This window comes from Liolophura sinensis, chromosome 1 (genome assembly GCF_032854445.1).
Source record: "Liolophura sinensis isolate JHLJ2023 chromosome 1, CUHK_Ljap_v2, whole genome shotgun sequence".
Taxonomy (NCBI): Eukaryota; Metazoa; Mollusca; class Polyplacophora; order Chitonida; family Chitonidae; genus Liolophura; species Liolophura sinensis.
This window is the reverse complement of record NC_088295.1, coordinates 31466024-31527179: the sequence shown is the minus strand read 5'-3', so window position 1 is coordinate 31527179 and position 61156 is coordinate 31466024. Positions and strand designations below refer to the sequence as shown.

Sequence of the window (61156 nt, the reverse complement as noted above, 5' to 3'; positions counted from 1 at the left end):
TCGTATGTAATTTTATGCCTATATGATCTAATACAAATTACTCGAAATCTTAGAACTGCAAATTGTACATGTTAAATGTGTAGATCAGTAAGTTTTGTCTGCAAAAGCTGGAGTAAGCAAACGACTAGTTGTGCATTTTTTTAAGCGGTGAAATACACGTATCGTATCCGATTGATCACAGCTCGTGCATTTGTTCTATGTTGGCACCTACAACATGCCTAATGTTTAGCCGAGTCCAGAACTTTGGAATTTAATTGGCGGTATCGCTAACAAAGGATACAATCTCCCTAAGCACAGAAATGATCACGTCTATGTGTTTTTTTTGTGTGTGTGTTTTTTTTTTTTGTTTGTTTCCTTTCCGATTTTGACTAGTGGGTAAATGAAATTTGAAACAAATTAGTTTTAATCAAGACTACAGGCTACTAGGCGCCTCGAGGTATATGATGTGTCTACATTTGCATGGCCCCGATTTCACGAAACATACTTAAGTCTGTTGAAGTTTTCCAGGATTAACCTTTTTTTAAAGTTACAGACCAAAATTCAAGATTCGAAATTTTTAAAAATCTGGAAAGCATAAGTTCTGGTAATCGGATCATTGTACACATGTATCAGATTTCTTAACAATTGGCTCCGTGGTTATGGAGAAGTTTTTAAAAAATCGAATATAGCCACCAAGTCACTTGACTTAATTACATCACTCAAATTCTTTGTCACCAACCTAGACCATATGCAGATGGAATTTCATTCAAAGCACTCAAATTGTATATATTTTATAAGCATTTAAGCATCAGATATTCTAATAAATTCATGCAGTAAATTGCCTTTATATCCTGTTAACATCCTGTTTAGCTCTAGAAGTCTGGTGTTTATTAACACAGCTGAACGATTATAGACAAGCAGACAGAAAATATAGAACTCCTTGACCTCAGCAATTTTCAGATTTCAGAAACTAAAACGGTTTTCGGTCACGTGACATCCAAACATCAAGGGGGTGGGGTTCAGATTTTGATCGCAGAAAAGAAATTTTGATCACAGAAAGAAATAAGATCAGCTTCATGATGAAAACGTCAAACTACATCATGTAGCATACATAAAACAATTACATTTTTAAAACTTTGGTTACGTGACAAATTCAGTAATCTGTGCATTTTCACAGTTGTCAAGATAAATCAATTATTTTTGCAGAAAACATTTACCCAAATGTGTGCTATCAGCATATACTATTTCAGCTCAGTCGCGTTAACAGTTTCCGAGAAAAATACTTGTAAATTCTTTCCGGTGTTGGCAATATGGCGGCAAAGGTAGGTCATACTGAAAATCAAAAATTGTGCTAAGAAATGTCCACGATTGTCTTTACAAAACAAATTATTTGAAACCGAGACTGACAGGAATCGTGTATACGAGAAAAAAAAACGAAAAAAATGTTCTCAGAAAGTAAAGGAACAAACTGGGTTTTAACCAGAGACTGCTAGCATCACAAGGACCATTGCTCGACAATACAGTGTCATTGTGTTTTCGATCTACGGCGGGCTCAATTACAGTACGTTCCCTATGCCCTGCCAACTGCAGTGATCAGTTTCATGCAGTCTTACTTAAAGCCCCTATGCTATTCACATGGGAAAGACTTCTAAAATTACGAGGTAAAAATTCTGCCAACTTGTGGCCACCAGTGGCTAGAAAACCAATTGCCATAGATTAAGAACACCTAGTCTCTGAGCTCCTCAATCTCTACAATTGGGTACAGGTTTCAGCATTCTAACTTTAAAACTTTCCAAGTTACAAATCAAACACTGACAACACCTGAAAAAATACCTTCAGTCATTATATACACATTCCGGCCCATGTTATTTATATAGTCTAAATATGATGTGTTTTCTCCAAACTCTAAGCACGTATCGAAAAAAAAAATTGATTGTCACGATTTGTTGAATGTTTGAGCTTCCTAGCTTTAAAGCTTGTCCAAGTTATAGACCAAAATACTATACAGACTTATCGCTAGCCTTTCATAATATCTTTAAAAATTGCCGTGTTTGGTAAAAACCAATGTCATATTTAAACCCAACACTTCAAACTATTTATGATTACATCTTTTGAGCCTGCGCATCGCTCCACGGAACATTTTGTTCACATGACATGATAGTAATGAGAGAAAAATTTGCTCCTATGAATTTTGAAATTCCAAAATCCGAAATCAACAAGTTCTGGTGATTGTGTTTTTGTACGTGTGTAACAAATTTCAGAATAATCGGATCAGTGGCTACGGAGAAGAAGTTTTTAAAATGTTTTGGAAAAAATCCAACATGGCCTCCAAGTCACGTAACGTACACAACTCAAGTTTGATTTTTTTGGCCCAATGTTTGATGATATGCTCATGAAATTTCATTTAAATCATGCAAATAGTATATAATATAAGCGTTTATGTCGAGGAAGAATAATCATCACAAAAAGTTGAGTAATTTTAATATGGTTCTCACCCAAAAGGCAGCCTAATTACATGTACTCAGTTAGAAGGCAAAAGTTCACGGTTATGTCTTCTACTAAAGCTAAACATCATAATGGAAGTAATTTGTGTTGAAAAGTTTTTTCTGAAATAAAATGAAGGTTACATCCGAAACTTTTTCAGAAAGTTCCTGGTGTAGCATGATTTATTTTCTTTCTTGAGCATTGATATATTTCCGGAAATTGACACTTATATGTATTCAATGTAAGAAAAAAGTTACTCAGTTACTTGAGAAAGTCGAAATATCTGCCTTCTAATTATGCCGGTGCGACTTCAGAACAAATCTCCTTTTCTTGTTTGTAGATGGCGTTTTAGGGAAATTCCCAGGGATCAAAACACTTTATACTGTGTTGCCGTTTTAATATATTTGTTGATGTTGACAGAATGGGCTGGCGTAGCTTTAACGGAGTTACTAATGTTATATTACACGTCCTTTGAAGGGTTTGCTGACTTTTCTTTACGGAGCAGTTTGTGTTGTTCCGTAAGGGCCATAATCCCTGAAAGTTAGGAGTAGGAAACTGCAGTCGTTCCTGCATGTTGAGCCTGCTTTCTATGGTGTATGCTATATAAACTAGTGTCGCGTTCAAAGTCCTGTCTGCTTAATGTTTGCTAACACAATTCAACAAATTCAACGCTCAAACAGCAGACATATACATGTCTGTATCGTTTCACTGATTGTCAGCTTTAGTGTCAAGGCAACTGCTCACATTTTCGATCGCTGTTTGTGGCATAAACCTAGTGGGATGGGAAGGAAATAAAAAAATGAGGTGGTAGGGGTATGGGTATGGATAACTTTCACAGCCCTAATTTGCCGTAGACGAGATCTCAGGCATTTTGGAAAACCGAGAGATGGGGTCCGAAAAGTATAGGGGTACAAAAAAACAGGGAGAGGGTATTTTAAAGATTCTTAAAATGTGGGCCGTGGGCTATGCGAGATTAAAAGTTGCAGCCCCGAAATTAAATTTCTCAGCCATTCAAAAGTTAGATATTTAAATATTGCTGAACTATAAAATGGGGAGTCCATGGCCGTTTTTGGCTGAGGCCCCAACAGCGTTATAGTGGGAAGGTACCGGGCAAAGCATACATGTAAAGAACAACACGAGGGGATTTCCTATTGCCGATGCCATGTATATGTGTTAATTACCATAAATTCTCTTTTGTGTATTAGAATATAGGCCTTAACAATTTTTCAGCCATATGACGACGACCTTTATGTATTGAGCTGACGTTTAGCAAACGTGTATCCTGCAGGCGAGCTCCAGTTTGGAAGACTTGCCACCAAATCTTAAGTTGCACTGCCACTGAGGTTATATACATATAACACAATTCAGGGAAAAGGCGATTATTACACCCGAATGCGCTGGATATTTTCCCCTGTGAGTCCGATGGCACTTGCTGGCCGATAGCACCTGTTGGCCGATGGCACTTGCTGGCCGATAGCAGCGCTGGTCGACATGTGTTATGACAGTCTATTTCTTTGAGAAAGTCGCGTATAATCAGTTGTCTGTAAACTATGTAAAATCATACTAGCTACCTAAGTTGCCTTTAGTCAGTGACACGTAACAACACAAGCTCTACATCTCGATATGTAGAAAGTCCATATTCTTGCATACAAAATGAAAGACCTTTTCTAATTCATAATGTTAAACTGCACAAACTCTTTTTCCATAGCAAAAAAAAAAAAAACACATTTCCTCTGGTGACGTCATTATTCAAAAAACAAAAGCGTCTGTGCAATGGGAGGAAACCAGACACAGTTCGAGGGAAACCCACGACCATCCGCAGCCTGTGGGCAAATCTTCCCAAGTATGGCCGGGGAGGAAGCCAGAATATGCCCCTGGGTCATTGCCCCGCTTTGGTGTGCTAACCACTTTGGCCACGGAGACGCCCAATTTTGCTTTTAGATCATGATATTGGATTATTGCGGTCAGTGACATAATAGACCAACTTTCGATAATGATAATCACAGCTGACGTTAATAAATGAAGACGTATTATTCTTTCATATTTTGAAATCTATTGTATATTTAGAGGAACTCTGCATGGGAATAACAAATTGTTACCTTCAATTTAACCGAGTTACCTTCTTTACATAACAAACTTCACTTCATTTAATACCTTTAAAAACTTATTGCCATTGTATTTTAAGTGAAATATTGGTCATATTTTTTAACTGTGTATGTTACAAATTATAAGGTTCCAAAGTATTAGGCAACTACCAAGAGAATAGTTATAATGTATACCAAAGAGTACCCCAGGCAGTTAGCGCAAGAATGGTACCCGAAGTTTGCAAACCTGCCTGCATCAGTTACAACAACAGCCGCGGATTAGATTGGCAGTATTTATTGCCTGCAACACACCGCTCATTTACAAATATAAGATATATGCATATACACAAACCAGTTCCCATAACAAAATTTATAACATCATAAACAGATACAAATAACTCTTGTGCCACTTGGTATAAACAGCCAAATGCCTATACGGAAGAAACACGGGAACAATTTATCATCCTAAAGACACTGACATGTAATAAACATAACGACACCTATATAAACATACAAACAAGAAAGCAATCAGACATTACAAAGACGTATATCCTCATTCCTCTCCATAAAAGGAGCAATCAGCCATTCCACAGTAGTAAAATATTTTTAAGAGATAGAGTGTAGTTATGTGCAAATACATAACCTGCATTAGACGTAAATGAAACACAACAAGAAAGACATACATCGCAGAGTGAGCGAGTGCTTTGGGTTTTAACGTCGTATTCAACAATTTTGACGACGAAGGAATGTTTTGGGAGTAATTTATGTGCCTCCTTGCTGCAGGACGGATTTCCATCGCTCTTTTATCTATTGCTGCTTCACTGAGACGACTTGCCCAAGGCAAGTAAGATGCCCCGCCCGAGCCATTATACTGATACGGGTCAACTAGTCATTGCGCTCTCACCTTCATGCTTAACGCCAAGCCAGGAAGTTACAGCTTCCTCTTTTAAGGTCTTAGGTGTGACTCGACCCAGGGTTGACCCTGGATTTACCGCCTCCTGAAGACGACACTCTGCTAGCTGCTGTCGGGGCCGGTTAGGACGCATTCGAACTAGGCCTTTCAGCAACACATTCGCAATCGGCTCGACAACAGCGGCACTTGCGGTTACTAGGACCAATACATACATAAACAGAACGGAGAAATATACAGATTCTCCATCCGTACCTCAATGGATTTAAGTACAGTATACGCCATTACATGACTAAGACAGCTCCATGGACGTCCAAGCATAAGGTGAATGGTCGGCCTGACATTTGCTCTGTGAACCAGCTCGCTTTTACGGCTCCTTTAATGCTTAGTTGATGTTCAGCATGACAGCGACCACCTGAAAGTTCTGTTTAAGAGTAGAGATGGTGCGGAAGGTCAGGACATGTATTACTTGCAAAATATTTTTTAAAAATGTGCAAAATACACCCAGAGTTGTGTTTGAACCAAGACGTTCATTGGGTCTGGTAGACCCGTACCTATCTGCCCCCCACCCCCCCCCCCCCCTCCAACTATCCCATCCTGTAGGCCGCTAAAATAGGCTGTACACATCAAACGTTTGCTACGACGTCAAGCTATTGTCAGAGCAGTTGATGATTTTTCAAAAACCCACACATCGGAGTTAGTGGTTTGAGTGGTGCAGAGTGACGACTTTTACCACCTGAATGCGTCTTCGTTTGGTGTGTGACAGAGCGGGCTTCAAACCGACGAACACAAGGCTGTAAAACATTCCAATATCCCACTGAGCTACCCGAGAATACCATATACCCGTCTCATTTTAGGCGATTTTAAACGTTTGTGTTGACGTCAATCCATTGTCCAACCTACCTCTTCTTTTTCAAGAATAGACGGGTATTTCGAAAGGTGTCTAGATATAAGCCGATACCAAACTGCATAATGCACTAGTCTTTCTAAGGGACAAACAGTCATCAGGTACCACCTACAATGGAGACTCACACAAATCCTGTATGTAACAAGAAAGTGACAACAAAAACAGTTACGAATTCGTGGCTGTCACAGTACGAAAGAAACACAACATATTTTCTCATTATTTATCACACTTTGCCAACTTAAGTTGTTTCAGTTAACTGCTTTGCTATCTGGAATTGTTCTCTACTAATTCTTGTCCATGTATGGATACAAGGTAAGAGTATAAATTCTAACGTCATATTATAAATTATAATAGAATTATGACAAGTAAAAAAATCCACTGACGAACAGATGTGTTGTAATTTATTGCGTGTCAAAGGTCACTCATAATATTAAGCAATGTACCCAGAATGGGATTTGCTCCATTACATAATCTTACACACCCAGTGTACGCTCATGTAGTAACCTATATATAGTACAACTAACAGGACTCACATTGGCTAAAAGCTCTAATGTTGTTGCACGAAAACTGCATGTAACACCGTCATGAAAGATGAACCATGTTTTATGTTTAACTTTGCAAATAAATGAGGCACCGCGGCACGAAATAGCATCCATTGAGGCTAATTTTAATGTAACTTTTTTTAAAAATATTTGTTAATAAAAGGACACCGCGCGATTCCAGAAAAAGAATCGATAGTTGTTGCATTACTACAACCTGGAACAATTGATTCTTGAAAAAGAAGGCAGAATCCCGCCCCTTACACCACGTCTGCTTCTCACTGCTGTTTGTCAGAAATATTAAAGTCATCAGCCGTGACATTAACCATAGATACTCCCTTTGTTTTCGTCAATGAATAACAATGCACAGTCTTTTCAGAAAATGCCTAAGATCTTTAAAGACATATGCAAATCTTGTGTGAGATCTCAAGCTTGTTATGTATTAAAGACAATACGTTTTTCCCATTTATACAACCAAATTCATACCACTGTCTTCATCACGGTTTATAATAAATACACTGCTGTATATAAAACTTTAACCATAACCATTTCTTACTAAAGTAAATAAATACGACAGGTTTGTATTTAAAGTTGTTCCCCAAATCATACATATTATTTACTGAAACATCAATAACACCCCTTTTATCATCCCACCCAAAGTAACAATTACAAATACTGGAACAAAATTACTCACTTCTCACAACCTGATGTCTCTATTATTATTATCGAATGCTTTTCGTCAAGCAAATACAAGTTTATTCTACCGCTACACTCAATTTGTTTGCCTGAAGTATTCCAGTATGGCATACAGGTTATTGCTTACTATGAATCACAGTATCGCCTCGCGCCTGCCGTAAGGTATTCATTCTGAGTCGCTTTACATGCCGGCTTCATATTCAATTTTATGTGTTTACTATAACAGATGTATTTGAAAATTATTTACAAATTTGGAAACCAAATCATATTATAGTTTACAACAAAAATATTGTTTTTGAATACTCTTAAAACGAGTGAAATATAATAATTTAGTTTTATAGGTTACTGTGACCTTTTTTAACTTTGCTATATAGCATTCTATATTAATTTCGAAAATTAGGATTTATATATTATTCTGCGAAATTTGAAAAAAGGACTGTTGGCTGCATGTTTTTGAATATCTACACTCTGAACGGTCGAAAGAGGCACCTTTTGTTTCTTTTGTTTTCTGAGGTTAAAGCCATCACTGCTACAAGTATTTGGAATCAATCATTTTCTTTAGAGGCGTTAGGCTATGCGCTAGCATGTAAATTATATTTCCGGAATAGGAACAAATGACTTGTAAGAACATTAATCTTACAAATCGTAAATGGGTTTTATTGATTGCACACATGTATTGAAATCTGAAACGTCACCTCAGGGAGAATGTTTCAAGTTTTCTCAAACAAGCAAGTTAACTTATGTCATGTACCATATACGCTAATTAATACTGATCGAGGTGCTGATGTGGGGTGAGAGCATGCATGGTAAGAAGTTACAATGTTCTAGCTTTAAACTCTTTTGTTAAATGTATATATTTTGCACATGCAGTGAATTTTATGTGGTACCTCTTCTTGAGTTCTTTTTTAACTTATGCAACTGTCTTTCTTGCCGTACATAAAAATTGCTCACTTGCATGGTATCGGTCAATTTTAAGGGTAAATAAAACCAGATAGAACCTGGATACAACAATTCACCACAATCCCCAGGTAGTCTACCTGTCACTTTGTATTGTGAATTATATCTTACCCATTAGCGGTTACCCATCAATCAGGTCTATTAGAAAGCCTTTTAAGGCTTTGCAGCACATTCTTCAACTGTATTCCTGGTTCATCTATGCACTCAGTATCTAAAAATGAATATTAACGTGCAAATTAAGGATATCACAGTTTCGTGTTAGCTTTTTTTCTGGCTTATAAGGCTATTTGCAAGAAAAGAGTATCAGCTGCACAAGTTAAAGACATAAGGCCGACCAGATTGATCTGTAAAGGGTGGTAGCTTAACATGCACGGGTGTTACCGGTATGAGTTCAGAGACTACACCAAATTCTTATCTCAAAGCATTGGATCTATGTGTTTACTTGGATTATTTCGTACATGTAATACATTCACCAGAAATCTAGTATCATATTTCAATGATTTCTCTTCTGGGAAGGTCTTCCAGGAACCCGTGGATGGTCGGGATTCTCCCCAGGGACCTGCCATACATTCACTAGAAATCTAACATCATATTTCAATGATTTCTCTTCTGGGAAGGTCTTCCAGGAACCCGTGGATGGTCGGGATTCTCCCCAGGGTCCTGCCATACATTCACTAGAAATCTAACATCATATTTCAATGATTTCTCTTCTGGGAAGGTCTTCCAGGAACCCGTGGATGGTCGGGATTCTCCCCAGGGACCTGCCATACATTCACTAGAAATCTAACATCATATTTCAATGATTTCTCACCGGCCCGGATAGCACAGTTGGTAGAGCGTCCGCTTCAGGAGAGGTAGATCCAGGATCCAGGGTAGAGTCACACCTAAGACTTTAAAAGGGCAGGTTGTATCTTCCAAGTTTGGTGTTCAGCATGAACTGGATAGTACAACGATTGGTTGACCTGTATCAGTATGATAAGGGGCGCCTTACTTGCCTTCGGTAAGTCGCCTTAGTGAAGCCAAAGAGCGGTGGAAATCCGTCCTGCAACAAAGAGGAACATTACATACACCATGAGGATTCCTTCGTCGTCATATGACTGAAAAGTTGTTGAGTACGACTTTAAACCCCAAGCACTCACTCAATGATTTTTTCTCTTCCTCTCTGGCCGTACGTGGGATGGTTCTCCAGCAACCTGTGGATGGTCGGGAGTTTCCCTGCCCGGTTTCCTTCCGATCTATTTTGCGATCTCCTAGCACCTAACCGCCGTAGTATAAAGGAAATATTCTTGAGTATGGCTTAAATGGCTCAAGTGGGTTTCCCCAGGGCGCTGTCCGGTTTCCTCCCACCATAATACTGGCCGCCTTCGTATAAGTGAAATATTTTTAAGTACGGCGTAAAACACCAATCAAATAAATAAATAAATGGCTCAAATAAATAAATAAATTTCTTTGCTATTCAAGACCGCGGACATCCTGGTATTCGTGGTTGTACTCGCACCAACACGCTTTGCCCACGGAGACACAACCATGAAAACATTGTCAAAATAACATGGGACCTCTGAATCACGGCATCATAAGCCCAAAACTAGGTTTCGTTAACGTTTATAGTTATGCAGATTGTCCTGTAGTAAGCAAACTGTAATTTCTTGTTATTATAAGCCGTGGTTCTCAAAATATTGCCCAGTATTGTTCATTTTCCTATTCCTCCCCATGTTATCTATCAACTCGTCGTCTGCTTCCGCTGCCTCAAGTGGGTGAAGTGCCACAATATCCACGGTCTCGTATATCACGATTAAATAATAGGATTCAGTCTTTTTAGATTCACGTCAGATTGAGACTTAGAATTAACTTTCTCACCGTATCAAGGAATCTACCGACCTATATATGGTCCCAACATATGGTTTCAACATCAAATCTATATTCTTATTTTCAGTTGTGATTGTGAGAACTGTGTTCTTATGCCAACTGATGTAGAGTGCCTTTGCTGCCAGGAAGTGCCGATGATTACCTAGTTTGCATCACCGAGCACGAAGGTTTTATTGTCAACTGTACGAACAGGCATGTTATATTGCCGTTCATTTATGAGTTTTTGGAAGACTAAAGACTAAATTTTTTGACACACCGATGACAATGATCCACCGCACAAATAAGTGGCATGGATTTAATTTCGAATTTAATCGCATCACGAATGTGTCACAAGAAAACAAACACCTAGAAATGAATTAAAGCCAGCATGATTTAATGTCGGGGCTCCAGGTAAAATTAGTCAATCACACTCACGTAAACTAACAATTTGACATACCAACTTTTGTTTCAGAAAAGAGAAATAAGAAAAAATTAGGAAAATATTATCACTAGACTTACTTGTGATGCATGCATAATCAATTATACAAAATATAACAAATCTGTTTATTACGCAAAGTATATCACTTGATTTGCAATACAAAAATTGCATCAAACAGCAACGTATGTAATAACAAAAGCTTTTTTTCACGAGGCTTACTGTATGAAGTAAATTTACTCAAGTCAACAATGCCCTCATTTTCTGGTGTTGATAAATAAGGAAACATGGGTGAATTTGTATATACGAGATAAGAATGAACGCAATATATAGAACAATCATCAACATGAAATTTATTAAGAAGTACACAATCTCTCAAAGATGGCTTTGCAACCGGTGTGCCTTTCTATAAATCACACTGGATCCCGACAGTTCGCCCTTTCGGCTTTACTTGAGTCCGCCGTGCCCTAGAAGAAATAGGTAAATAATATCATATTATTATTTCTAGTATGTATCTGTTTTGAATTTTTGCAGCTATTCATGTGGGATACAGTTTAGGTAGAATCTAGTGCAGGCCGATCAAGATACAACATTTATCAAGAGGAAAAGATAATATTAATAATAATAAAAACTTAAATAATACATGTAATTTACTGAAATGTTCAGACACTTTGACATTTATTCAAGTATTTGGCCAAATAGTAAAAATAAGCTTTACAACTAATGTATACAAGTCATGAAAGACAGTCACCTCTTAGCTAGGAAAGGCTCCCCTAAAGACAATATCTGAGTTGCCACTGATCTAGTTGCGTGCTACTGTAACAACCCTCTCTGCCATCTGCTCGTATAAGTGAAATAGTCTTGGGTACGGCGTAAAACACCACAAAGTTGCAATCAGATAAATAAATAAATAAATCAAATACTTCTCAAATTATTTTTTCCTGTCCCATGTTAATATAACAGGTAAAGAGTGGTTTCAGTTGTACATAAGGTTCCACATCACTGTAGGGTGTTCGAGGAATGGGCCTACATGTAACCAGTAATATGATAAAACAGATGTCCAGTGAGCGATTAGCGGAATCTCCCCTTAGCTCACCTGACCTTGAGTGCGGTCAGGACACACCCTTAGGGACAAGAATATGTTAGATGCGATCGCCAAGAAAGGGTTATTTTGAGATGTCATTGTTAACAGTCACTCTAAATTCATATTAGGCTGAAGTTTAGTTCCTTGTTAAACTTAAGTACCAAAACGGATGTGGGAAAACCGGTTCTGTCCACAGGGTGTATGTATGAAAATGAAAAATCACGAAAAAAAAAACAGATTCAGTTGTGATTTTGCCTGCATACTGTATGTATTACAATACCATACCGGGTGAAATGGTCAATGGCTGATTGGTGAAGCTGAGTGTGTGAAACACTGATACAGATGGGAGGAAGACGGTCCCACATACCAACGTTGAAAAGGCACCGGGTGGTGGTTTGAATGGCAAAGGGCTTCTGTAACAAGGGGTTTCTGTGGCTAGTAGTTACTCATCTCTGCCTTTCTGGTGGTAAGGGGCGTGTAATTTGCTATTATTTATGCATTAACATGAAGAGTCAGAATAAAACCCTGGCTGAGGTAAATTGACAAGAGGCCGCATTTCACCAGTTACGTGCGAAGCTTTCCCAGCTACCACATCGTCGTCGCTGCTCTGGTCTTACTATGTAAGCTGTACGACTTTATTTATACGAGTTAGTTTCTGTTGCTATCAGGTGACTACTGCTTAATCTCGCTTATTAATCAGGGGCATAGGAAGCGAGGGGGGCATCAAGGCCCCCCCCCCCAACTTTCAAAAGCGGCGGGGGTGGGGGGTTTCAGCGGTTTATGCCACTTATGCCTACGATTTGAAAAATTAGAGTAGAAAAGTCGACGGAACAGAATATAGGCATGAGTGGAATGGAGGGACTCGGATATTGATAAAAATTGTAATTTTCTCAGACATAGGCATTATAATATTGTCTTAACAGAATTTCTAACAGATCAGACTTTAAAGGAAAAGAAAGCTTAAAAACATTACATTATAGGCTGACTTTTTTCTATCTGGTGGCCCCTTCTGCATCATTTTGCGACTTTTCCTCGTCATACACGTAAAGCCTGAAAACGGCAAAGCTGACATAAATCGCCGAGTCCATCGTGTCCTCCATCTTTAACACCCTGTAATTTATGCTGGGGGTGTGTTTTCTCTCAGCCAGTGAGAGTCGTTAAAACTGCCGGTTTGTTCGTGTAAACTCGGAACCTACGTCCAATATTCCGGTTTTCCGATGATCATGCGGAAAACGAACTGTACTGTTCGCTAGCTTCTGGGAAGAAGAGTTCCACCGGAAATGTACGAACTGCACTTCGGCGGTTTCCGACGGCAATTCTCATCCTAACACAGAAGACTTCAGAACTAGTTCTTAGGCAAAATGGAGTCGCCCACGCGGAAGTAGCATATATGAATATATACAATTCTTCCATGGAAGGGCAAATCATCTACAGTGAAATGTGACAAAAAAGTGGACTCATTTGTCTCCAAACACAATCTTTTTTTTTTTCAATTTAGTGACTGTGTTTCAGTGCGATGACGTTGCAGTTCTATTCAGCCCAAAAAGCAGAATAATTGATATATTTGTACAATATATGCACTCATCGGTGTTGAGTTATTTATTTCATTATGGTTTATCGTCATTCCAAGATAATTTCACTTCAGTGAAGGAAATATAAGTATCCGTTGTAACCACCGACTTGGCGCGTTATTGGCAATTCCCCTAAATGAGACGCACGCCTTTTTTCTAAGCCAAAGGCCTGATCAAAAAGTGTATGTATACATGTGATTGACATTGATTTCAATCGAAAGCAAGCCAGCGCGAATAGGCCGGCAAGTTTACCACCAAGGCCCACTAAAAACATGGACTTTTTTCCCACCAATTCTCCTCCATACAAGTTAAATGCTTGTATTAGTCAATCTGCACCATCCTTTCTCGGACATGCATAAATTTAATGTTGAATTCTGGATAAATTGTTACAATGTTCTTTGGTGACCTGTGGTTCTCCTGGCAAAATGGTCAACCATTGAGCTAAACTTCAATTTTTTTTTCAGGCAGGCGTAAATAGTCAGTAGCACTCCAACTGGCGTATCTAAGACACGGCAAATCGCCTCTAAGGCGATATAGTTCCTTCGTGCAGATCTTCCGGGGCCTTGGCGGCCCCTAGACCCTCGCCTTTTTTTGCGGGGGCAAATGTGGCTTGCCTAGTCATATTATACTGCATCCCCTTCCCCCGACCCCCTTCACAAAAGGGTTTGCTTATTTCATGTTCTGTGCAGGCCTGTGCTGGTGAATCCACCGTCGCATGACTGGATTTATTTTAGACGAATTGTCTGCCCCTTTGTGTAGCTAGCGAAAGTGTGCCAGTTAGTCAAGGAAGACTAGTGTGCGTTGTAACTTAGGGGGTTACAGCCATTAAAAACATTAGCCAGTGTGGATGGTGCAACATTGCCCCAGCTTGCAAATGTGAGTACTATTGTTTCTGTACGAGGTCAATACATTTTTCTGTCTTCTTCCACGCGCTTGGAAGTAACGATAATTGGGACCTTTGTGAAGTCACGGCTCGTATAACCATAGAGGTATATCACATACCTCTTGGTAATGGTATAACGAATCTACATGTGGTAACGACTCACTGTCCTCGAATCGATCTAGTGCAATTACATTAAATGTTGAGGACAATTTTCTGATATTTACCTACCTCAACGTTGAATCCTCGAATTGAAAAATCCAGTCGCCCCGAACGAAGTGGGCCTTTAAATCAGGACTGGCCTAATTGCCGGTCCGCGCGAAGACATGAGATCTATTGTCATTTGATGTGATTTGATTGATTGTTTTATTAACCATGCAATAATAAATATATACATTGGATTTTAAGACATCAACAAAATACAGACACAATGTGATAACAATAAAGTCTAGAAAGATATAATACATAGTGGGGATAAAGCACAGGTTGAGCTTGTTCTATCCCATGTATAAGTAATAACAGCACTGGGGAGGTGAGGCTGACATTTTAGTTTGTATCTAAATAATTGTTTTTCTTTCTAAATATATATGAATTTATTTTACCTCAACGAAGCCTTAATTGTGTAATGTTAGACCAAAGATTGCAGCTTAGAAAGAAGAAAGGATTTTAATAAAGATTGAAAGTGCGATTTAGAAGAAACTGATCTTAGTGTTAAAGGAAGCTTGTTCCATTCCCTAGGACCAGAAGTTCTGAATAAATAATATGATACATTTGTATTATACAGTGGTTTGTGGAAGGCTAGATCGGTATCTCACGTGTGATACAGATTTAAAATTGTTTGTTTGATTACACAGGGCTTTAAACTTACAGGAATAGTGTCTATGGAATAAAAGTAAATATGAGTTTGTAACAGAGTAGAAATAGAGATAGTTCAGCAGGGGGTAAGATTTTCAGTTGAGTAATAAAGGATTAGGAGGGTCTTTTTATTTCGGAGTTTTTAAATGTGTGAAATAAGGCCTATATTTCTGGACAGTTTGGAACATATGTGGCTTATAACAGTCCAGGTCAGTTTCTCATGGAAAATATACCAAGAAATTTGAATTTACCAACTTTTTCAATTTTGTTACCAGAGATAACCAAACTGGGAATTGCAGTTGTTTTCTTGTTATCAGGTTTTATTCACATATATTTGGTTTTGAGGTATTCAGAGATAACCGATTGGCCAGAAGGCACGTATAAATTTTTTTTCAGCTCGACATTTATGACGGAAATCGCTTGAGTTGCGTCATTGTTGGAGTAAATACAACTTGTGTTATCTGCAAATAGAGTAAGATCCAGGATATTTGGTGCTTTAATGATGTCATTAATGTAGAGTAGAAATGAAGTCAGGCCAAGAATAGATCCCTGTGGGACACCACAAGTGATGGTACCTGGGTTAGATTGGGCGTTATTAAACTTTACATATTGTTGTCTGTCAGACACATAGTTTTTAAACCATTTATTTGGACAGTTGGGAATACCATAAGGAGAAAGTTTAAGAAGAAGGATATCATGGTTTACAGTGTCAAATGCCTTTGACAGGTCCAAGAATGTTATGGCACTGTACTGTTTATTCTCTTTTGCATGTACTAGTTGTTCATAAAGAGTATAGGCAGCGTGAATGGTGGAATGATTGGCCCTGAAACCAAAATGATTTGGATTAATTATAGATTGCCCTTCTAGATATTCCAGCAACATTATTGATACAGTTTTTTCAAGGATTTTGCTGAAACAAAGCAGGACAGAAATAGGTCGGTGATTTTCAATGTGATTAGTGTGACCAGATTTATATATGGGCAAGACTTTTTCGGAACAATTCCAGAAGTAAGAGATAAATTGATACTGTGTGCTAGAGGTGAAGAAAATCTGTAAATTGTCTATTTGCGGAGTCCATATTGCTCACTAGTTTTTCTGCTATTGTACTCAATAAAGTTGTTAGCAATCACGGTCTCATCACAAATGTCACTACCATTTATATTGAAAACTTTGCCACTTGGTTTTTTATTTTGACACAGTAGTTAAGTAATAATTTTCCACACCTTTTGTATGTCTTGATTTACTTTGTTGAACTGAAGTTTGAAATATTGTTTCCTTGTAAGACGGAGCACACTATTAACTTTATGGTGACAAGTTCTAAATTACTGACCACTATCACTTGTCCTATGTTTAAGTTGTTGCCTGTATAGCCTCAATGGGGTCATGGTCGGGGGTTGGCTTAAAACCCGGTCTGAGCAAAGGTCAGAGATCTGGGAACTCTGTAAGACGGGTTGGGAGTTGGAGGTCACATGACCACCCTTTCGTGTCAGTAACAAAATGGCCTCCCAGTGTTAAAGCATTGAGGAAAAGGTCACTTTTTGCCACTTCGCTAGCGACCAGTAAGGCCTAGCTGTACAAAATGGCATCACAAAAGCTCTGTAGAAATGCTCAGACTATCTGGAAAGCTGAAATTTATACAAATTAAACAGATACAAGATTGCTGACAGCCATTCAAAAATAGATGTTTTTTCTATGCAATAACGTTAAGAGAACCGTTACTAGGGAGACCACGAGGTCTCTAGCTTCCGATTCGTCTGACAGAATTGTCATGATCGTGACAAAATGGCAGTGAGTATTAACTCCACATGGACTGTTATTAAGCGGTGTCAGAATTGAAGTAGTATTTAGCAAGTTATTGTATCTCTGTGGCACTCATCGGATTAGTTCTGTTAAACTAAACCTTAAGATCTATTTTCAACAATTTGTGATATTTAACTGCCTACACCATTTAGCCTTTCCCAAGAAGTCGGTCGAGGGGTAATGTAAAATTTTATAAACCCATGACCATCCCCAACTTGCTACTCTCGCAACTTTTGGTATATCCATGATGGACACCACATAGAACGATCATAAATTGGGGCACCCGCTCAAGCCTTATACCACAGCACTAAAGATTCCTCAGTTGAAGCCGGTAATCAGAAACACCTGGCCCAAATATACAATTTCCAAGTATTAGCAAGTCGTGGTGAACAGAATGTTTTTCGAACTCTTGGCTGGCCCAACCAAAAACGATCCAGGACTATCGCATAAATTTACCAAAAATATTTTCATCATAATTGCAGGGTCTACTAAACTGCAACTGCCATTTCGATCAAAGTGTCCACTCCAAAAAGTCATTCAAGGGAGACCGATTCATTGCCATATATCGGCATGTATTTGCATTTGGCTAAGACCCACAAACGACCTCCAGTGAATAAACAGCATTGTGGTAGTTTAATCGCCAACAGTTATAACTGTTGGCTCTGAACATGTTCAGGCACAAACTCTCATTCAAGACAAATTTTCATCAAGAAACCAGAATGCATTTCGAAGACGCGCGTAACCTTGTGAAGTGATGGCGTTATTCTTTTCCGCCCTCCATAATTCTGAAGGTTGAGCTGCAAATTCTAAATACGTGGTAAGGTGCTTTAACAAGGTGCAGACAGTGAACTCAACTTCAACCGTCTGCATGCCTTGGTGTCAGAGTGTGCACGCTAGCGTGGCATAATGACCCAGAAACCTCTCACCAGTGCGCCCGCTTCCTCTTCTTCCAGCAAACTGCGGATAGTTGTGGGTTTCCCCCGGGCTCTGCCCGGTTTCCTTCCACCATAATGCTGGTCGCCGTCGTATAAGTGAAACATTTTTGAGCACAGCGTAAAACATCAATCAAAGAAAAAAATCAAATCGGTATGAGATTTTCGTGAAATTAAAAACCTGCAAACTTACCTTACTTTTGAAGGGCTCGAAATAGTTGTCGCGTGTGTATGAACTGGTCTGCATTTGATGTACCTCAAGATTCTTCTTAGATCTAGGCCATTCTGTTGGACACATCGAACACGATAATTGGTGTCACTGTGATCTTTTGATTCAGCATGACGTCTACCATCACACAGAAAACGAAAACGAACCAAAATAAAGCCTGTTGAAGTATCATATACGCTGTTTAGTTGCATTCTCCAAGTTCCAACATGGTTAGTAAGACCAGCAAATAAGTTTTAAGGTGAATTGTTCGTCTTAAAAACCTGAATTTGAATATATTCTTTAGGATGATTTTTGAAATCACTGCTCCTCACGCCTTGCAATTCATCGCGTGACGTCTGTTGTCATAGAGATATGACCTAGATTTAGGTCACAATGTTAGATCAAAATTTTTCGATAAATGAGCAGTTAGGAATGCTGATAGCATACTAATGAACTGTGTTATGTTTTCTCTTCCCAAAAACCACAGATTTCCACAATGTCTTCTTGAACTATATGTAGTTAAATGTGTGTTCCGGCTCCAACCGTTTCACATATATCGATATCAGTACGCATATCATTTACATACTTGTCAAAACAGACGTCTTCTATGTCAACCACGTAAATGCGTTCAAAATAAATTGGCCGGGGATATTTCACTGGAGACTGGTTGCCTAGCCCCATTTCGCTGGTAGTGTCGCCAGACACCGGTGTCAGTGTGATCGCTTAGCGGCGGCTTGGCCGGTGACCCTAGCCGCTGTCATACCAATGACAATAACAGAGATGATGATAGGGAAAATTGTATAATATATTCAGGGAAAACCCTCTTAGGTGTTGATAGGATTCATTCATTTCTTTGTTTTCAAAATTCAAGATATATGTAAAAATGGCACCTTTGAAACAAACATCACAATATTACTGAAACTGGTTTTCTTGAGCATATGAACAAAGCATGATAGAAATGTAATCTTCACAAAATATCATAACTAAAAATTACCTACTTTAACTACAATCAGATCATAACAGTGTCTTATCTATACAGATGTACTAAACATCTGAAAAATGCTTTTGGACTAGAATAAGTTTACAAAAGTGTCTTATCTATACAGATGTACCAAACATCTGAAAAATACTTTTGGACTAGAGTAAGATCACAAAAGTGTCTTATCTATACAGATGTACCAAACATCTGAAAAATGCTTTTGGACTAGAATAAGGTTACAAAAGTGTCTTATCTATAGAGATGTACATAACATCTGAAAAATACTTTTGGACTAGAATAAGTTTACAAAAGTGTCTTATCTATACAGATGTACCTAACATCTGAAAAATACTTTCGGACTAGAATAAGATCACAAAAGTGTCTTATCTATACAGGTGTACCAAACATCTGAAAAATACTTTTGGACTAGAATAAGATCACAAAAGTGTCTTATCTATACAGATGTACCTAACATCTGAAAAATACTTTTGGACTCAAATGAGATCACAACACTATCTTATCTATACAAATGTACACAACATATGAAATATAGTTTTCGAGTCGAATGAGATCACAACAGTGTCCTATCTATACAGATGTACACTGAAAAATACTTTTGGTTTCAGCACTGGGATGATGTCTTATATGTTCTTGGATGTTCATGTTATGATATACTTTGAATGAAAACCTTTTTAGGTGTTGACAGGATTCACTCATTTCTCTGTTTTTATCTCAAGATATATCTACACATGGCACTATTGAAACAAACATCACAATATTACTGAAACTGTTTTTCTTGAGCATATGAACAAAACACGATAGAAATATAATCTTTACAAAAACATTCTAACTAAAGCTACATGCAAGTGAGATTAACCTGAGTTGGCTACACTATAAGAGTAAGAATTTACATAAACAGTGATATCACAACCACATATTTCTCTGTTCTGTAATTAACAGTAAACCAAATGACCCAATTTATAAGAAGTACCACTAGATGTTCTTTCCTAGAAAGGACATTTTTTATATTCACCTCTTTCTTTATGCAGAGGACAAATTGGACACTTAAAGTGATCATGGTGGGCTGGTGTTTTAGTCCCAGGTACTCACTCTGTAACCACCTCAGGCAGCTATCATACTGAATCCAGGGAATTTTCTTTCCCCCTGCGATGGCATCAATATAGCGTATCACAGATCTCTTCTGTATGCTTTGCTCCTTTTTCCAGACAACAGTGAAGTACCCACTTACTGAATGTCTTTACATGGCACTGTCGAAAAATGCTGACTTGCCTTTGGTGGACAACTGCTTCAGCATTCTGTAATGTAAATAGTATATACATGTATGCAAAGTAAATGAATTCAAGCAATAAACCTGTAATTCTGAATAAGTTATGGTACTTGGAAGCAAATTGTACTTGTGTATGTAGTCTCAATACATCCACATCATGTCTACCCAGTTTCATCAAGATTCAATACTTTCAGACAGGAACATGCAAAAAGACAGAAAACCTTATCACCAGGCCCTACTGCATTAAGTGCCAGGGGGATAAAAACAAAAGTAACCAGCCAGACAATATACTCATATTATTAGGTTGAGATCTATTGGAAACACTAACTAAAATATAAAGACAGATGAAAAAACAGATGAAAATTACCATAAGTACAAAAATTTCACAGCTACTGCCATCATTCTGCTGGATGACATCACAGGCTTCAGAGTCCAGGCACCCGTCCTCATTCACAACATCCCTCCACCTGATGTACACCCTTTAAAAAAGAAGTGTTTAATTCCTTCAATACGCTGTTACCATTGGGGTGCTGTATCATATAAAGAGGTATAACATTTCCTAAACTGTAATGGGTATGACCAAGATGCCTGCTGTATTTAAACCTTATTACACAGCCACTAACAAAATATCTCCACTCACTTACATTCACATTATTCTGAGGACCACAATAAAAACTGAATTGCCCACTGTGAAGTCAGTCTTATAACGTGTACATGCAAGATATAATTGCACTGTCAGGTTTGTGTACTCTCTGGTTTTCTATTTCAAAGAAAAGTTATTCATGGTGAGAAAAATCATCTCCAAGCATTAAATTGTTGTAGATGCATATGTTCTGAAGCTGATGATCTCAGCTAATCATAAATAATCACATCTTTCTGTTGCGGAATAGCAACCAATAACGCCCACTGCCCTGGAGAATGGACAGGCACCATGATACACCTTTTTGTTGCCATCTTTTCCTTTATACACCATGGGAGGAGAAAAACAGAACAGAATGAACATGTATGAAACACCTCATTTTGTTAAACAGAAAGCACAAAAATCTTTAATTATGTACTTATTAACCTTAAAAAGTGATTGAAAGGTCTTGAGTGTTGTTTAACAACATACTCAATAATTTTTCACTCATACAATAGCTGTCGGTCTTATGGGAGTAGGAAACCGCAGAGCTCTCCCACGGTAAATCACTCTACCTTTGGCAAGATATTGTGAAATGGCTGGAAGATAAGTGATCTTCATTGTACATAAGACTGTGTGAAGTCCCAGTCTTGGTGACTACTCACTGTCACCAAGGCCCAATGAACAGTCAGATCAGGATAATCTACCAGTTACCTGTCGCCATAAGGCTTTTACCCACATCTTGTGAGCCTCATGATTCAGAGTCGTGCATCTAGCTCTTGCGATGCGTAATATTTGTGCATACATTTTACGCACATACTAGTACATGAAAAAGTAGACCAATTTTTTCGATCACAATGTCCCCTGAAGTTGTTCTGCGATGACTGAATATTCTCTCCCAGATGCAGATTGAAATGTTATACCAAATTTAGTTAATCCAATCCTTGTCTCCCAAAACATAGTTTATATTTGAACCTTGATTAATTTATTACTTACTTTTGGATAGAACAGTACTAATGGATCTCACCCTTCCTCCACAGGAAAAACTGGGGAGCAGGAAGACATCTTTATTTTCTTTTGACAAAAGTCCCAAGTGGGCATGGATGATCTTAAAAAAAGGGCAATTTATGAAATAAAATTACTTTCAAGAAATTTTAATACTTTATGATGGACACCACAACATTTGACAATAGTGGGTAATTTGAAGTGACAACATCTTATAAAATAATAATGGAAAATGTAACTGAGTGGCAGTAAATTATTTGGATAATAAAGTGAAAGGCAGGATTAAATACACGGAATAATAGAACAATTCCTTAAAAAGATGGCTGTCATATAATGGTGTTACATGCGCCAAGAAGCAAACTTTGTGTTTGAAACAAACGATAGTTGTGACGACATACATGTACACATGCCGTGAGCTAGTAGAAGAGTTCAGTTACTTTTACGGACCGATCTTTGTTGTGATTCATTATCAACAAGACAATGGCAGTATCCATTACAAAAATTATTCTCTACTGCGAACAGTGCAGTCACTTTCCCTCAGAGACCTGGAAAAGGATTACATGTACAGTGCTAATGAGCCCCAGGTGAGGGATTTATTCATTTGATTGCAGTTTTATGCCATCCTCGTAACATTTTTCAGCTGAAATGATCACAGATTTACAAGTGGAAAAAACCGTTGTGAACAATGTAAACCTCAAAAATTTGGCAAGTCATTGAGAATTTGTCCCACTGATTTGCACGCCATATTGGCGGAAGACAAGTGGTCTTCACTGAACTGAGTGTCATAACAACAACTCTGTTCCCTAACCATTGCCAGGGTTAAACTCACAACTTAAGTATCGTAGCTAAATGTGTACGAACCACTAGGAGTATCTGTAGCTTATCATCAAGAAGGTCTCCTGGTTCCAATGTTGTTCCTGGTCAGTGTTATGCCACAAATGGCAATCTGGACATATTGCTTAGGTATCCGGGTGTTCAACACATCGGGACTTGTGCTGTTCTGTAAAGGTATTGCATCCAGTGTTGGAAGCAACTCCAGTGATTTCACACCAATCGCTATGGAATTCACAATAATAGCTGCTGCTATCATGGGCACTCCACTCTGTTCTCGCATGGCAGAACAAATTCCATTAAGCTGAGAAGCATATTTTTTGCATGACAAGTTTGTGATATGATCTAATACTTCTTCGAAATCTTTACCATCATTCAAGCTGTTCACTTTTTTGTACAGGGTCATTGCAGGGTGGTCAGAGTGTTGATCAATGCACTTGCGTATACGAACTATAGGTACTGGTAGCGGCTTTCTACAGGCAGCTGTCAATAGAGTGTTCAATTCACACTCAGATAATAATGGAATATTAAGCTTGCAAAGTGTGTTCAATTTTCTACATTTTCTCTCAGGCCCATTTTTCTCTTTCTCTTTCTCTTTCTTTTATTAGCATTTTGTTTTTTGTATGGCAACCCAGTAACTGATTGGAATAATCCACTCGGCCTGCCTCTTACTTTCAGTTTTTTCCCCAACTTCAGTTTCTTTTCACTTGGACCATCCACAGTATTTCTGTATGTCATGTCATCCAGTGAGGTAGAGCTGAGTATGTGGTCAGAGAGTCCAAGATGCTCACAGGATGGTACTACAGTCTGTTTGACATACTCAGGCAGTTGTTGGCTTGACATTCTCGGGGAGCTGGCCTGGTACTGGCCTGACGTTCCCAGGGAGTTGGGCAGTTGTTGGCTTGACGTTGTCAGAGGGCTGGCCTGGTACTGGCCTGATGTTCTCAGGAAATTGGGCAGTTGTTGGCTTGACGTTCTCGGGGAGCTGGCCTGGTACTGGCCTGACGTTCCCAGGGAGTTGGGCAGTTGTTGGCTTGACGTTGTCAGAGGGCTGGCCTGGTACTGGCCTGATGTTCTCAGGGAATTGGGCAGTTGTTGGCTTGACGTTGTCAGAGGGCTGGCCTGGTACTGGCCTGACGTTTCCAGGGAGTTGGGCAGTTGTTGGCTTGACGTTGTCATGGAGCTGGCCAGGTACTGGCCTGACGTTCCCAGGGAGTTGGGCAGTTGTTGGCTTGACGTTGTCAGAGGGCTGGCCTGGTACTGGCCTGGTACTGGCTTGGTACTGGCTTGATGTTCTCAGGCAGTGGGGCAGTTGCTGGCTTGATGTTGTCAGGGAGCTGGCCTGGTACTGGCCTGATGTTCTCAGGGAATTGGGCAGTTGTTGGCTTGATGTTCTCAGGGAGCTGGCCTGGTACTGGCCTGACATTCCCAGGGAGTTGGGCAGTTGTTGGCTTGACATTGTCAGTAGGTTGGCCTGGTATTGGCCTGACGTTTTCAGGTAGTGGGGCAGTTGCTGGCTTGACGTTTTCAGAGAGCTGGCGTGGTCGGGCAGCCGTTGCCTTGATGTTGTCAGGGAGCTGGCCAGGTACTGGCCTGACGTTCCCAGGGAGTTGGGCAGTTGTTGGCTTGACATTGTCAGTGGGTTGGCCTGGTACTGGCCGGACATTCTCAGCGAGTAGAGCACTTTGACTGGGTGTCAGTTTGACATCTCGGGGAGCTCACCTAGTACTGGCTTGATATTCTCGGGGAGCTGAGCAAGTGTTGATTTGTCATTGTTAGAAAGTGCGCAGGGTGTCTGTTGAAGCTCATTTTGACCACATTCAATCAGATGCTGGTTGTAATGTTCATGCAAACTCACTGTTATTTCTCTTCCATTCAGCCAGAGACCAAAGATAGTTTCCAGCATCCCCATTCTATACTTATATTGTTTACGACCACAGTCTGCCAGAATGTTAGCCATTTCCTGCAACAAGTTAAGGGTCCTTGTGCATTTTTGCCCTCTGCTCAACTGTGTTTTTTTTCTGGGAGAGATTACAACTTTCACCCATGGACAGGAATGCAGTGCCACTTCAGCTGTTTGGAAATCATTCAACCATCTGTTACCAGTTATTTCAGTGGTAATCATAAAGAGGCCAAGGTGGCTGGAAACCCTCCACTGTTAGCCAGCATGATTTGGATTTAAACTCGTAGGAACCTCCTCGGTGAGCAACCCCACATTAAAAGATTATTTATAATCCGGTATCGGTGGGATCTTACTCGTGTCGGTTTTTGAAACATGGGGATAGCAGCATGCAACCATCACACATGGGTCCACATTCTTGTCCGGGTAGGGCATAGCTATGGTTTAAGCCTAGGCGAGGTATTAATTTGATAATCGCTAGTGCCTGTGTTTTGGGCACATCTCAGCATCTGATGTGATACACATTGATAGGTTAACAAACTCGGTTAATTAGTGTACTTTAGGTTGTAGTAAAGACCAGGGTCCTGTCATGTTCATTACAGAATACCAGTATCAAAATGTACATCAGAAGTGTGGGCCTGCATTGAATAGTGGAACAGCCATTTAAAAAAACACAAAAAGAACAAAAAGGGATTCGTAAAGTTGGTGTGTGTAAAAAGCTCTGAAATGTATTTTGTCATTATTTTCCCATGGTCACATGTTTTTGCTGTATTATCATTGGTTAACAAACAAATGGAATTATTGATTTTCCAAAATAAAAAAAGTGAAAATAACCTGTATTTTGTTCAGAACCAGTCAGTTAATTGACATAGTCACATGTTTATCATGCCGATCACATATAGATGTATGTACGATTACGGTACATGTTACCTTGAAATCTCTCGAGACAGTTGCTGGTTTTGAACTGCCACCACACATCAGTGTTGGATTCGTAGCTTAACGTCTAAACCAGTACACTATTGTGTTAAAAGCAGTTTTTTTTAGACGTGGTTAAGATAGATGAATTTAGTAAGAATTCTGAGCGACTGTGCGTGTGTCGGATGGGCTTGTCACTTAGACAACATTTGAAAAGGCGATCCACCATGCTGCAGTCAGTGTTCAACAAGACTCATTCAGGGAAGCATGAATGAACTGACGTCACGTGTCACGTAGAAAGCAACACGCCCACACCACCCTCATCTTCACTCTAACCACAAAAAAAGGGGAAAAAAAAGAAGACACAGATTTACTCAACATACTGACCAAAGTTTACAAACTGATAACAGTGCAGAACGTGATTCGTAAATTGACCAGGTTATTGCAATAATGAAAATTTACAATAGGGTTGAAAGTCAGTTTGATTCACCCAGGTTAAACTATTTACTAACTCTCTGGAGCTATTACAATAAAGGCAACGCATGGTTTGTAGCACATCGCTAATCACAAGGCTACTAAAGCCACATCGAAAACATACACATCTGGTGTTACAAAAACAACGATATTGTTGTTTTTCTGCTCTACTAGTTAAACTGCACGATGATATAATGTGGCTTTGATTCTAATTGGCATGTAAACGCCAGAGGCTGATAGTGAATAGGCTGCACAACGTCATATTTACCCATGGAAGAACCCGTCGGTGTCACTGCCAAGTCCGAAACGCGCGTACAAGGAACAAAAGGTCGATTTCCGCCAATGTCATTTGTCGAAGTCCTCGGGTCACGCAGGCGCAGGAGTATTGCGTATCCAGTTACCGGTGAAATAGTCGCTTCGAAATAAATTACGGGCTAAAAAATATTTGCAATTCCTGACCCATTATATCAGATTTATTAACCTCGTGATGTAGTTTTCCTTTGTTCCTCGCCTGAGGCTCGGAACAAATGAAAATTACACCACTCGTTTAATAAAATTGATATAATGGGCCACGGATTGTATATCTTCTGTATCTATGTAAAGCATCTTTTTCTTGTGTTTTGGTTTGATTTTTTCTTTTAAGCTATGAGCTATGTTGCTCATTTTACCTAAATTTGAGAGCTCTATTGATCTTCAAATCTGTTTTCATAGTTAATGTGGAATGGTTATGAAGAAAATGTACAAAAATAAAGGGAGCCTCCATGAACAAAGGGGTTAGCACACCAGCGCGGTACAGTGACCCAGACCCTATTTCCAGTGCTGTTGCTGTGAGTCCAGGTCATGCTGGCCTCCTCTCCGGTCGTATATGAGAAGGTCTTACAGCAGCCTGCGGATTTTTGTGGGTTTCCCCCGCACTCTGCCTGGTTTCCTCCTAGCATAATGCTGGCGGCCGTCATATAAGTGAAATATTCTTGAGAACAATGTAAACTACAAATCAAATAAATGAATATAAAAATAAAAGTAATGTTTTGTAACATTTATTTGCCTGTAAAAACACACTTTTTGGAGCGAATTTTTAGAACCCTTGATTTCTCTGTAGCTTACATGTTTTTCTCTCTCTTTCAGGTAGCTACTATGTTACCCAAATCGCTCAGGTGTGCTTTCCAGTCCTGTTATGGTGAGATATCACGATGTCGTGTGAGAAAGTCTCTTGTTTTGAAAGCTTTATTTGTGATGACTTTATTAGTGATTTTTAAGCTTTACAGACTGTCGATTGGCTCAATTGCTCATGACTGTGATAGAGTAGTTCCTAAACTTGAGCCGAAAGGACACAAAGTGACGAATTTTTCCCACAAATTCATTATTCCTGAAGTGGGCCTTTGTTCAGGGACAACAGGTCCCTTTCTCCTCGTTATAATAGAATCTGATATCCAAAAAGTAGAGGAAAGGAGAGCCATACGGAATACATGGGGCAGTTCAGGTGTCACCAAGGTTTGGGCCAATGGTGCTCCGCTGAAAGAAGAGGTCCGAATCCTCTTTATCTTTGGTGTGACAAATGATCCAGATGGCTACGACATTCCTGCTCAAGAAAGTCGCAAATATGGAGATGTGGTGCAAGCAGATTTTCTGGATACTTACAGGAATCTTACACTAAAAACTACAGCAGCTATGAAGTGGGCGAGCATATATTGTTCATCAGCAAAATTCATTTTGAAAGCTGACGATGATGTGTTTATACATATTCCAAACTGGATAGAAGACTTAAACACAATAAGAATTGATCGCTTCTTTCTTGGTCATTTCATGTGCGAGAATACAGTGTTCCGATATGGTCGTTGGAGTGTTAGTAAGTCATCGTATCCTTACGAGGTGTATCCAGTCCACGATTCTGGGCCATTTTATGCTTTCCGAGGTAACATGACAAAGGACCTTTTTAACTTGGCGGAACATATGCCTTATATTCCTGTTGAAGATGCCTTTTTCTCTGGTATACTAGCCCAGATACTGAATGCTGAAGTTGTTAGGAAGAATGAGTTATTTTGTTGGAGTCTTTGCGATTGTTACTTTGAGCGGGGTGATAAAAATGGCCTTATGGGTGTTTCAGTAAATAATATGTATGATTTGTGGAACAACTTTAAATACAAACCTGTCGAAATATCTGACTTTAGTAAGAAGTGGTTAAGGTTAAAATTTTATTTACAGCATTGTTTTGCTCCAAGACAGTAAAGATATTGGGATGAATATGGCTGCGTAAGTTTGAAAAATTAATGGGCGAGTTTCACAATCACCGATATTACAAATAACGTTAATTAACGCATGGTCTCGTTCGGTTGATAACAAGGCTAATTGTGTAAGGGCACCTTCCGGTCAAAACGGCCAAGAGATTTGGACACTTGCAGATAGTTAATTTAATTAAGTAGGAAACTAATAGACATTTGTGGTGTGGTTGTATAACTTTTATTGGTATACAAACATTAACTTGCTATATAAACAGGCACATAGTTTTTTTTATACCTTTCATTATGTTTCCTACAATACAATTTTCCTAGAATGATTATGACACATATCAATTTCTGAACTTGAAAACTGAGATTCAAATCCCAGAGTGGCAAGTAAACCTATTGAGAAAAATTTGCCAATTTGCTCTGTATCCCATCAAAGTCATTATGAGACAGCGTAATGCCTTGCTACAGATGGGACACTAATTACACAAATGATGTATGAGTGACTATTTCATAAATTCAACTAGAACGTCCTGGTTTTCATAAGAACTTTCAACAATACAGCCAATGTACTATTCTACATCATATATACAATCTATGTATCTACCAGGCTGATAATTTTCAGAATCCAGTGTTTTTTTAGTGATACCCACAGAGGCTATGCTGAAGATTGTGTCTTCTGAAACTCGGATTTCAATCTGACCATCATCTTTTGTTGAAGCAGAGGCATAGCGAGATTCAAGCCCTGACAACTGTGAATAACATTGAATATCCTCATCACTTACATAAAAAAATTTGATGCCACCAATGTGCCTATTTGACCAATTGAACATGTCTTCAGCTGTTAAAGTGTGGTTTTGAACTGGGGCTTGCAGGCTTGCTCTTGCACAGAGTTGCTTCACTGAACCCCCTATTCCATCACATGGACTTTTTCTTTGTGATGTAGCAAAGAAATGCCACTTAGCTTCGATATCACGATCTTCCCTGTGATAACACAAGTTTACAAAATTCTTGTAATTCTTGTACTAACTAGCAGCACCATCTGAAAAATAGATGACCTTTTGCAAGTAAGGTATGCCCTTTTTCAAATATAGATACAGCTTGGTTATGAAAGCATGAACCGCAGATTGATTATGCTTTAGGCTATGAGAAATGATAAATACAGAGATACATTTTAAAGTCTCATTTTAATGGTGCCCATGTTCAGCATCCTGTACCAAAAAACTGTAATTTTCTGCAAAATCCAACAGTACAATTTTTTTTTTCTTTTCTCACCAATCAAATTCTTTTTTCCATTCATGCTGTAATCAGTCGATCTCAAGCATCTCTAAGTACTCATACATTCATAATTTTGTTTTAACTATTTTTAATTATTAAAATTTTTCCACTGGTTTAGAAAGTCGCCTTTATCCTCAGCTATATCAGCTATATATTTTTCGATTTTATAATGGTCAGTTACCGTTTTCTGCAGGTTAATTATGTTTAATTTGGCGTCATTTCGTATCATGTCAAAGATGTACTTTTTTGCTAAAATTGTCAGTAAATTTAAAGGTGAAGAATTGTGTTTCTCGCTCCATCCCATAATAATGACTTTGGGAGTTATTTTAATATCAGTTTTCCACTTTTCGTATTCAGTCCACAGTTTACGTGTTTCCGGGCATTCAATGAAAGAGTGTTCTATAGTGTCCTTACCGAGTCTGCAGTGATTACAAATATCGTCGTGCCTCAGTCCTATTTTAAACAGATAAGATTTTGTTGGCGTTATCCTGTGTAAGATTTTGTATTGAAAATCGCGTAGCTTGGTGTATTGAGTGCATTGATAAATAGATTCGAATACCTTTTCCCAATCAGTTTCTTTATCTAACCTTACAGTATCCTTCCAGTTTTCGTGGATATTGATATTTTGTTGCAACTCATTATTTAATAAATCGTAAAAGCGTTTTGTTTCCCGTTTTTGTTTAGTCAGTAATCGTATGTTCGATGGAAAGGAGGGGCGATATACATCATGCTTCTCATTTATCGTGAGCCACTCGGTAGGAACATTTAAAATTAACCTATTATAATCTAAGAAAGTACCTTTCACTTGAAATTTTTGTTTGAAATCTTTAAATGTCAACAAATTTCCTTCTGAATTTTTTAAATCCCTTATAAACCTTACATTATTTTGATACTAAAAATTGGGTTCTTTAAACCTTGGATTATACCATAAATGTTCATCAAGAATATACTTAATATTTGTCTGATACTTTTTGTGTGTTATTTACTGCCATGCCCTTAGAGTATCTACCCAGAAAGGGTTGTTTACTCTTTTTAGTATTAGCTGTATATACATGTACTTACCCCCTAGTCTGCATAAACTTTTTACACCATTTTGACATACACTTACATTTTGCCATTTATATTTCGCTTATAACAATTTTCTCATCCAAGATATTTTTAACAATTGCACAAATGGTATTAAGTTTACCATCCGTAACCCACCTTTTGAATAGTCCTTTATGATAATGGATCTTTGTATCCTATCTGGACCATCATTCCATATGAATTTATAAAGTAATACATGTATTTCTTTCATAGTAATAGTCTGGTGGGTTTGGGAGGGAAAGGAACAAATGAATAAGTTTTGATAGAGCTAGAGATTTTATAACTGTTATTTTTCCTAACAAAGATAAGTTTCTAATTTTTCATCTTTGAAGATCAGTTTTCAATTCCTTTATTCTAGCCAAATAATTTATTTTCCATATGTTATTAAATTCCACCGTTGAGAAATTTATGCCCAATATGTTAAGTTTTTCCACCCAATCTAATTTCACTTGCTGAGATAGTTTTACATTGGATCCAGATAGAGAACCTATCCATGCTGCCTTTGTTTTTTCTTTATTGATTTTTATTGATTTTTATTTATTTATTTATTTGATTGGTGTTTTACGCCGTACTCAAGAATATTTCACTTATACGACGGCGGCCAGCATTATGGTGGGTGGAAACCGGGCACAGCCTAGGGGAAACCCACGACCATCCGCAGGTTGCTGACAGGCCTTCCCACTTACGGCCGGAGAGGAAGCCAGTATGAGCTGGGCTTGAACTCACAGTGACCGCATTGGTGAGAGGCTCCTGGGTCATTACGCTGCGCTAGCGTGCTAACCGACTGAGCCACGGAGACTCTATTGATTTTTAATCCTGAATATTTGTAAAATATATCTAAACACGATAGTGCTTCTGAGAGAGACTTTTCGGACCCATCTAAGATTAACTGTGTATCATCAACATATTGGCTTATTTTATGTTCTGTTTCGTTATATTTATTCCCTTTATATCTGGGTTATATCATAGCTAAAAAATATTTTGTCGGTTTTTCTCCTTGTTCGATCTTTCTTGCTTTTGATCTAATAAGCAATCCATCTATTTCTTTTTCTCTCAGAATATTTAATTGTTTCTCCTCTTATTTTTATTAGCAATACTTCTAAAAATAATTGATCACTGATGCAAAGCTGTATTCGATCTTTAGGAATATTTTTTAAATTGTCTCTGTTGTATATTGTAGGACTGTATTCGTCTAATGTTTCGTCAATAATGTTTTAGACTAAATCAATATATGCTGAGTCTTTTAACAGTGAACAGTTTAATTTCTAGTAGCCTTTGCCACGTTCACAATTTATGAACTTACATTTCAATGTTATTGCGGAGTGATCGCTCCTGTATCCTGGAATAATTTCTGCTTGTGTAGATATATTAAAAATGTCATCATATACTAAGAAAAATCTAGTCTAGCTTGTTTTTGGGGGTTCTTGCGTCTCCATGTATATCGTCTGTCATTTTCATGCATTATCCTCCAAACGTCTATATATTTATTCTCATTTATCAAATTCAACACTTTAGTTCTTGCCGTAGGGTTATTTAGATGCTCGTAATTGTATGTGTCTTTTTAATCCCCACAGATTATAACATACGTGTTTCCAATTATTTTATTATTAATATGATTATAGAAAGAAGGTTTGTCAGTATTTGGTCCGTACAAACTGCAGAGAGTTACAGGTATGTCATGTATATCTAGGTTCATTAGAATATAGTTACCATTTGGGTCAATATCTACGTCTTTGATCTAGTAGTCAAAATTTCGATTGAACAATATAATTACACCTCTTGATTGAGAGCTGTGAGGGCTTACCCAGGCATCGTATTCCCATTCCCTTTTTAGAATGTGGCCATAATTTGAGTCGCTATGGGGTGTCCTGTAAACATATAATTGAAAAATTCTTTTTTTTTTTTTTTTTTGAAATAATGGACTACATTCCTTCTTTTTTTAACGTCTGCTAATCCTCGACAGTTCATAGAGGCTATATTCACTGTATCAGTCATAGATTGGTTTGTAATCTGTTAAAATCGGGAAAAGGGCGAAAAAACTTAGCTTCTGTGTATTACTCAATTTGGCTTTTTTAGTTTTCACAGTATCTCGGCTAGTATGGAAAAACTCCTTCGGTAGCCTTTGGTAATCAACATTACCTTTCTTATCAAAACAGATACACGTACACATCTACTCAACCTCTCTTTCAGAAGGAAACAACAGTGGAATAAGGTATGTTTTAGTACTGTCTCATCATTTTGGTGGAACTTGTATATGTATATACATTGCTTTAATTGCGTTACATATGGTAGCTGACATGGAATAATTCCTAAATATAGTGATCTGTTGTGATTTGGGTATAGCTTATGAGTATAGAAGATCATACACAAGAGTGGAATATAAAGGCAAGGTGGATTCTGGAGAATAAAATACATATTAGGAAAGCTGATAGGTTTTGACAGATCCTATGGTCGATCGCACCCATCATATTTATCACTGATATTATTGTGCAGAATAGTATGCTATTTCTTTTTTTTTGACACATTAAAGCTGTGTATTTCGTTAACTTAAATTGTCTTATTAATTCTAAGAGTTTTCTTTTACGAGAGCAAACTGAGTTATCAGATAGCATATATCCTTCACATTGCAGTCATCATTATCTAGCTGATAGGGGCTGGTGAGTTGGTTATTGGCCGCCCACTTCTTTGGTCACGTGGTCTTTGAACTCTGGGTGTATGGGATGATAGATTGATGAGAGTGTCTATGCAGTCAGTAGATTTCACTTGTCTTTTGTCATCGTTGAAGTTTTTGGTGAAGATTTTGCCATCTCTGGACCAGGTGGATTGTATCATGGGGTGTACAGATGCCGCTTTTAAAATAGCCTGGTTTTTCTGCGTTAGGTCTTCCTCAATCACCATGTTTGTTCCTTTCAAGGCTCTTCTGTTTTTTATCACTTCAACTTTAAGTCGTCGTGATATGTACATTACTATTACACCCCTTGGTTTTGTGTTTAAGTCCGGTCTTTTCGGCCCCAATCTGTGCGCCATACTTATGTCGCTAGACGTCAGTGAGAGCTTTAGTTTGGATGTTAAGATGTCAACGACTTTCCGTATACTTTGTTTACGGGAGTATTGTTCCAAATCATTCTGCCTGTCTTCTAAATTTCACTTATCTCGGTTTACCATGGCCAGTTCTTCTTGATCTTGTTCGTGTTGTAAGCTTAATTCATGCATGTCTGCTCGAAGGGTATCATTTTCTTCTTCTAAAGTAAAGATTCTGGCTTCCTGTTGCTCAGTGAGGTTTGTCAACTTTGTAACTATTTTTGCTTCAGTATTTTGTAGTTTTTCTTCCAGTGTTTCACTTGTCACCATGGACAGTACAATTGCTTCATTTGAGATTTTCCTTCAGTTTCTGCAAGTAAATAGGCTGGGACTTGGTAATGTAGTGGTGCTTTCTCAAGTCATCAGATTTATCACATACTAAATTTAGAAATTCATTTAAATGTTCCTGTAATGTTTTCAGATTTGTGCAATCAGTATGTATTCACTTCTTGTAGGTGATGGTATCGCCTTACTCTATGTCATTGTCAGAAAACAGGCCCAACAAATAATCATACAGATTTTCTTTTTCAGGACAATTTTCACACAAATGAAGTATACACTGGCGATTATCAATACTGCACGCTATTCTAAGGAGAAGATCAGTATAGTTGACATCCTGTGGTATTGCTAATACCAAAAGTTTTATAACCTGATGATGCTGACACACATATACAGAGTGCATACCTGTCAATATCAATATTTACAGATACGCACCATTTTGGTCACAGTTCAGCAAACTTAGAAAATCCAATTTTGTCCCTTTGTGTTTTTGCAAATACTCAAGATACTCTTTCAAGTTAATAAGCAACAGTCTCTTCTGCTTCTGATCTTTTGCACCGTCAATAACAACAGATACGTGATGTTTTTTTACCAGGACATAGTCCTGAATACTCATCAGACTGATAAAACTCTGTAACACGCTCACAAACATCACTTGAAAGAACTTTGCCTTTCTTAGGCTCATACTTAGGCAGTATTCCCTTTTCCTCTCTTAATGTCCTTGATTTGTTACGGGAGTAACGGGAGACATTGAACATACTAGAAACCTGTCTAGCAGACCAACTGTTTGGCACCAAAGTTAGCAGTTTAATCTTGTCCCTTCTGCTAGAAACACTGCACTTCTCTTTCAAAAGATAAATTAATTTATCCAAATCACGAGACTTTCCATCATCTCCTGAAGAGGAGCTAAACTCATCAGAGTCAAGGTGAAGTATCTTAGCCACCTCTTTCTTCACTGTAGTGTAGATGTCCTTCACTTTTCGTTTTGCATATTTCACGGTACGCACTTCTTTCATTGGAGTACAACCTAAGGCTTCAGCTCCAGCTTCAAGGGATTGGAAGGACTCATTTAGGCACAAAGTAAATTCACGTTTATCGTTGGTGTAGTCATGCCTTGAACTACACTGGGAGGTCAGTTCTATGTTCTGTTCCACATTCTGACTATTGAAATCCTTAACTACTGGAGTCGATTGAGGTCACTTCAAACTATTACTTTCTAGAAGGCGACGTAAGGGCAGCAACACGTAGAAGTGAACTAGCTGCTATTTCATGTCGTCACACATTAAGCTCCAAGCGTGACACATTTCCGAAGGAGGCTACAGATAGAGGGTTTCATAGGACTTTAGTACAAAGGGTTATTTGCGTGTGCTTTTAGGGCGTGCGAAAAAATTAGCACAGTCGTCAGGTGCTAAGACAGGGAAAGAAGTTCCAAACACAATCGTATTCATATTCAGTTAGTTAGATTTGAATAGTGAGTCCAAGTCAATTGCCAATAAAACTAAATGTCCGTTTTCTGACCTACGGAAGTACAAATTTCCGTCAAATGACCACACTGCGAAGATTTTGTTTTCCTTTTTGAGATTCAGCAGCTTTTTGAGGAGCATGTATCGATGCCTGGTCAGGTCTTCGTTCACGTAAACACCTCTGGTATGCTCGTGCAGGGTTAAATTACGTTGACCTGACAGGAATTCTGACCGCTTTCTGTAGGAGGTGAATTTTACTATGATCTGTGCATTGTTTTTGCCAATGGGATGAGAGCTGGACATATCTGCAGTTGTGAGATCGATTTTCATATTGTGCCAACCTAAGTATTCCTTCATCAGTGGATTCGTTTACGAGTAATTTTAGGCCATTTACTCTAAGACATTCTGGGTGGCTGTATTGCTCTGATCTATCGCGCAGGAGGAAGTTTTCTTGCGTTGATTCAGTCATGGAGGATTCTGATTTGGCTACGCATGTTTTCAACTCAGCTATTTTGACAGACTGAGCCATAAATTTTGACTGTAATAATATTCATCTATAAGTTTGTCCTTTTCGACCAATTTACTCATTATGTTATCCATCTTGTCGGACATGGAATTGATTTTCATTTGATTCACCTGAATCACCTCTAGTAGCGGTCCAATGGCGGCGTGTATACCTTTTGCAAATTTAGTATCAATGGCGGACATGACACATTTGTTCACAACATCCTCTATTAGGGACACAGAGTAGATACTCCTGGATGAATATCCTCTAGACGGTAAGTCTCCCGTTGAATTTACTCTTCACTGTTCGGTTGGATATCTCCTGAGGTTTACGTTTTTGTGGTTGCCTGGAGGCACCTTGATTGGGTTTGTCCGCCATTTTGGAGGGCTGGCTGACAAAGAATGACCAGTAAATAAGAACTTCTTCAAGGACAGCTTGCAGCAATCAACGTACAGATGTGTCTACTTTATAACATGACATACATGTTGGGCTAGTGCCAGAACGTATAAAACTTCAACACAGTGAAAAATACGACGTGGAATAGCCAAAGAGAGCGGCGCTCCGATCACACGCCTACATGCACCGCCATCTTGCTTCGGTTGAATAAAAATTTCAAACTTTCATCAGTAAAACTCATACCTGCCCAAAGCTTAGACAATTTCCAGCGTTTTGATACCAAACACCAAAAACGGCAGGCTGGCAGCAAAAAAAGACTTTACACCTTAAAATACACAGAATTACATTCGAAAGTTGTAATGGGGGTCTTGTGTCCACTTGATACCCCGAGCCATGCGAGTGGAGCGGTATGGTAACGATATGTCAGACTTGCAAAATCGTAGTCGTTATACTTAGACACAGTCTATATTGTTTTAAAGTAATTTCAAATCTGCTTAATTTGCAGTGTATGATTTTTATTGATTTACGGGTCCGTAAGATAATTCACATTGATACAATAGGGGCAAAATATTTGAACAAGATTTCTTTATTTGCATTTGGTGATTACCTTCTTATTATTTTGCTTGTATTCTGTTATAAAAGTTCTCATGAAATGCAATTATGTTAAACTTGTTATGTGATAAAGGTAATCTATTTCATTTCATTTTCCACATATTGTAGCTCTATTTTGTTTTTGTTTTTATTTTTATTTATTAAGAATGACTCCTTCCCAGGTGGATTCATTTAATTTAACGAAAGAAACTTAATTATGTTTTATTTTTGGAGATTCAAATAAGATTAATAAAGTTATGTTTTTATTTATAAAATTGATGTAGCTGTGATGTGATTTGTTTTCCCTTCTTTAGTAACCATATTTACCAAATAATGAAATATGCAGGGCTTCACCTAGTTAAAATTGAATAATCATTTATTCTCCAGCCCAATGGTCAGACAAGGCACTGTATAAAGTGGGCGTATCGTGACAGAACGGTATCGTCACATGCCTAAACCATATGGAAGGGGATATCCGCCAAGGCCGTATGCTTGTAACTTTGAACGTTGCAAGTTCTACACTGCTATGTAAGTCTGCAGCTTCTGCTATGTATCTACCGACATTCGTTTATGTGGCTACCGAAATGTGGATATGGTACGTAATCTGAACATTGCAAATTGTGATGCCGCAGGTTCTGTCTTTCTGACGAGAAAGCTTGTAAGCGCGTTGAAATTTCAAGGGAGGAATCAGCGCTCCCTAGTGCCATAATGGTGCATCACCACACATGAGAGCAGCTCGAGCGCTCATCAGTGGTGATGCACCGTTCAGACAACAGGGGGCGATTCTGTCAATGGTAAATTGAAATAACAACCGCTCCCGAGTCAAGAATTCTACATTTGGTTTCAGATGATTTCCCATGTTCGAACGTAGTTGTCTGCCCTTTGGTTTCTTACTTCATAAGAAATATTTTCTTTTGTTGAAAGGTAAATTTATTAGACTTTGTTCTAAAATTTTCTTGCCCCGAGACTAATATTGGTATGTATGTTGGCTGTTGGCTAGTACTCTCATGACCCTTGGTACATAAACGATCCGTTGAACTTTACTAGTATTAATGATAGGGGCTCGCATGAAGTTCAGATGAAAGTCAAATAAAGTCTACAGGCAAACTGCTCCAAATACACCGTTGCATTTTCTAATTAGATTTTCAATCACGTATAATCATAGAACTTGCTTTTATTTCTGTCTGACGTTGGGTTCATTATATATAGAAGTGCACAGTTGTTGTCCTTGAAATGGAAAGTAATATGCAGTGAGCAAATGTGAATAGTGAGTGAGTACATGGGGTTTAACGTCGTACTTAACAATTTTTTCAGTCATAAGAAGGAACCTTAGAGTGCATGCCATGTGCGTCCTTGTTGCAGGACGGATTTTCACGCGCTCTTTTTTAACTAGTGCTGCTTCACTGACACGCCTCACCGAAGGCAAGTAACCCGCCCCACCCAAGCAATTATACTGATTTGGGTCAACCAGTCGTTGCACTATCCCCTTTATGCTGAACACCAAGCGAGGAAGGTACAACTTCCTCTTTTAAGGTCTTAGGTGTGACTCGACCCAGGATTGACCCCTACCGCCTCCCGAAGCAAACGCTCTACCAACTGTGTTATTGTCAATGGTGAAGAATGCCACCTGATACACGTATTGTTTGTAACATGTCAAGATGTACAACATACTTAGTATCCACTAGCATTCAAAATGCTAATGTTTCAATGTCATAAGGGTCCTATTCCAGATGTTTCTGTGCCTATCTGGTTAATTGCCTAGGCACCAGGGCTGTACGTCTTTAACATGTCTAAGCACATTATTATTACTAAGCAAACATGTGGATTGTCGCCTGCCACATATGCAAAAAAACAACAAAAAAAAGTTACATTTTGAAAGTGTAAATTTAGGGGCCTTCTAAACCCATGGGCTGCTGGGCAACTTCTGACTGTGAATGTGCCCATGCAAGACGATGGCGGGGACCGAAATGTAAATAACAACAGATTTGAATCACTGCGGAAATATTATCAACCCTTATATCATTACGAATTCAAAAAGAGTTTTCAATGTCTTACAATGAAATCATCAGCAAAACTACTAAAAATTCCTGGTGATTTTTTGTGTAATTAGCATAACTCATCCATGATTGACGTCTTATCTTAACAACAACGACAACTGAACAGTTTGCCGTAAAGTGGACTACTTCCAGGATTATTATTATTTTTTCGTCTAGTTGATTACATCGCCCCCTGTTGTCATAATGCGCATCGCAACGGATGAGAGCAGTGTTGTACGACGTGTATGTGGCTAACAGCGTTACTGGCACATGCGTCGCAATCCATAGCCGAGCTGCAATGATGGAAACAAATGCACGCAATCAGAACCAGCCTCATCACAATTTATAATGTTCAGATTACAAACTTTACCCACATTTCGATAGCCACATAGCCGAATGTCGGTAGACACATAGCGGAAGCTGCAGACTTACATAGCAGTGTAGAACTTGGAACGTTTTGGCGGATATCCCCTTCCATAAAACCATACCTGAGTGCCCTTATACTTCATGCTGTGACGTTTTGATACAGGGTCAGACTGTTACTGACATCCTTATGAGTAATGCTAATGAGTAATGACTGCACTGTATCGTATGCACACATGCAGGATTTGTAGTTTTGAAGGTAATCAAATTAAGAACTTTTCCCACAACTTAATTTGACAAAATCAAGACAGGGAAACCGCATTTTACATACAATTTCACTATAGGAAGACAAGGTGTTTTACTGAAAGCATCTACAGCAGAAATGAGATTACAACCTTCGTGAAAAAGGTTTTCAAAACTTTCAGTGACTGTGAATCTGATTCAAGAACTTTCAAAACTCTGCATACGAACTCAAACATTTGGGCAAGCCTTGATCATGTATGACCTGCAATAAAATTATGGACAACTTAAGTCTCTGAAAGTTATGAACAGTGTGGTATTGTTTACTCTACTGTAAAGAAAATGTAGTTGATGAAGATGCAAATCTTCCAGAAATACCAACTCCGAGACCCATTTACATATTCTTTGGGCGCTGAGTACCAAATTTGACTGAAAATCATTTCATGCTAAATTTGTCAAACTTTTGATCAAAGGTTTCTCCTTTTCCTGGTGCCTTCGAATATCTTAAACTCAAAGCATTACAGACAAAATTTCTTGAAGATTAATATCCTTGGTACCTATTTTTGGGACGGAACAGTAGAAAATAAAATCCAGCAAAACCTATGTACTCTTTTCAATCTTGTTATTTCCTGGAGGCACGAGAGGTGGAGGAAACAAGTCGGCACTTACTCTGAAAATTTGATCTGCAATATGACTTCTGCTGAGCGGGAGAACACCACTTAAAATACGGTAATTTTTTATCCTGCCAATTGCTCTCTCCAACATGAATTCGAACAGAAGCAATGTTCATGGGTTTCTTCCACTTTTTCAGATGAGAGCTGAGATGTGTCTCCCGTAAAGGGTGGTATATTTAATGTAATACCGTCTGGCAAATGTTCTTGATGTCAAACCCTCTGCCATAACACTGTCCCCCATGAGTGAGCAAAGCCAAAAGTCCACACTTTTTGTGATCTCCTTATCAGACACCTTTCCACCTCATAAATCCGAGACGGATGTAACGCTGCCTGTTGGACGGACATCAACTAAGACCTTGTAAGTGTTGTGGTGTTAGTAGTTTTGACCAGGTCTGTGACTGTGCTAACAGAGAAGGTGTTTCTCTTTGGCTTCAGGTGGGTAAGACTGTCAGTGAATCTTGCCGAGCAGTGCGAGTTCCCTCTTAGCTCTGTCACACTTCCTCCCACCGTAATTCGCTGGTTACTGTCATATTAGCTGAAAAGCTAGGCAACCAACCAACCGACCAACCAAACCAACCAACCACATATGAGAGACAGCGCCTCTGTGGCCGAGGAATGTTAGCACACCAGCACAGCGCAATGACCCAAACGCCGTTCATTAATGCGGTCACAGCCCATGCAGGGAAGACCTGTCAGATACCTGCGGATGGTATTGGGTTTCTCGCGGGCTCTGACTGGTTTTCTCCTAGCATAATGCTGGCCGCCGTCATATAAGTGAAATATTCTTGAAACATGAGTTGTTTCTCATTTTTACCCTCCGATAGTGGATACACAAACTGATACACACAGATCCTAAATGGACCATGCAGTGTCTGTGTAGTACTTCCATGGCCAACTCTTTCGTTTGTCTTTCTAATTATTAGGCTTCCAAGCAAGGAACTTGTTCTTGCTCATATTATTTTTCTATTTTCTCTGCCAACAATTTGCGACATAAGTACGTTTTGCAGGGAATAACAAAGACCAGATTCGTGATCATAAAGTTATATGCAATTCACTCGTGCGGAAAGTTTATTTTCTAATATGAATTACGTCTGTTTTTTTCCTCGTTTTAGACAAACCCGGAGTCTTTTCAGAAGAGCATAGAACTATTAGATTTGAACGGTGTGTGGTGGAGAATGTGGAAAGTTTAGAGACTGGACGCTAAAAACTGTGCGTATAGATTGCTTGGAAGCCGTATAACTGCATGCAGTTCTAGTTTAACGTTTGTTCATGTTACTTAGCATGGCTCAAGGCAGATTTTAATATTTCATATTTCATGTATATGTAGTTAGTGCCGGTAACACGGTCGCTCTCCAGTCACATTTTTTTCACCAACTTTTCATAGCTTTTGCATTGTCTTTCAGATCTCAGTTGATGGCTTTTACCAGCTAGCTGTGTTGTTAATCTAACCAGGTTTGGCTTCTTTTAACCTAAATGTCTGTGGATTTGAGAGAGACCCAGAGTTTTTATGCTTGTGATCTAGTAATCTTAACCAAATGAGAATGCTTATATAAGAGCATATGCCTTGTTTGTCGCATGCTTTATGATACCAGGTGTAGGCAGAAATACACGGATTTGATGTCGAGTACATAACATTCCACAGAGCAATGTTAAAGATAACATGCTTTTTCCAACCCATCAGAAGTGTGAATAGGCGGGCTTTGATAGGATGACACACCCCTATCTTTTGTTGTTAAGGTTTCTTGTTTTAGTGCATGCAGCACGTGTTTCTATATATACAGTTGGTATCATTTTTATGTTTACACATGTACATAAATCTCCCTGTGGGAAGGAATTGAATTCATGAGAATAAACAATTGATTGGTTATTCTAATGTAAAAAGCACTGTTTTAAGCTAGTGCGCACCCGTAATGAGCTGCATATCTGATGGATTTCATTCAGAATGTTATGGCCCTCAGTGGACGAGTGGTGTAACGCGCTGGTCTAGCAATCAGTGTAGTCTCACCAATGAGGTGACGGGCTTGAGGTCCGGCGTCTTGTCTTGATTTGCACAACGGGGTCCTGCCTTGACTTAGTGTTTACCAATACGAACAAAGTGGTACAGATTGTAACCTCCCCCTGTTATTTTTCTTGCCATTTGTTCATTGTTGATATTGAATCCATACATCTGTGAAATATGTCTTTCTTGTTTGTTTCGTTTACACCTTATGCATGTATTGTATTTATGATGATCAATTGCATCCATGGAGCTTTCGTATAGTCAGTGGGCTAATTATACCAGGTTGCACAACAGTTATAAATTTGGTTATGGGAACCAAACGGGTTTGCGTATATGCATTGCTTACATTTGTCAATGAGAAGTGGGTTGCAAGGAAAAAATACTTCAAGTCTAATTCACGGCTTTTGTTGTAATTGATGCAAACAGGTTTTCAATCTTCGGGTACCCTTCTTGCGCTAATTACATGGGGTACACCATGGTGGACATTATAACTATTCTCATGGTACTTGCCAAAGAATTTGGAAAGTAACAATTTGTAACATATACAGTTCAAAAATATGACAAATATTGTAAGGTTTAAGTTTTAATATCAATCTCATTGTATTACATAATGAATAGAACACAAATGTGACAACAGTTTATGGTATATGTACCCAGCGTAGATCAACCTTCTTTTACACAACTGTGGCCCAAGTTAGTTTTACCTTGCAGTAATTTCCAGCAAACAAGGTACAAAATGAAATAAAACTTGTTATGTAAAGAAGATAAGAAGGTAAAATTGTACGCAACGATTTGTTATTCCCAAGTCTCTCTCTATATACAATACATTTCAGAATATGAAGGGACCGGCTCCGCTAGCACAGTTGATAGAGCGTCCGCTTCTGGAGCGGTAGATCCAAGGCCAATCCTGGGTCCAGTCAAACCTAAGACTTTAAAAGGGGAAGTTGCAGCTTCCTCGCGTGACGTTCAGCATGAAGGTTGATTGACCCGTATCAGTATAATGGCTCGGGCGGGGCGGCTTACCTGCCTTCGGTAAGGTGTCTCAATGAAGCAGCATTAGATAAAGAGCGGTGGAAATCCGTCCTGCAACAAGGAGGCACATGGCATGCACTCTAAGGATTCCTTCGTCGTCATATGACTGAAAAATTGTTAGGTACGACGTTAACCCCTAGCACTCACTCAAAATATGAAGGAATAATATATTATTTCATGTGCGAACATCAGGCGTGATCATCAAAATCAAAAGTTGGTCTACTATGTTACTGACCGATATAATCCAATATCGTGATCTAAAAGCAACACGTAAAGATGCTGTTTTGATTTTGCTTAAATGATGTTATGACCAATGGGTACTATATATCTAGTTTCACCTGATACTTTTCTCAAGATTTATTTATCTGACTGATGTTGTACGCGGTACTCAAGAATATTTCACAGCATTATGGTGAAAGGAAACCGGGCAGAGCCCGGGGAAACCCACAACCATCCACAGGTTGCTACCAGACCTTCCCACTTACGATATATACGCATGAATAATACTCCATGAATTGTGACAACAATTGATATGCATATACGATAGTTTATAATAATCTGAATGTTGTGCTCTGGTCATTCCTGCCTTCTTCAGATCTGTTAATGCATGCATATTTGTTTACAGGAGTATTGTAAGTACATTGTAATTGAATTCCTGTTGTAGCTTTAGTTCATTCAAAAATAAAACAAAATAAAAAGTATTGTTTACTCCATATCAAGATCATCTGAATAGTCAGATGTCATCAAGTTTATGAAGATATTTCACAAAAAGAAGACCGGCCCCGATAGCACAGCGGGTAGAGTGTTCTCTTCGGAAGCGGTAGATCCAAGGTCAATCCTGGGTCGAATTACACCTAAGAACACACCTACCAGTTGTAACTTCCTCGCTTGGCGTTCAGCAAGGAGGGGATAGTGCAACCACTGGTTGACCCGTACCAGTATAATGGCTCGGTGGCTTACTTGCCTTCGGTAAGGCGTCCCAGTGAAGCAGCACTCGATATGTTGCGGTGGAAATCCGTCCTGCAGCAAAGAGGCATATGGCATGCACTCTAAGGATTCCTTCTTCGTCATATGACTGAAAAATTGTCAAGTACGACGTTAAACCCCAAGCTCTCACTTACAAAAAGAACTTTGTGACGCCACCAACGCTAATGGGTTTGCATATGACTTCGACTTGCACAAGAAGAATGGTTAAGTTACAAAGGGAATTCCATGTCCAAGTCAAAATCATATGCAAAGCCAGGAGCGTTGGTGGCGTCACAAGGTTCTTTTTGTGAAACATCTTCATAATTTTGTTGACAGCTTCTCTTTCGATACAAGTGCTTAAAGTTAGAATGAAATATCTTATTCGGGCCATTAAAATAACATAGACCTGAATGTGTACATAATGACTGACGACATCATGTGGAGTCAGTGTTTGACCTGTAACTTGAAAAGTTTTAAAGTTAGAATGCAGAAACCTGTATCCAATTGTTGAGATTGAGGAGATCTAAATTTGGGGTCCACGTCTTTTAATCTATGGCCATTGATTTCCTCGCCACAGGTGTTACAGTTGGCAGAATTTTGGCTTCACAGTATTAAAGCTTGTAAATCTTTCCCAGCTAGATAGCATGGTGACTTTGAGTAAGACTGCATGAATCTGATCGCTGCAGTAGGAGCAGGGTACAGGTAATGTATTCTAATTCAGCTCTCCGTAGATCAGGGGCACAATGTCCCTGCACATGTTGTCGAGAACTAGTACATGAGATGTGAGCAGTCTCTGGTTCAAATCCATGTTGTTCCTGAATATTCTGAGGACATATTTATTCTTGTTCTTATTCCTATCATTCTCGGGTTCAAGAAAGTTTGCTTTGTAAAGACACGCGTGGACATTTCGTTCTGTACAAGTTTCCCCCTTTTCAGTGTGACTTATGTATGCCGTGTAAACTAAGCCATGCACTATATAATCATAGGCACTCCCTTCTAATTCAGCAAGTTGTAGTCTCGTCCTTCTTTGTCCACATTTATTTTAGCGCACTATCAAAAATTAATTTGTACAATGTTTTTATGTATATGTGTTTTTATCGTACATGTTGTATTTTTATTGTATTACTGTCCTTGCCTTTAGTCAACATTCACATTTTGTGGAATAAAACAGAATTTGATATTCTGACATTGTGGTCGAATAAATATGCATGCTTGGGGTTTTCTGGCGCACTTAACAATTTTTGAGTCTCATGACGACAAGTCCTGCCGCCACTGAAGCATCATGGAAAAGACACCAGACATGACACTTCACCCAGTCACATTATACACAGTGAGGAACCCACGATAACTATTGTGGCATCCCCTCTGAATTCTGTTACGCAAAATCTAGTGGTAAGTGTGTAAAGGTTCAGATTGAGTTTTCGACGTCGCTGCTGTAAAAAGCATGGCGCTCAAATATGTTCTGTAAGACTGATCGGAAGCTAGAGACCACGTGATCTCCTTTGTAACAAACGGCGTGGGTGAAAAAAAACCTTACTGCATAGGAAAATGTCTATTTTTGAATCGCTTTCAGCGATTTTGTATCCGTTGGATTTGTATAATTTTCAGCTTTCCAGATAGTCTGAGTTTTTCTGCAGAGATTTTGTGACGTTATTTTGTACAGCGAGGCCTTACTGGTCGCTAGCGAATTGGCAAAAGTGACCTTTTCCTCAATACTTTAACATTGGGCGGGCATTTTGTTTTGGACACGAAAGGGTGGTCACGTGACCTCCAACTTTCGACCCTTCTTACAGAATTAGAGATGTTTTCTCATCTGATGGCAGTGACGTAAAGCGAAAGACAGAGAGCAAAACATGCACAGTACGGAGTAGGCCTTTGACGTTGACAGCTTGTTTGAGAAAACTTATAACCTCGCTGAAGAGACGTTTGAGATTGCAGTCAAATAGAAACCTTTCTCGCTCTTTCAAACTCCACGTACTCCATTATAGCGCAGTAGCTATATCCATTTCTTAGATCATCTATTTCCCAGGAAATGTGTACGTATACGTCCAAATAATATTTTCTAATAAACAGAGCCAAAGGGAAAAGTTTGGCAGGTAGACCAAAACCAATTTTCTTTTCTGTGCAAACAAAACTGGAAAAGAGAAGATTTAGGCAGTGCTAATTGTTTTTTTGGCTTTATTAACGATAGGACAAATTAAAACTATAGCTTTAAAATTCTTCTAAAAATAAGATGCCTGTCTTATTTGTATACACTTTTGCTGTCAGGTCTCACAACTTGCCACAACTATCCTCGAAGCCCGTTGGTGAAAATAAAGCCCATCACTGCCATTTTACAGTCTATCTACCAACACCAAACGGATTATACCCGACATTTTCTTGAACTTTTAATAGCCATTAAAATAATAGTCTGCTAAATTCCAGTATGAATGAGTTATAGACGTGATCATTTCTGTGCCTGGGGAGATTGTATCCTTTAGTAGTGATACAGCTGATTAGCTTCCAAGGTTCCGAACTCTTCTAAACAATGGGCAAGATGGTCGGTGGCAACAATTGCAGTGTTATCAAATGGATACATGTATTTCACAGTTTGATTTACAAAATTTCACACAAAGCGCTTAAGGACTTTATTTATGAATTTTTACTCCAGCTTTTGCAGACAAAATTTACTTCTCAACAAATTTTATGTGCACAGTTTGCAATTTTAAGATTCAGAATAATTTGTGTTTGATCAGATACATCTATGTTATACTTATGAAATAAAAAAATACCCAGAGACCTGTAAAAATATTTCTTTTTTTTTTAACAGTATTCAAAAATAGTTTTGTTGTAAACTATGATATAATTTGGTTTAAATTTCTAAATAATCTATATTTTCAAATACATAATTTTTATCCACATAAAAGTACATACGATGCCTGTAAACGGACTCAAAATGCATATACGTTATGGCAAGCACGAGGTGATACTGTGGATTATAGCAAACTTTTTACCTGTCTTCAATGCTGAAAATTTTGGACCAATCACTTGGAGCATAGTGGTAGACGCTTCGGAGAATAAACTTATATTTACTTTGACATCAGGGAAAGTTAGTTTTGCCATATTGTTTTGAAAACGTATGAGTACAGCATTTATGAGAGGAAAACAGTAGAACCAGAGTGCCAGACTGGGGTACTTTTGATGACAAGATTTTAGATGGCGAACGAAGTCACACTATATCAGTTCCCGTCAAACATCATATGTTTAGTTTTTTAGTCCACCGCATGCTGGCTTCATGTCAGGTCGTACGTGTGAAGGTCTGCCAGCCATGTGCGGAAGGTCGTGGGTTCCCCTGGGCTTAGCCCAGTTTCAGACAAAATCAGACAGATCTTCTGGAGGCCAAACTAAAAGGCCATTATAAAAGCTGTGTTTGGTAATTGGCAGTTATGAACACAGATGCTGGGCATCAGCAATGGGACATTCCCCTCGTGTTATTGTACTTCACATGTATGCACAGCCTAAGCTCAACACATGCAGTACTTCTATTACAGATATCACTATCCATCACTATCTATTAGAGGTAGCACTCCTGGCATTTACCTTAAACACTGATTCTATTTAATTTATACCATTCCACAAGACACTATGGCGTGAATTTTGAAATTGATAGCACACCCCCTGGATGTAATTGTGCTTTACACGTATGCAAAACCTCAATACAGGCATGCAGTGCTTTTTAATGTAAGATACTAGGTCCGCACATATTTGCATTGTCAAGTATAAATTCGTATATTTATATACAAGCATTCATGTTTGCTTACCCTACATGACAAATTCAGATTACAATCAAGGGTACTTAACTCGTATCATGACGATCAAATTTATGGGTGGAGGAAGCCAACTTACCTCATCCAGGTACATGTACCTCACAAATCTCCTGACCGCCGTCGTGTAAGTGAAATATTCTTGAGTACGGCGTAAAACACCAATCAAATAAATAAATAAACAAACAAAGAAATCTCCTGACCATACTGAAATGTGTTCACTGGAAAGCAAACGACACCCACAGTATGACATTGGCCATATCCGTGACATTCAGCCAACAGTTATTTTTCAAATTTGCGTGTGGCGTAAAATCATAAAAGTAAAATAAAAATCCGAAAGTGGCGTTAAACCATAAACATTCATTTTCAGTATATGCAAATTATAACTGTAAAGTTAAGCTAAGAAAAACAAACGCATTGCTGAATCGTTTAGTTTCAATACATCATGTTGTTCAAAACAGTCAAAAAAAAACAGCGCCAGGTGACACGTTAGAGACTAGTACTACAGCAGGAGGCTAGACATGAAGCAACAGACTTTAGCTACAACACTGACATGCTGGCCGCCTGCTGTGTCGCACCCCTATAAGACAGGGCGAGAGAAATGCATGTAGGTCAGGCTGTAGTTCTCGAACAAACAGTGCTGATGGTCATTCCTCACATATCCCTGGACAGCTGTCATGTTCTCAAGGTCTTTAGTGGTATATTATATGAAGACTGACGTACACGGGCCTTTGATTTGAATGCGCAAGCGAGCTAACAACAGCTAGGGCATGTCAATGTCTCCAATAAAAAAAACAAGAAAAATAAAATCTAATGTATCACCCTTATTGTTAATACGAAATATTCCTTGTACCTGGTATATATGTTTAGGGATAGAACAAGCCTGAATTCTGTAAGACGTATCGGGAGCTAGAGACCTCGTGATCTCCTAAGTCTCCTTGTGGCTGAAGAAAGGGTCCTCACACGTTGTTGCATAAGAAAATGAGTTTTTGAATCGCTTTCAGCGATCTTGTGTCCGTTGGATTTGTATAAATTCCAGCTTACCAAATAGTCTGAGTATTTCTGCAGAGCTTTCGTGATGTTATTTTGTACAACTAGGCCTTAATTTTCGCTAGCGAAGTGGGAGAAAGCACGGCGGCTATATTGTTTTCGACACGAAAGAGTGGTCACGTGACGTCCAACTGCCGACCTGTCCAACTGTGTGTCAGAACGACTGCGTTAGTCCATCTGTAGACTGAATCACCTCTAGGAATATATCATTTTATTTCTCGCTGTCATAACTTATACCTAAGGTCGCGTCCCAATGAAATAATAGACCTAATAACTCTGCAATGGATATCCGCATTTGGTAATCTTTAATTACTTCTAACATGGATAATTTCTGCTTTTGGTAACTTTGGTAGCTTCAGATTTTCCTAAAAGGTTTTACCAGTTTACAATTTTACACAACAACCTTGACATTGGATTTGGGTTCAGGAAAAGAGGATCGGTGATAAGATGACACTTTCAGGCTTGATGTTATGGGTATTAACTCTGGCGACATTTTTCGTATTCACAATTCAGGTAAACCTGTGTATTTTTTAACCTATATAAAATATTTACGGCCTTTAATGTCTTAAATTTTCTACGAAGAAGTAGGAAATCCTTAGTGGTTGCTTAACGTTGTTGTTGCACTACACCTTCCGTCGTGGTAATCACTAAGTAAGCAGTCCAAAAGTATGCGACTCCACTGATTTGACTCTACGTGCCAACGGTACTGAGCCAGGATGTTGTAAAAACTAGGTTTCTGTCATGTGGACATCTCCACACAGTCATATCGCTTTGTTACATTATTACATTGTTACATTAAATACCACCTACCTAACCTGTCAATAGTTCAAATAAATTAAACGTTGAGGTCTGTTTTCAGTACTTTCTGATATTTACCTGATTCAGTCGTTAATCATTGAATTAAAAAAATTTAGTAGGTCCATTCCGCAAGGCCCTTTGGGCCTTTACTGGACCTTTATATCTACATTAAAACGACTGCACACATCGATTTCTTTTATGCATTGAAGCAAATAGGACCTTCATTAACACTCCTGCGAGTGTACATTCATTCTCAAGTCAAACTGTTTTTGAAATCCACAGCAAAATTTCCTTCTCTCTCTTCAAAATAACTTTGTGCTGTCATGGCGTGTCGGGTGTACAAAAATCTCTGAAATGTGCGTCATAAGATATGGAAATCAACCTAAGAAGACCACGCAACATGTCTTATATAACAGCTTTAGCGATGATTTCATCAGTTGTCACGGATGTAGAATTTGCCCACTCAGTCGAGCAAGAAAAAGTAATTCTGTTTAAAGCTCATGTTTTGAATCTGTCAAATATGTGATTTGTTCTTGATCGAAAACTAGATTCATGCATGGACATTTTCCCACCATTTTCTGGGAGCATTAGTTTGTATATGTCAAAGGACTTATGTATGAACTATTAAACACAGAGCCATATTATCTAGGACTAGGTCAGAGACCATCAAATGCATCAACCATGTCTTTACAACTCATCTGATCCACACTAGCCAGTGTCATTAAAGAAAGGTCATTACAACTGCCAGTGAAAGAGCCAAAAACATCCATACATAAGACTGCACAAAAATATATTTGCTAACCTATCTTATTTTATTCTAAGAGGCCTCCCTGGCTCAGTTGGTTAGTGCACTAGCGAAGCACAATGATCCAGGAGCCTCTCACCAATGCGGTCACTGTGAGCTCAAGTCTCATGCTGGCTTCCTCTCCAGCCATACATGGGAAGGTCTGCCAGGAACCTCTGGATGGTCGTAGGTTTCCCCGGGGCTCTGCCCCGTTTCCTCCCACCATAATGCAGACAGCCATTGTATAAGTGAAATATTCTTGAGTACGGCATAAAACACCAATCAAGTAAATAAATAAATATTTTGTTCTAGCCTGGTTGCTATTAATTAGTTAAGGCCAACCTAAAGACCGAAATGACTGGATGAGTGTAAATCCAGGTTTAAGGAGGGTCAACTACATATAAGTGACCATAAAAAGAGCGTGTTTCTAGCTACCCAGAAATATACAAATTTCAGGCCAATTTCTTGGACAGGACAAAAGAAAAATACAAGCATGAATGCATTCTTGGGAAACCTTTTATGATGGTCTTTCTCCCCTGTTTGCCCTCCCAGTTTTGGTCAGTGGGGTACCAGTATATTTTTCTCTCATAAAATGTGGCATAAATGTGAATTAGGACGTGCACATAACAAGTCTTTTGTTGCATTCTGGGGTTTCATCTGTGACATATTTGTTCCACCTTTGTGACGTTGCGCTGTTGAGGCTGCAGTGACGAGTCTCTGAAATGATGTAGTACATCCCACTTGGGCTTCTGTCGGTATCCCATTGACTCAGACACCATGGGTCTTTGTGTAGAGCAATCCCTCTTGCAGCCTTCTTCATTCAGGTACAAGAATTAGACCTTTAAATAAAGCAACACTTTATATAACATACGGTGACATCCATGGCCGAGGTGGTTAGCATGCCAGCGTGGCGCACCGGCCCAGGGGCCTCTCACCAATGCAGAAGCTGTGAGTTCGTCCAGCTTATCCGGGGTTTCTGTCCAGCCGTAGGTGGGAAGGTCTTCCGGCAACCTGCGGATGGGCATGGGTTTCCTCCAGGCTTTGCTTGCTTTCCTCCTACCATAATGCTGGTCACCATCATATAAGTGAAATATTCTTGAGTACGGCATAAAACACCAATCAGATAAATAAATACCAATGAAAAAATACCTTGACTGGTTTCAGATTTGATATATGAAGCCCTTGTCCTTTCTACCAACAGATATCATGAACATATTTTGATTATCATATACATTGAGAAATGTGTAATGGCATCTGTATGCAGTAGGGTGTTGGGCTCTGGAATATCTTGCAAGCCTATGGATTACTAAAGCATTGTCCTAGATTGTGTTCCATTTTCTATATTTAGGCTCAATATGGAGACACAAGATGTAAGTGCGTATGCCCAGCTCAGAATGATGGAAACAGCACTGCTAGACTCAAGAAAGTCTTTGTGAAGGACCTTCCTGCTAATGAATGGTAACAAGTATTTCTGTTATTGTCTTAGATTGGGTGATACAAAGGTTTATATTCATCAGTACATTTGTTTTGTTTTGTCATGAACATGTAATATCACCAATACAAAATAGAGCAATTGCAGAGTATGCCATGGTCTACTACTAGGCAGAGGCGCTTGCCTTTCAGCTTCTAAGACACAAGAAGTAAGTGTTCAAGCCCGGCCTTAGACTGTGAATTTGTAAATTCCCGCTGTCTCATGACAGTAAGTGGTCAACAACACTTGTGTTGTCACTTGTTTTCCTCGGCCTTAGACTGGGAATTTGTAAATTCCCACAGTCTCATGACAGTAAGTGGTCAACAACGCTTGTGTTGTCACTTGTTTTCCACAGTTATTGTGGTGCACATGTACAAGTGGGAATGGTTTGCCAGTAACTTAGGGTCAGTGGGTTGTACCAGGGCACTCCACTTCTCTTCATTCGTAAAACTGATTGCCATTGTGTAAGGAAAAATTCTTGCATATAGCATTAAATGACAATCAAATAAATTACAGAAGCTATGACAAACAAGAAATTCATCTTCACTTTATTTTCTGTCCCAAAATCTGTGTGAATACAGTGACTAGAATGGTAACATGATAATGGTTTTCTCTTTTGTGTGTGTGTGGGTGGGGTGGGGGGGGGGGGGTCACTGTGAACTCTCTTAAATTTGCAATAATTGTATTTGGTCACATGATATATAAATAAATTGCAAGCCACAAGTTGAAGGTTAATGCAATCATACATGTGTCCATTTACATGTTTCACTTGTGACATATGCTGCTGTTTCATATTTCAGTTCTGATTGGAAGAACTGAACCACTTCTGTACAAGTAAACACATGCATACTTGACAGAAAATCTAATATACATGCAGACCATGTAGGTAGTATGATTTTTGTCTTTTTTTTTTTTTTTTTTTTTTTTTCACTCTGTTATTTACCTGTTTGCAGTAAGTGTGATATGGTGGTAAGTCCTCTGCCAGTGGACACACCAGGCTTCTGTCTGTCCTGTGAGTGCAACTATGAATATCGAAATACAACAACTATCAAGGTACGTATACTTATACATGAGCAGTGTGCAACCTTGAAAAACCTTTATGATATAAATAATGTTACATCCCTTGGTCCCCCAGTGTTGTCTGCTGCATACAGTACATATAGTTACTCAACATTAAAACTGCTAGAAAAGCACAATGATTTGGAACCCTCCCACCATGCGTTCGCTGTGAGTTTATATCCAGCACGTGATGGCTTCCTTTGGGGTCATACATGGATGGTCAGCCAGTACCCTACAGATGTATGTATGTATGTACATGTAAAGAGATGTACATAAGCACCCCCTCCCCCCACTTCTAAGAAAATGCCAGCCCATTAGTTATATCTCCTGCTATGTGGGAGGAATTAAGATTATTGTTCCTTCGTCTGTTGTCTGTCATCTGCTCTCACCTTGTACACATGGTGTCTTCAAAACTGTGAGGCTTCACACATTGTACTTTAAAGTGCCATCATAGAGGCCTTCAAAGTGTATGCATGTCCATCTGCTCATTTATCCATATTACAATATATCAGCAGTCAAAAAGTCCAGTGTTTAATAATATTTGACTTGATGCTTAATAGCTTTTGGAGTATGCATGTCTGCTATTTCATCAAATCATCATAGTTTTGACCTGAAAACCATACAATACAACCAGAACTCTTGGGACGAAAGTAATTAGATTTTGCTTAGTTACCATGAATACACTGGAAAATTTTTGTCATTTGTAATTCACTAATACTTTATTCCATGTCTAGATTATCTACATAGAGTGATGTTTGTGAAAAGTCTTTCTTTATATTATATTCTCTATCTTCATTATTTGACCTGCTTAAAACCATGCGATATTCAAGTGATAGCAGTGCGTGGGAAGAGACGTGTGTTGGTCCTGTAGTTCTAACTTTAAAAATCTTGATTTCATTAATTTATCACTGAATTATATTTCAGATCATGTAAAACAATAAACCAAAGACTTATCAAGCTGTTAATAATGCCTATACTTATACTGTGAATGGTAAATTTTTTTTATTTCACCAGGTTGTTGTGATCTTCATCATCTGCGTGGTGTCCCTCCTCTTTGTCTACATGCTGTTCATGCTCGGCCTGGACCCCTTCCTTGTTCAGCGACGCAACAAATATCACGAACAAATGAACGAGGAGGTGAATTTGGTAACTGTATATGGGCACTGGTCTGGCCTGTCGTCTCCTTCTTTTGTCCTGTGCACGCAGCTAGAATTCTCCAGTCTTTTTTACCCATACTAATGCTGGATAATTCACTGGTCTAAGACAGCTTTACATTTGTCAAACCAAAATATTTCCCTTTCTTTTATATGGAACAAAGAAACGCAATTTCATACTTAAGTTTTTTAGAGGTATATTAAGGCAAGGTTCGGCTTGCTTTAGTTTATGAGTGGAAACTTGTGGAATTGTTTGTTCATTAAAATTAGCTGTCCCGTAGGGTGTAAAATGTGACAGTTTGAGAAATAACTCGCAAGTTTCAAGGTTTAAGGATACTGTCATTCAATTTGTTTTTCTTTTGATAGCGGTATTGCAGCCTTTAATCATCATAATGAATCATCTAACATTTTAAAACCCTGTATTCAAACGTTGAAATCTACTTGTACATCAGAAAATGGTGTTAACCTTATCAAATATGAGATGCATGTATCTCGGGAGTTTTTTTTATTGTTCTAAGGGGCATCATCTTACACTATTAAACAGTTTACACACACGCACTGCACACAGAACCTCGCATGATGCTGTTGTGAATTGTGTAGTTTTTTTTTGGATATATTTTGATACTGTGTTTAATATGTTAAAAGTAGTAAAGTTGCTTTGACAGATCACATGTGAAATTGTGACAAGTCACATGTGAAATTGTTACAAACTTTTGGTGCTCCTCATATTTCCAGCAATTGGAACTCAAAAAATTGAGACCTCCTGCGCGAAAAAATTCTCATTGTTTTTTGTGTGCCGTTATGTGAAAGCATTGAATTTTCTTCAAATTTACATACTTTTTGTTTCAAAGGTAATAATTCTTTCACTGAGCATCTATAATTTTATAAGCAGGGTCATTATAAACTAAAAATAAAAAAGTTAACATGAGCCTAATCTGGATAACAAGATCAGTAAATATACCTCCAAGACTATCACATCTTTAAATTGCTTACATGTCTACATATAATACGTATGGTTAAAAAAATTGACTTGGACAATATTAATGATTTAGCTGCATCCCTTGTTGTATCACATTTGGTAGTGAAACCTACTTTGTACCTCAGCTTAAAATATGTCATTGCTTTGTTATTGCCCTAGAAGAAATAAACAGTTGTGTGATACCCCCAGCATGTCCTGAATTTGGGAAGAACATGTAGGCATGTGCAGACAAGATGTGAAAAGCTTTTGGTAGATCATAGAAATAATTTCTTGTTCCTTTTAGCATCTTAAATGCTGGTTAATATTTTTATTGACTGTAAGCAAAGTTATTAATATTAAAGGATGCATGGAAAGGTATGATAAAATGAAGAGTGTGATTTTAAGGAAAATAAAGAGAGATGTGACAAAGAAATTTTCCTTTCAGAGGCAGATTTCATATTTTTTAATGACCCACTTATTTTGTACATATTTTCTGTCAGTGGTCAGAAATTTTTGGAAATGATGTCATGGATGAACATTCTGGGAACTGGGACAAGCTCCAAATTTGGGCTCTTCCCCCAACAAAGTTGTTTTCTCAGGTATCAGTGTTGACAACCTCACAGCAGGCAGCTTAACTTAGACTGTCCACTGGGGCCTTAGGAAAACAGTAGTTTATAGCCATTTTCACGCACCAAGAAGAAAGCTGAGGAGCTTTCGTGTGCTATTAGATGTTTGGCCATATAACATACTGCGTATTCAGCCGAAAAAATCCAAGCATTTCATATGTCTTTTAAATCTGAACTGTTTCCTAATGATGAATTAGTTGATCAAACCCCGGTAGCCAAGCTCAAAGGTAAGACAGAGGTTGCATGTGATTTTTCACCTACTTAATACAGTCAGTTGATTAGAGGATGAAAAATTTCATGAAATTATTGATAACATCATGTATGTTGGGTGGGCAATTTAGAAGTTGTCTTTGTGAAGTAAGCCCAAACATCGATGAATTTCTCGGAATCCTCTCTGAAGTCTAACATACCATAAAGTTCGAACTGTCGACCAGTCCACTTGCCGGGACTTAAGGTTGTGGTCTGTTCAATACTCTACCTTGTCTCTCTCTCTCTATTTCTCCCCCTCTCTGTCTCTCTCCCCAAATTATCTCCTTCTCTGTGCAGGCTAGTGCCCCTGCAGTTTGCTTTGTTTTAATTGCACACAAACCTTCAACTTACCTGTACATTGATTTCTTATTAAATTACTTCTTGTAATCTGATGCGTTTTTTTTTGTGATAATTTTTCAATATATTCTACTTTGATCCGTATATTTGTTTTAGTATGATTCATTTGGCACAACTGATTCTCTGATATAAGAATTTCAAGTTTTGATTTGTCTTTTATCCTTCTCTGTGCCTTGTTTGACTTTTTGACAGTGTTCCTGTACAACCTTGAATACGTGTAATGTTAGAGCTATGGTGCCAGCCATACCTGAAATCATGTTAATTTGAATACAAAAGGTCAAGGTTATAAATTTAGCTTAAATGACCTTCTTCATTTTGTCTCCAGGACGACCAGACAGTGACTCAGGTTCCCATTGAGCCACGACACCCTGACAGACTTCCCCGTCAGCGCTCCATCATCCACCGCGTCACCGATGAACAGAAAAAGTGGAAGGGTGTTGTACAAGCCCAGCGACAGAGTGTCTACGACAGCCACTCCATGCTAAACTGAATTGTCTCCCTTCAGAGTACTCTCACTTTGCTCCTTGATGGGTGGCCTTATGCATGAAGTTAAGCATCAGATGATGAAAGGTCAGGATCAGTGAAACTGTAAATCCCTTTTGAGATACGCATATACCAGCGTATAACATCTGTGTTATATAGTTCACAGTATTACTGTAGTAATTACCCGTGATAATCCTTTGACATCCTAACCAATATTAGAACATTGTATAAGCCAGTCATGGTACTACGTAGGAACCTACTGCTCTTCTGTGTTATTGAGTGTTGAAGGGAATCTATGGTGTAAAACAGGAAACTATATTTGGTGGACTTCTGCTGCGTTCATAATCTTGGGAGAATCAGGGTGATGGCAGATTTTCAGAATGTCCTAGATCATGGATCTGATAGCCTAGAGTATGTTGCAATCCAGTCTGATTAATCTGGTGCCAGCCCGTTAGCATATTTTATAAAGGTCCCAAAGTTTGAAAAATACACATAAATGTTAAAACATAAATTTACTTTGCATAATGAAGGAGTTCAAATTTATCATTTTACGACATACACAACAAATATGTCTGACACTTTGGTAATATTATTTCTTTTATATAAGCCCTTATAAATGTCAATTTCAAATATCAGTAGGTACAAAATTACAATTTAGAAGTTACTTTGGACTGATTAACAGCAAAATTATGTTGTAGATTTGTATCATGCAGAGTGCAATTGATCCATCTCTTTTGGCTCCATGGTGCCTGTTAGATCTGAAAATGAACATTCATTGAACAACATTTTGCCAGATCAGGAGATGTTGATTTTACTGTACAGCTTGCAAGCTGTTGGTAACTGGTCCTGGGAAATTGGGGATAGGCAAAAGCATCAGCGGACAGAAGCCCAGCCCCGTTGTCAACATTAGTAGTATGTAATCAGACTTTTCCCCTGCAGCGCTCTTCAGATTTCAAATATTGTCATGTTCCAAACTTGCTATAGCAAAAATATTTATTGTTTGTACATGAAAGGGTTTGATTACCATGTATAGAGCTGTTGTCAAGGGAATTATTGCTTATACAGGAGACACTGTGATGGTGGAAATATATCCGCTTAGTCACATCAAATTATATTTACTGGAGGCAGAAGTGTTGAATAATACCTTGATATCAAACAAGGGCAGTTTGTGCCATAGTTTTGCCAACTGGATTGCAGTAGTTTTGAAAATGCCAAGTTGTACATAACGGCTAAGTGAAATACCTATAAACTTTTTTTTTTATACTTTTGTGGGTTAAATTAGATGATTAGGTCCACGGGGTTATGTCCAGCGGGGCTTTTGTCCCAGATTGTGGTAAATGTGGGGCCTGTAGCATATACATGTACTAGCATTTGCTACTGGGTTAATTCGTCACTGGTTTCACTATTGACTGACGAGTGTTTTATTGTGATAAGTGTCATGTACAATATACTTGTGCCTCATGTATGTTACATAGATTGATGGACTATTACAAATTATGCCACTATACACTTATCATATATACTGACCTTATATAACGTAAGATATTTTAACATGACTATGTAGATTGTCATTGTGAGTGATTTCCCCTCTGACAGATTGATGAAAGCTCATCTTTGTTCTGTCCACACAACCAAGAACAAGACTTTATAGATACCTGTACATACTGTAGAAAGAAATACTAACTCAAAAGTGAACCAGATGAAGTATAATATGCTGTGTAGAAATACATGCACCTCATCTTGTGCAATATTTACAGTGAAATATTATATAGATAGGAGTACATACGAATGTTAATCTGTGTGATTGGTTCTTGGTGTGGACGATTTATGCTTTGTGTATTTCTGGTGAATTATTAAAAGAAAAATTCCATGTTTTATTTAGTCAGATCAAACTGTACCTTTAACATTTCACATGTTTTGTGGCAGCAGCACTTTTGGCACTAGTTTTGTTGGCACTGGTTAAAACTGGTTAATTGTGTTCCTGGGCCAGTCTTGGGGCAGGTAATGTACAAAGAGAAATCCTGTGTTTAACCTTAAATTTAGATTTTTTCAAATGACACTTTTGCCTTGATTCTGATCTTAATGGCACTTAAGATTTTTTTGTGAAGTTTGATTAATTTCTTATTAGAATGACTTAGAAGTTGGATTTGTGGTATCCTAAAAAGTACAGCATGTATTGAGCTCAGTTTCTGCACACATTTAAAGCACAATAATACGAGGGGATGTTGCATTGTTGATTCGCTGCGTGTATATTAAATTCCATAAATGACCAAACTCATGACGCAGTGTATTGTGTAGTTATGTTAGGTAAATACTATGGATGGTATCTCACAAAGCACTGCATGTATTGAGCTGAAGTGTTACATGCTATAAATCACAATGACGTGAGTGGGAGGTTCCATCACCAATGCTCTGTGTGGATATCAATAACTGTAAATTACCAAATTCACGACTCCAGTACTTTAAGTATTTAGCCTCATGAAGTTTTGCATCCATGTGTCTCTTACATGTGAGATCTTTGGTAGTCTTGCTACCAAATCTAAGCTCTAAACTCGGGTGAAGTACACTATTAAAGTATTTCCGTTGACTGTAAATCCTTGACCTAGTCAGCCAGCAAGCGTCAAGCCAGAGCTGTGTGCCAGACAAGGAAGTTTGCCACTTTTATGTCAAATGATCAAAAGTTAAAACTGTACAGCCATGGTGGGGTGGGCAATTGTTTTCTCACCTCGAACAATGGCTAGTCAAACATCGCCACAGGAGTAGTCTGTAGTAGTCTGGTGGATACAGGCTTGAAGAATTTCAGACAGCACTTTTGTTTTTATCCATGAATTAAATTGGAGAAAGTATTGAGCCACAGTTGTTCACAAAAAAACACAGGTGTGGCTGTAAATTCCGAAACTGTCTCAAAGCATGTTCTTGTCAAACTTTTAAATACCATCAAGTGTCAGATCTTTGGATTGTCATCACAGCCATTGACATTTTTGCTACAGTAGATTACAACAGATAAAACCATTCTCTCGTTTCATTTATGAATGTACACCTTGTATTGTGGGTTACAGGAACAATAAGGAATAGACTGTAGGTGTGTAAAACCTATTTACATCATTGATTGTTTGTTACAGGACATTATTGGTAAAAAGCAGAGCTCACGCCTCTATGTTAGGGAAGGAGTTCTTTTAAGTTTGTACACAATTTGTCAATAAATGGCAAGTTAATAATAAGCATTGACATCTGAGATCAGATACAAGTAAAAATTCAGTTTAGAAAATAAAACTTCAGGATTATCAGTGTTAAGTTAAATTTTTCACCTTTTTTTATTGATTTAAAGTTAGCTTCTTAAAATCATAGTAAAAACTTGACAGTGATTTTTCTTTGCTGAATTGAGTTAGTGCTGATTTGAATGATTTGAATTGTGATTGTTGATTTGGACACATGTTTACTGCATGAACATTTTGTAGTTGAGAAGTGTATTTGTGTTTGGTGGCTTTATCTCATTATAATACTGATACTGATATATACCCATGTATCAGTTAATATCATGTGTATACATTTCTTTTGAATACTAATCTTAAATTCTTCCTGTAATACTCATTTTTAGTAGTATTGAGCATGATCTTATTTCTTTATGCTCACAAAGTAAGGCATGTATAGGTCTTCACATGTAAATCAAATTTTTGTGGAAAAGGAGCAACCTTCCATAGCTTCATGTAATCCAGTGATATTCCATGCCATGTTGTAAAATGAAAGATTGACATGAAATCTTTTTTTTAATACTGTCTGCAAAGGCATTGGTTCATTTTAGTTCCATAATTGCCACAATCAAATTCTAATGTAGCTAAGGTCATATCCCTCTGGGTCCAGTGTAAGCAGTTTATTCATTCAAGTCACAGCACAATTAGGCGAGTTATCTGTAATTGAGAGGATTCTGTTCATATAGTCCGTGTTCAGTGTTTGCAGATTTTGGTTTGTGATGAT

General features: G+C 38.4%; 3 protein-coding genes across 3 annotated transcripts; 2 read left to right on the top strand and 1 right to left on the bottom strand.

Moving 5' to 3' along the window:
* Nucleotides 1-14272: 14272 nt before the first annotated feature.
* On the top strand, nt 14273-30642 carry LOC135479431 (beta-1,3-galactosyltransferase 5-like). The gene is made up of 2 exons (XM_064759262.1): nt 14273-14368; nt 27304-30642. The coding sequence occupies exon 2, from the start codon at nt 27313-27315 to the stop codon at nt 28402-28404; it is 1092 nt and encodes a 363-aa protein (XP_064615332.1). The 5' UTR covers nt 14273-14368; nt 27304-27312; the 3' UTR covers nt 28405-30642.
* Nucleotides 23710-24555, bottom strand: LOC135477005 (uncharacterized). Its single transcript, XM_064757187.1, has one exon. It carries the CDS (start codon nt 24553-24555, stop codon nt 23710-23712), a length of 846 nt encoding a protein of 281 aa, XP_064613257.1.
* A 19014-nt stretch (nt 30643-49656) lies between the features above and the next one.
* On the top strand, nt 49657-60577 carry LOC135466858 (proton-transporting V-type ATPase complex assembly regulator TMEM9-like). The gene is made up of 5 exons (XM_064744612.1): nt 49657-49755; nt 52173-52282; nt 53249-53348; nt 54369-54491; nt 57024-60577. The coding sequence occupies exons 1-5, from the start codon at nt 49690-49692 to the stop codon at nt 57186-57188; spliced, it is 564 nt and encodes a 187-aa protein (XP_064600682.1). The 5' UTR covers nt 49657-49689; the 3' UTR covers nt 57189-60577.
* The last annotated feature ends 579 nt before the right edge of the window (nt 60578-61156 follow it).

What these genes read in the sequence shown, in the direction of transcription:
- LOC135466858 (XM_064744612.1), top strand. Translation starts at nt 49,690, where the DNA reads ATGACACTTTCAGGCTTGATGTTATGGGTATTAACTCTGGCGACATTT. An exon ending in TTTTCGTATTCACAATTCAG is followed by an intron (nt 49,756 to 52,172) that starts GTAAACCTGTGT and finishes TTCTATATTTAG; the next exon opens with GCTCAATATGGAGACACAAG. An exon ending in GAAATACAACAACTATCAAG is followed by an intron (nt 53,349 to 54,368) that starts GTACGTATACTT and finishes TTATTTCACCAG; the next exon opens with GTTGTTGTGATCTTCATCAT.
- LOC135479431 (XM_064759262.1), top strand. Translation starts at nt 27,313, where the DNA reads ATGTTACCCAAATCGCTCAGGTGTGCTTTCCAGTCCTGTTATGGTGAG.
- LOC135477005 (XM_064757187.1), bottom strand. Translation starts at nt 24,555, where the DNA reads ATGTCCGGCCAGTACCAGGCCAACCCACTGACAATGTCAAGCCAACAA.